The following is a 72,089-nucleotide window of genomic DNA, read 5'->3' on the forward strand; positions in this document are numbered from 1 at the left end:
CTTTTATCCCAGCACTACGGTGTGAGGAAGCTACACTTCACATTTAAACCATCACAGCTACCAGGAACTCTTCAGGCTCCTCCTACCTGATGAATTCTAGCACCGAGTCACACCAAAACTCCAGGCGGAGTTTCCCAGTTTCTTGGTTTGGTTTGAAGTTCCCAGTGCTAGATCAGTGCCATCGCGTTTGACTGGGTGCATATCATCAAGTAAGGATTATACAGAACTGAATAAGAACAGAACTGAATCAGACTGGTCCTAGCGGGCATGTGAGTGTCAGTGCAGTGGGTTGAACGGAACTCTCAGAAGCAGTGACGGGAGTGTGTGCGTGGCGGGGGGTGGGGGTGGGGTGGGGTAGGCGGTACCCCTGACATCCTCCCTTGGCATTAACAGATGGCCGAATCCCTTGGTTTGGTAGTGTTAAAATCTTTACCAGCTTCCAGGTCTACGTTTTCTTTTTCAGACAGCTGGAGCCACTCAGTTCTACTCCGTTTGTACTCGTAGGCTCAACTCTGCATAAATCTTAGGACAAATCACACAAAGGCCGATTCAGGAAAAATTAGGTTGTTTATGGATCACTCCCTCCCCCCCCAGTCACTTAGAGGACAGCATTTTATTGAATGGTTAGAGTGCAAAGGATGTTTGCTTGTAGCAGAATCCTCCAGTTGTGTCAGCTCTTTCCAGACCCTTCTGTAGTGTAGCTCGGAAGTGGGAGCGCTAAAGCTGAGCTTTGTAGACTACTTTGCAAGTTTTCCCCCAGAGCCCTGGAAGGTGGCATGAACTTTGGATGCTGCCATCTAAGGGGGTAACAGGGGCCTGGGATGGAGTTTGTCATTCTCCGGAGCCACTGTCACAGTGATGTTGTTGTCTGGTACTCAGTGGTCAAGGGGTGCTGAGAGACTTCCTGGCCTTAGATAGGCTCCTGTGTAGTTAAATGTTTCCCTGGTGACATTGCTTCTGTGTGGACGTCCAACTTTTAGACTCTTTTAGAAATTCTGTCTCTTTTAGAAATTCTGTAAGCTCAGATAGTAATGATAAATCCGTTTCTGTTGACGCTGCTGTGGTTCGATTCTGCTGTCTGCTGTGCATAACCCTAAGCAATGCTATGCTATGAAGAACACAGAACGTTTTATTAGTCACAGAAATAGGGATAACTGTCATCAAGTGGAGAAGTATCCATTGCAGCGTTTTCCAACCCTTTTGTCCTTGATACCCACAGTAGAGCTCACGTTACATGCTCACCTACATTGACTCATGAGAGACAAACAAACATGCCTAACTCCCCCTTGTGAACATGTGGAAGAATAGATATATTAGCTCCCATCTGCACATAGTTAAATTAGAACTATTTCATTGCGAACAGTTGATGCAGTGTTAGCCAGCATGTGTTAAACAACAATAGCACACCAGTGTACAACTATGAACTGTGCTGTGGTGCACCGAATCCAGTGTCTGTTTAAGGTGGATGCTGGAGCTTGCCTGGTTGTACCAGCACTTGCTGATTTACTCTGGCTCTGATTTCCACCTTGGAAGCCCATAGGCATCTTGACTCTTAGCTGGCTGATGCCTCCCAACTCACTGCATTCACAGGAAGCCTTCACCAGAGCAGCTGAACACCTCCCGAAGTGTCCCTTGCTTCGGCTTGTTCCAATGGCTGTTGATGTCCCTATGAGTATTGCATTGGTAGTTGGCAACCTCTCGGTGTTTCAGAGAAGAAAGGTGACACTCTCCTGTCCTTTTACTGTGGTGATTTCCGGTCTAGTCCCTCATCCTAAATCACACAGGCGTCCTTGTCATCTTCTGTGCTATCTCACCCATCAGTCCACTTCCTGTCTCGTCTCTGAGACACAGAAATTGAGTTTTTCATCTGTTATGCTTCCAAACTACTGCTTATGACATAGGCTTTTGGCTCCAAACAGTCCACTGCTTTGAGCTTGATGTCCAACACCATGATTTGGTAGCTGGCCATTCGTTTCCTTCTCCTGAAGCTCTGGTCTTTGAAACCCAAAGTTTTGGCTATGATTTGCCAAAGTCCCTGACCCAGTGCTCCATGGTTCTGCTCTAATGGTGTATGTCTGTGGCAGGAACATGACTGTGAGAGTTAAAACAGAGCAAGAATTTCTTGTTGTCAAAAATTAAGACAAAATTGCAGTGATTGATATATTACAATATTATCCCACACATAAAGGGAAATTTGGGAAGTCTGCCTGGCTGTGATTATTTCTGAGAAATGGAGGAGGGTTGGTAATAGTGTGAAAGCAGCTTTCTATTTTTATTCTGTAAACTTCTTTTTGTGTCTGTAATTATTTATAAATATGTTTGAACATTAACTTCTGTAGGAACACCACTGATTACGAAAAACAATAACAATTTCAACATGCATCATGCTTTAATTTTGGACATAGTATTTGTATACGTGTGGATGCTGACCTTTTGTGTGTGTGTATATAGGTGCGAAGTATATATGTATGGTGTATGTACATGATGATGATGTGTATGAATGGGTGTGAAGTACATGTGTGTGGTGTATGTACATGATGATGTATGTATGTGTGTGAATGGGTGTGAAGTACACGTGTGATGTATGTACATGATGAGGATGTGTGTATGGGTTTGAAGTACACATGTGTTATGTATGTATACACTGATGATGTGTGTGTATGGGTGTGAAGTACACATGTGTGATGTATGTACATGATGCTGATGATATGTGCGTGTGTGTATGTCTATAAAGTATATGTGTGTGGTGTATGTGTATGGTTGTGAAGTAAACGTGTGTGATGTATATACATGATACTGATGGTTTGTGTGTCTGTGTGTACGTGCAGAAGTCAGAGAAAGGATTTAGATGTCCTCTATCACTCTCTGATATGTTCTTTTGAAACAGAGTCACTCACTAAACCTAGAGCTCATGATTTTGATCTAGGCTGGCAGGTAGCAAACTTGAGTGATCTTCCTGTCTCTGTCCCTCTCAGTGGGCTCATACCTAGCTTGTATGGGAGTTCTGAGATCCAGACTTGGGAATCCATGCAGGCACAGTAAACTCTCTTAAGTGCTGAGATATCTTTCCTGCCCCCAAATCTTGAACATTTTACCCTTGGTCTTCATTGTTCTTTTTTAAAAATATTTATTTATTTATTTATTTTGTATACAATGTTGTGTCTGTGTGTATGCCTGCTGGCCAGAAGAGGGCACCAGACCTCATTACAGATGGTTGTGAGCCACCATGTGGTTGCTGGGAATTGAACTCAGGACGTTTGGAAGAGCAGGCGCTGCTCTTAACCTCTGAACCAGCTCTCCAGCCCCCTTCATTGTTCTTTATACTGATAGCAAACATGGCTGCACTTTTCTGTCGGCCCAACCCGTTCCAGAGTTGCCAAGCTCATCTCCTTTCTTTCACATTCTTTCTGACTTCTTTTGCATTCTTCCTTCCAGACTGGGTTGTATGATTCTTCCCGAGTCTGCGTGGACTCCCCACATACTGTTACCATGGTACTTTCAAAGGTGAGATTTGTATCTGCATCTGTGTTTATCTTCTCCACTCTGCTGTGAACTTTTGATAGAAATTGTGACTCACTCACCAGTACACCTTTAGGTCCCTGCACTTTGCTTGGTAAAGGAGTGCTTAATGCTTATTTAAATTCTGTTCCTGCATCTTCGTCATAGAATTGTTGTCCTGGCATTATGAGAAATATGAGGAAATACAAATACTGCTCTAACTTATCTCCCTCTGCTACTTATTTTTTCTATATCTTAATTTTTCAGATCCTCTTTACATACTGAAGACTAGCCCCCTTTTCCTTAATTTCCTAGAAACGTTCAGTTCATTCCCTCTTTCTTCTAATCTCAATGATGATGAGCCCCCTTATTGAGAACTAAACTCCTACTTCTAGTCTTGAAAACATCTTCCTTTTCCTCATGAATCAGTCATTTAGTCCATGAATTACCACCACTTTCTGGGATCTGAGACATATCTGGGATAGACTTGGTGAGCTGCAGCTGGATCACACATTTACTTATTTATTCAGTTATTACTGAATGTTTCTTAAATGCTAAGCACCATGCCAGATGCAAGGTGACATCAACAAATAAGACTCTGTTTCTGTGCCAGAATAGTGGGGATCTTTGAAGAAAACATGTGGCACTTCCAACTGGGATAAGTTGAAGACAACATAGATAGTTCAGGGAAAACACATGAAGTAGTGTAGTCTCACAAACCTAGTAATCAGAAACCATCACCATCCCCAGATCTGAAATGGGGTGTAGGAGCTCAGTTGACAGGACATGGAAGTGAAAGAGAGGTGCCAATAAGCTGTGTGGAGTGCTTCCTGACAGGGAATGGTCTAAAGTTAGTATTACAGTCCTCCCATGGCAACTGGGCAAAGAAGGGCCTGGAGAGAAATACTCTAACTTTACCTTGCCGGTGCCCCTCCCAGACGTGCGCAAACAGTGGGAGGGGAAGCCATTTGGTACAGCCTTTTGGAGCATAGCTGCAGAGAGATGTACAGACTGGACCAGCAGGTGGAAAGTTGTTCAATACCCAACAAGACTAAACGTGGGCAGGACAGTGAAATGGTGAGATGCACCCTCAGGAAACGCCAGGGACTGGGAAAGGAGGATCTCAAAGTAGGACAATAGAGATGGGTGCAGGGGTCCTGGAGGAGAGAGATGGTCAGGCTGGTCCTAATGCTGGAAACAAGGTGATAAACTGAGAAATGTCCAGGATGAACTTGGAAATGTTAAGTCTTAGAGACTGCATGTGAGGATTGAGGGAAGACTTCGGACAATGAGTCACAGGTGTCTAGGTCATGTCATTGTTAGGTGATGGCACTTTTAGCCTAGAGTAACAGACTGACGAGAAGAAGGAACATTTGGGACTCGGGCCACCTGGATGATATAGCAGGTAGTCTTTCGAAAACCCACCTTAAATTGTAAGGAAAGAGGTCTACTTTTTAACACGTGGATGGTAACAAGACTGGGGGTTAAAGGCTTGTAATTCCAGCTACTTAGTAGCTGGGGGTTAAAGTAGGGAGATCACAAGTTCGAGGCCAGCCAAGGCATCAGAGATCAGCCTGGGGCTACTTAGTGAAGCCTTGTCTCAAACTAAAAAACGCGTGCTTCTACTGCAGAGACCCCTGGTTCTCAGCATCCACACCAGGCTGCTCATAATCACCTGTAACTCCAGCTTGAGGCGATTGGATACCTCTAGACTCCACATATGTGTGCTTGCATGTATGTGCACATACACACATAAGTAAAAAAGAAAAAGCAAAGCAAAGAAAGGGCTGGGAGCCTGGCAAAAATGACTTACTTTGTAAATTGCTCACCACCAAGTCTGGAAACCTGAATTTGATTGGAGGGACCCACATGATACACAAGGACACAGCTGATTCCTGTATGTGTCTTCTGACAGATACCATGACGTGTGGGCACACACACATACCACACACACACACACACACACACACACAAAATGTAGTTCAAAAAATGTTATGGGTTGAAATTTAGCCCAGTGGTAGAATGCTTGTAGAACATATGTGAAGCCCTAGGTGTAATTCCCATTGCCAAGATAAAAGAAAATTAAATCATGTAGCTAGGATGTAGTTGAAATATGTAGATACATGGTTACTCACAGGGTCACACATGAGGAATGAATCATTAGACAGTTTTGTCATTGTTTGGACATCATAGAATATACTTACTTAGTTTTTACTATAAGATACTTATATCACTAGAAAAATGTAATCTTTTTTTAATCAGTGTGTAATATGTGTATATGAGTGTGCATGTTCATATGTGTAAATGTATGCTCATGAACGCCATAGGGTTCATGTGGAAGTCAGAGGACTCATGTTTCGGTCCTTACAACAGTCTTCCTTGTTTTTCAACAGTCTTGTTCTGTTGTTTTCCAGCTGGCTGACAGCTTCTGAGGATTCTCCTATCTCCGCCTTCTGTCTTGTCATGGGAGTGCTGGGATCACAGACATGGGCCACTGCATCCAGCTTTAGGTGGATTCTGGGGATCTGAACTCAGGTCCTTACACTTGCAACGCACTTGTCAACTGAGCGGTCTTTTTAGCTCATCAATCTAATCCTATGGGACCCCACTGTATAGTCATCGTCACTAACTGAAACATTATAGGGCAACGGCTATAGACAGAATCCCCCAATGACGGTTCTAAGAGAGAAGGAAAAAGGACCCCTAAGAAACAATGTGACCAGACAGAAATCAGTGACTGAAAGGGCGTGTGTAGGATCCAGAGATGGTTTCTCAAAAGATGTTAAAGAAGTCAAGATTCCTGTTGTTCGGATGGTTTTCCATGTTCCTTCTTCCCTTGATACCTCTTAATGTCTCCATCAATGCACTTCTTTTCTTCTGTTCCCTTAGCATGTGCACACTCCCAAACCTTACACAGGGATGTCCCTGGATCATAGTGGTGCTTGCTGACTTGTTCTCACTCCCAGAGACAGCCCCAGAGTCTTCCAGGGTATGAAACCATTTTCCGACATAAGTGACATTCCTCAGACCGATAGAAGAGGTAAAGTTTACCTGGCCTTTAGTCATTGCCCTCTGTCTGGGATCTTTGGTATTCTTTATCTTGTTAACCTCCACAGTTAAAATCTGTACATATGTGGATGGGGGTGTGCTGTAGAGAAAACAACAATAATAATATAAAATAATAGCTGCCAATCATAGATCTTTTGAGGCAGAGCAGTGTGAATTTCTTCTAGCTCTTCTGTTCTCACGGGCTTTTCCTTTTACACCAATACATTGAACATTTAGAGAAGGACCAAGGAGCAAACAAAGCAGGAAGTACTTAGTGGGGAGTAGTAAAGCGTCTGCCTTTACCACTCTTCCATCTCCCTGGCCGGAGACACAGCAGGCTTCTGCCGTGCATCTGAGCCAAGGCTCTTGGTTTTGCTTCTCTTTTCTATGCTTGATTTGAAGGTTCGGTGCAGTTTAGTTATTTTTCTGAAGTCAGAAGAAAATGAATCATCCCTACTGCTAGGAATGGGGTTACTGACAGATAATCCACTCCACAATATCTGATGTGAAGTCCAGGCAGGCAGTTTCTAGAGACACTGTTGTTTTTTTTTTTTTTTTTTTTTTTTTTGGCCAAGTGTCTTTCTGGAAGCAGCATTTGGGCTTATTGTTGGATTTATCGTTGATAGGTGGATTACTGCACTGCTCACTGTGGGCTAGCGATTAGGAGGCAGATCCCCACCTACAGGAATTCATTACAGCAAATGGCCTATTCTGTCTCCTGTTAATTTAGCCTGCAGTCCACAGCATATCATGCTAATGCTGCCCGGGTAGAAGATGGATGTCATCCACGCTTATGTAACTTCTGGTTGAGTGCTTTATACACCACCATGCTTATTGGTGAGTCATAATTATGTCTGTGAAAACACGGCAGCGGGCTGTGTGTGCCTGTGTAGGTGTTTTATGTATGGGTGTTGTCTACAGTCTGGGAAGCTAAACCTGTTGGGGAAGCATTTTCATTTACCTAAAAGAAAGGTCTTAACATTTTCGTAGGGATCAGGTTGATTGAGAGGAGATATTTAGATGTCAAATGAGGTGGGAGAGTGTACAACTGAGTAGGAGCTAGCCTCCTGCCTTCCCAGGTGTCTCTGAGATGGAGGAGGGAGGTTGGAAGAGTTCTTAGCTTCTCCCAGCCTGGGCAGTCTCTGGGCGGTTCTGTGTACCAGGAAAACAGAAAGGGGTCCTCCACCTCAGCAGAGAGACACTATCACCTTTTAGGTAAAGGAGAAGCGGTGGGTACAATGGATAAGAGGATCAACTCTGGATCGAGAGCTATGTGTTGTTGAGCAAGCTTCCTTATCTATAAAACGGGATGATGAAAGAGTCTGTTTCATGGGGCAGCCATAGGATTAAATGAGTTACTACTTGAAAGGGGCCCAGTGTCCCACACATTGTGGTTCTCACACGGCTATCAGCGGAAGACTCCTTGCAAAGCCCCTAAAATCAGTGCACACGTGCTCCTTTCAATCATTCCGGATCAGAGAGCCCTGTCCACGTCGTCTCTCTTGCAAGCCCGGTTAACCAGTGCTCTCCTTTGTCCTTAAGAGGGTGGAGCAGGCAATTTCTCCTCCTCCTGGAGTTCGGTGTTCACGCAGGCTGTGGTGTGTGTTTGTCTTTTGTTAGTCTGTGTTCCTTCCACCCACGCTACACCCCCAGCCCCGCAGGCACCGTGGCCTCATTGCCAAGGCTTCTTTTCTTCTTGCTCAAGTTCAGACAGCTCTGTCAAAGCCCCTGTTTGCTCTGAGGGAGTGTGGGTGACTTCGTGACTGCCTTCCCACCTTACCCAAGACCAGCTTGATTCCCCCCAGAGGCTATGCTTTATTTACTGAGTGGTTCCTGCTTTCCTGCACCCTAACCAGTATGGCAGGGGGGAGAGGAGAAAGCACATGGACTCTGCGTGAACAACCCCCAGCTCTCTGCTTCCGCTCCCTCTGGTGCACCCCCATTTCCACAGGCTTTGGTTCCCGTCTCACAGTAAGAGTGCATCCCCTGGTTCATGCTATTCTAGGCTTCTCCAGTTTCTCCCCAGCAGCCATTGTCACCAGCACAATCAGAAAACAGAAACAATAAGAATAACTGCATAGAATGGCTTTTCAGATTTTGAATATTGATGAGAATGCTTACATTTGCATGGCTCAAGAGAGAAGGAAGTGGAGTCGGAAGGTCCTGCCAACACGCTGCCCAGCTTAACTCCACAGTCCTGTTTCCTTCGTGAACCACTCTTGTCGAGGTTTACAGTGTTGCTTTATCCATTTCTTCCCTTGATTGCTGCTGGGGGAATGGTTGGAGAACTGGCTTTTACTGTCTAATTTTTCCTGATTTTTTTCTTAAAAGGAATTCACTATGAGGCAGATTCCTTCTTCCATACAAATCTAGAAATTGTATTATTTTTCCTTTGAATATACATGAGACCCTGTTCTGTATGACACAGAACCCTAGACTAACTCGGCTCTACTTCTTTTTCTGGGTTAGCTTTTTCTTTAAAAAGCTTTGTGTACCAAAATTAATAATGGTTTTCCTCAAACCACTATTTCAGAAAGCGTTGTGTTTTATCTCCAACTTTCAAACATCTCCCTGATAACCAGGGCAATGTAGACCAGAGAATCATTTTGATGTACCTCACAAACTGGTCCAGCCATAGAGACCGTTCTTCCTTGAGAGCAGGAATAGATAGAGCCATGGGCATGGGTTTTAGAGACAGACGGCTTCTGTTCAAGTTCTGCCACTCACATTGCCTAGCTAGCTGTCCAAACTTGAACAACTTGCTCAGCGTGCTGCATCCCTGCCTCCTCATCTCTAACATGAATGCTGAGAGTCTACCTATCTGTCTCTTCAGGCTCCTATGAAACGTAACTGAGTTACTTCTGTGTGATACATTTAGGAGCGTGTCTAATCTAGTGTACCTACTAAATATTTGTTAATGACCATCGTCTTTGCTTCTCCCGTTGCTGTTTGTTTAGTGCCTAATCTAATAACTCTGCCGATAGGAAGTTGAGGGCAGGAAGTGAAGCAGATCATATAAGGAGGAATGGTGGAAGCCAAGGGATGGGCATATTCATTACACTCGCCTCTCATCTCTGTGAATATTCATTTCCTATGATAAAATCGAAAGACAGAAAAGGCTGCACTCTGAAGCGTGCCGGTGTGGAGCAAATGCAGTGTTGGGAGAGCCCATCCGTGCTAGGTGGGAGGCCAAATGGCTGCAATCTGCGTAGACAACAGTTTGTCAGGATGTATCAAGAAGCCCCGAATGTTCATTCCACTCACTATTTTATGGCTGCGTGAAAAAAATTCCTCAGAATCTTGGCTCAAACCACCCGTTTTATATGTTTACAGACTGCAGGTGAGAATTGGACAGGGCATACAGGGGATGCTGCCCACAGCTTGCAGCCCCTCAGCCGCTAGAACACACCCGGGTGATTCTGGGGCTGGGGTGTATTCACTCACAGCTCTGGGGCTGGTCTGACAAAAAAGTTAGGAATGTGCCCTGGAATACCTCAGGTGACCTCCATGTGTCCTGAATTTTCTAAAGCATGGTGACGCTAAGCTAATAATGTTTGCCGGCATCTCAGAGTTCCAAGGGTGATAGTCCCAGTCACTAAGGTTCAGTGATTTACTTTATTGGTTAAAGTTGCCTTACAGCAGGCTGGACTCAAAAGGAAGGAAACCAGATCCTAGACTTTCATAGGAAGAACTGTCAAGAACTTGGGGTGAGGGGAGGGCAGTCTCCTAAGTCCTGGAATATTTGTGCCCTTTGACCCAATGTTTTCACATCAAAGAATTCATTTTAATGAAACCATTCAAAATCTGGATTGTAGATGGGGCTGGAGGTCAGTAGTAGAGTGCTTGCCTGCTGTGTATGGGACCCTGAGTTTAATCCTGAGCATATGCATAAATACAGGAAGTGGACAAAGTTTTATGTTCACATATATGCATGCATATATTACATCACAATTTGTAATAATAGAACATTATAAATGAGGTTAATGACTAACAGTAGAAAAGTGAATAAATACTAGAAAACCACAAAGATGGTATAAACTCATTAAGATAATACTGTAAAATCTTTTTCATACATAGGAAAACATTCATATTTTAACATAATGAATGCAGGATCCATATTGCATTCACCATGACCTAAAATGTATTTTAAAATTTGAATGATATAGTAGTTATATGAAAAAAAGATAAGGAGATAGTATCAAATATTGACAGTGGCCATCTCCAGATAGTGAGATTATAGATAATTAATTTTTTCATGATATTTTCTGCTTTTCTACAAATTTCTATATTTTGTAATTTTTTTAAAAGATTTATTTTAGCTTTTATATGTATGTGTGTGTGCGTGTGTGTATGTGTGTGTGTGTGTGTGTGTGTGTGTGTGTAGGTTCATGGAGGCCAGAAGAAGACACTGGATCCTCTGGAATTGGAGTTACAGGTTGTTGTGAGCTATATGGCTTGGGTACTGGGAATCAAACTCAGTTCTTTTGAAAGAGCAGCAAGTGTTCTTAACTGCTAAGCCATCTCTCTAGCTCCCCCACCCACAATCACACACGAAAAACGTCATTAAAACTCCAATGTTTGTTACATTCAAACGGTGGCTTCCTGCCACTTTACTTGCTATATTAAACTATAAAAAAAACACTTGCTCATGTGACTGAAACTTAGGTTTACATTACTTAATCCTTTTAGGTTGCTGTAATAAAATATAATGAAACTATGTTGTTCTACATGAATGTGTGTGAGCGTACAAATTGGTTCCACAATGCTCATGCATATGGGAGCCAGAGGATGATATCAGGTGTCTTTCTGCATCACTTCTGCCTTATTCCCAAGAGACAGGGTCTCTTACTGAACACGAAGCCCCCCATTTCACCTAGGCTGACTGGCCAGCGAGCTCCTGTGTCTGTCCCCCAATGCTGGGCTTGCAGGCATGTGCAACCATGGCCAGCTTTTTCATAGATGTTTGTGAATCTAAACTCCGGTCATCATGCTTGCATAGCAAGTGCTCTTACCCCATGGGTCATCTCCCTAGCTCCTAAAAATGGGTAGTTTATAAACAACAAAATTTATTCCTCATTATTCTGCACCCCAAAGTCCAAAATCAAGCAGGAGGCTGGTAGACTTGGTGTTTGGTGCCATATCACTCTCTGGTTCACAGAGTACCCCTTCCAGCTCTGACTTCACAAGACGAGAAGAATCAGAGGTGTTTCTCAAGCATTAAAAAAAAAAAGCTTTGCCAGGCTGTGGTGGCACACACCTTTAATCACAGCACTTGGGAGGCGGAGGGAGTGGATCTCTGTGAGTTTGAGGCCAGCCTGGTCTACAGAGGAAGTGCCAGTACGGTCAGAGGGGTTGCACAGAGAAACCCTGTCCCAAATAAACAAAACAAAACAAAACAAAAAAGATTTATTTTGTTTTAAAGTTACATTTGGGGGAGGAGGGTATGTACAAGTGAGCTCAGGAGCCAGGGGAGGCCAGAGTCATTGGATCCCCTTGGAGCTGAAGTTACAGGTGGTTATGAACCACCTAATGCGAGGGCTAGGAACCAATCTTGGGGCCTCTGAAGGGCAGTGAATGTTCTGAGCTACTGAGCCATCTCTCCCATCCCTCTTGCAGTTGTTTTAAAGGCCACTGGTCTCCTTCCCAAGAGTTCCATCCTCATGACCTAATTGCCTCCAGATGGCCTTTCCTCATAGATCCGTTACTGCAGTAGGTAGAATTTCAGTAGGTGAGTTTGGGGGCATGGAAACATTCAGACTACAACAAGATAATCACACACACACACACACACACACACACACACACACACACACACACACACACACACTGTATTGTAAAGGGGATGGACTAAAGTGAATGGCAACAGGATTTCCAACATCTTTCCAATGTAGCTTTTCCCTTACCAAGTCCAGTTGGTGCCAGTTTGAGGTCCAGGAGACCTTCTCCTCTTGACTTGGGTCCTCGGGGTTGGGAAAGAAAGTGTAAGTGCTTATCATAGTCCAGGTTTTCCTTATCTGTGCACCAAACATTAAAAAGTAGACATTGAACTTCATTCCTTAACTCCTAACAGCGTATTTTTCTCGGCTTTAACATTAGCTCTCGAGTCTTCACGGGAGTTTTCTAGGATATTTCTCGGCCCGCGAAGTCAGTCTCTGTTCCGATCGCAGCAGGCTTTTACCCCAGACCTCACAGCGTCTCTGCTGCACCCCCTTCTTCCCGCCCCCCTTCCCGAGACTGCAAACTGTCACCCTTGCGGTGCATCTTTCTGTCCTGCTTCGCTCTTCTCAGGCTCAAGTTTCCCTGTGAGTTCATTAGTTGCTTCAAAATGAGTATCTGTGTCTATTCTCAGCAGAGGTCATTCTTAGAACCTATCTGACCCAAATCCGAAGCTCCCAACAGTACTCAGCAGGCTACCTCGCTTTCCACCTCAGCCCCCTCCTGAGACAGATGGTGAGAGCCAGTCCTCCCTTCCACAGCACCCGCAGTCCAACCGAGCACAGAGCAAAAACGAGGGAAAAATTCCATTTTGTTCTTGAGCACATAGAAGTTTTTTTTCTTGTTGTTATTCCCTAAACTATATAGGACAACTCAGAGATTCCCCTGGGGTCTGAACATCTGCGCCAAACTCACCCATCGGCATTGTACTCATCAAGGTGCCAAGCAGGGAAAGCCTTTGGTAGAGGATTAGGCCATAAGGATGGAGCCTTGTCAAATAGGCCCCGCTTTACAGATCATTTACATTGTAAGAGGTATTTTAAGTAATCTGGAGGAATATAGAAAACCGCCGAGCCATCTTTTATAAGAGATATGGGCACCTATGGATCTTAGAATCCACAGAAATCTTGCAGCCAGTCCTTAACAGATATGCGGTACAGAGGAACACAGCTGTATAATATATATATATATATATATATATATATATATATATATATATATATATATACACATTATATACATACACTGTATCTGACTCCAGCAGATACCCACTTGCCTTGGCTTCTGGTACACTCTGAAGACCTGTTCCATCATTCTTTTCTCCAAATAAGGTCTCTTTGGGGACTCATCAGTTATGCCTGATAGTTCTCTTATGTTAACCCTTGTTATTCAAGGCCAGCTTTTAGACTACGTAGTCAAAACCACTCATATTTTGACTCGAGTCACCTAGAATAAAGAGCACTTTCTTTTTAATAAGCACATTACAGCTTCATCCTGTGTGTCAGATACTGCTCCTTACTTTGTGGCTTGTTTCATGTTATATGAGCCGAGGATTAGAGGGAAGGACAAAGTAGGGTTTGTGATCGAAATGGAAATGTTGCTGATGCAAGCTCTGGTTAAAACATTTTATCTTCTTAAAGGATTTTCAAATTGGGAAAGACTTTACTGTCCATTCCAACCGTGTTTTTATGCTAAATTGTTTTGTAAATTCAAGCAAACTAATGAAGGGCCGACCAGGCCATTGGCCAACATTCTAATACTTCTTCTTTTAATTAATTGATTAATTAATTTTTTACGTACTAATCCCAGTTCCCCCTCTCTTTTCTCCTCTGCTCTCCCCTTCCTCCCACCTTATCCCCCATCCTCTCCTGGGAAGACAACTAAGTCTGTCTCATCATCTCCTTGAGGCAGGACCGACGTGCTCCCCCAGTGTGTAGGTTGAGTATGGTATCTCTCCATAGAGAATGGGCTCCGCAAAGTCAAAGTCAGTTCATGCATTAGAGTTAGATCCTGCTCCCACTGCCAGTGGTCCCATATACTGCCCAAGCCACACGATTGCCACCTGTATTCAGGGGGCCCAGTTCAGTCCCGTGCAGGTGCCCCAGTTGTCTGTCTGGAGTTAGTGATCTCCTACTAGTTCAGGTCAGCTGATTCTGTGGGTTTCTCCATTGTGGGCTTGACCCCTTTGTTTATATTGCTCCTCCCTCTTTTAGACTGGAGCTCAGCCCAGTGGTTAGCTGTGGATATCTGAATCTGTTTCCATCTGTTTCTAGAAGAAGATTCTAGCTTCTCTGGGGTTGGGAACTGGAGGCTGGTTATCCTTTGTTTTATGTCTGCTATCCACTTATGAGTCAGTACAGACTATATTTGTCACTCTGGGTCTGGATAACCTCACTCAGAATGATTTTTTCTAGTTATGTCCATTTGCCTGCAAATTTCGAGATGTCTTTTTTTTTTTTTAATCGTTGAGTAGTACTCCATTGTGTAAATGTACCGCATTTTCTCTATCCATTCTTCGGTTGTGGGTCATCTAGGTTGTTTCCAGGTTGTGACTATTACAAATAATGCTGCTATAGACAGAGTTGATCAAATGTTGTTGTGGTCTGATTGTGTCTCTTTTTGGGTATATGTCCAAGAGTGATATTGCTGGGTCTTGAGGCTGATTGATTCCTAATTTTCTGAGAAATCACCATACTGATTTCCACAATGGCTGTACAAGTTTGCACTGCTATCATCAAAGGAGGAGTGTTCCTTTTACTCCACACCCTCTCCAGCATAAGCTGTCATCAGTGTTTTTGATCTTAGCCATTCTAATAGGTGTAAATGGAACCTCAGAGTTGTTTTGATTTGCATTTCCCTGATGGCTAAGGATGTTGAAGATTTCCTTAAGTGTCTTTTGGCATTTGAGATTCTCCTGTTGAGAATTCTCTGTTTAGATCTGTATCCCATTTTTAATTGGGTTATTTGGTAGTTTGATGTCTAGTTTCTTCCATTCTTTGTATATTTTGGAGATCAGCCCTCTGTCAGATATGGAGTTGGCGAAGATCTTTTCCCATTCTGTGGTCAAGCTGTTTTTCTTGTTGACCATGTCCTTTGCTGCTCAGTTTCAGGAGGTCCCATTTATTGATTGTTGCTCTCAGTATCTGTGCTACTGGGGTTATATTTAGGAAGTGGTCTTCTGTGCCAATGTGTTCAAAGGTACTTCCCAATTTCTCTTCTATGGAAGTTCAGTGTGGATGGATTTATGTTGAGGTCTTTGATCCATCTGGACTTGAGTTTTGTGCATGGCGATAAATATGGGTCTATTTGCATTCTTCTACATGTTGACATTCAGTTATACCAGCACCATTTGTTGAAGATGCTCTCTTTTTTTTTTCAATTTTTTTTATTTTTAGCTTCTTTGTAAAAAATCAGTTGTTCATAGGTGTGTGGGTTAATATCAGGATCTTCAATTTGATTCCATTGGTTCTCCTGTCTGTTTTTATACCAATACCAAGCTGTTTTCAGCACTGTAGCTCTACAATAGAGCTTAAAGTCAGGGATGGTGATGCCTCCAGATGTTCCTTAATTGTCCAAGGTTGTTTTGGCTATCCTGGGTTTTTTATTTCTTCATATAAAATTGAGTATTGTTTTTTAGAGGTCTGCGAAGAATTGTGTTGGATTTTGATGGTGATTGGTATGAATCTGAGGATTGCTTTTGGAAAGTTTGCCATTTTTACTATGTTAATCCTTCCTAGCAATGAGCATGGGAATATTTTCATTTTCTGATATCTTCCAAATTGTACAAAGTGAAACACATCTGTCTGCCAGATTTCATTCCTTTGAGCGCCCTTTGGGTTACTTCCTGCAGGTACTGGTGTTTGATTGTATAAAGAACAAGTAGGACATTTCCTTATAATTTCCATGGTTTGTTGCCAAGTGATGGAAAATCTTTTTTCAAACCTTTGGTATTGACATGATTTTTTAAAAAAAAAAATGAAATTCTGCGGCCTCCAGCACATTATCTATCAATAGTTGATCAATTTCTTAATTACTTTGTGCTAGAGGACCTGGCATATCTGAATGGAACTGGATGTGTGTTATACATATTGGACGATTCCTATTCCTGATTATTTCTTGTAACTGAACGAATAATAGAGCCAATTCTGTATCATCTGGTATAAACTCAGCAATTTCACTATGCAAAACAACTTTCTGCATATTGTGAATCAGTAACTATGTTAAGAGGTTCTGTAAAATCCATTAGTACCACAAAAATAGCATATAATTTGACTTTTGAACAGAATCTTAAGGGCTTTGAGCCACTTTACTTAAGTTTTCTGATTTGTATCTTGCCTTTCCTGATTTATTTGCACCAGTATGGCATGAAAGGGCTCCAGATATTGATGTCCCTGTACCATGTGAGGAAAGATCAGTTAGTTCTCTTTATAAATTGAATTATCATGCTTTGGGGATAGTTGTTGTTAATCTCTCCCAAAAAATTACTGCAAGCTCTTTGCCAAAGTTCACTTTCTGTCCATAATTTGTCAATTTCATCATTAGTAAAAGGTACTACAATTTCTCCTGAGACTATTCCTGCTAATTATTGACAAAGTCTCAATTTTCCTTTTAGAATCAACTAAGAGAGCTTTTCCACATAAGTTCTTAATTTTTTATGCAGTTTATGTGGTAAAGAGATCAATTCTAAAATAATATATCCCCTCTGCTTTAATATTCCTGTAGGAGAATGCATAGAGAGTAAAATAGCCAGAATGCAGTCAAGCTCTGGATACAAATGATCTACATGTAAATCTGTAATTTCTATTTAAAAAATGTTTTTATTGAGCAATATATATGTTTCTCTGCTTCCCAGCTTTCCTCTCCCCTCCCCTTCTACCTTCTCCCATGGTTCCTATGCTCACAATTTACTCAGGAGATCTTGGCTTTTTCTACTTCCCATGTAGATTAGATCCATGTATGTCTCTCTTAGGGTCGTCTTTGTTGTCTAGGTTTCCTGGGATTGTGAATTGTACTAGTTTTTCTTTGCTTTATGTCTAAAAGCCACTTATGAGTGAGTACATACAATATTTGTCTTTCTGTGTTACCTCACTCAATATGATGTTTTCTGGAAAGATCCATCCATTTGCCTGCAAATTTCAAGATGTCATTATTTTTTCTGCTGTGTAGTACTCCATTGTATAAATGTATCACATTTTTCTATCCATTCTTTAGTGGAGGGACATTTAGGTTGTTTCCAGGTTCTGGCTATGACAATAATGGAAGCAATGTATTAAGGTCTGATAACATAGGTGCATAGACACCTGTTTTCTCCATTCCCACCTGCTGTATGGAAGAAATACGTGATGACTGGATGGAAGTAATATCTAAGATTGGCAGAGCCATAAGACGGGAAGAATCTGACTACGTGGCAGTATGGGGCAGAACCACCACACCAGCTCTGACCTTATTTCAGATGTAAATATTCTCTGCCTTTATTTCATTCCCTGGGTATCTCAAATGAAACCTAAATATCCCCACTAATAAACCAGAATCCCCCATTTTTTGAAGCCTTATCCTTGATCAGTCTTAGCACTTTTTATGTAAAGATTTAAACAACAATAGAATTTATGACAGACATTTCTAGATATGTGAAAGTTGGAAAGAAACTTGTAATTTGGTTAAAGTAGACTTTACACAATAGAATAGTATAAAGGTTATCAGTTACAACACAGAAAACTATTGTAGACAGACGTCATTGCTCAATAATGCATACATGAAGCAAGAAAACAATTCTCCGTGCAATCTCAATTTTCCCCTCTCAAAAATACTTCAGAAAAGAATTCCACTCTGCCCACCTACTTCCTTCCTCTCCGTCACTCTCTATGGCAGGACTCACATGCCAGATATAGAAAGGGGCCTGAACACGTGTATTAAATACTTAGGGGTTTTCCTCTTGGTGGGTAGAATAACATTTTCTCTCTTTGATTTTCTGATACGTATCTCCATTTGAAATAAAAAAAAAAACCCTAATGCTACCATTTATTATTATTAGTTGTTTTTTGGTTTCTTTAACACAGGCCTAATTGTAGAACAGGCTGTTGTTAATAATCCTTCAGCATGAGTCTCCCGAGTGGTAGGTTATAGGTATGCTTCCAACTTAAAATTCTTTATTTTTAAAATGGGTTTTAGAATTTTTTAATAATTGTCCAAACTTAGGGGGAGCCAAAAAACTTCATGGTGGATAAATGGCTTAATTGTAGTCAATTAAAGCTATGGAATGTTATTCACTATTATAAAGAAATGATCAATCATGCTACTATAAGACATGAGGAAAATTTCAGTTACTAAGTGAAAGAGGCTAATCTGAAAATAATCTAATCACACGTATTATAAGAATCCAATCCAATGACATTTTGGAACAAGGCAGCTGTTCCAGAAGAGGTCGGGGCAGTGACACTACTCTGCATGGCACAATAGGACATACAAGTCATGCTTTTTGCCCAGAGTCATAAAATGCACAATACCAAGAAGGAATGAACATAATGTTGACTATGGACTTGGGTTATAGTGATGTATTTATGTAGGTTTATCAGTTGTAACCAACATCCTTGGGGGCACAAAGGTTACAAAAGAGGTCAGGGAGGCTTCTGCAGGTATGACGTCAGGGTCTGTGAATGACTCGCTGTTGTTACTGTGACAGAATACTTGATCCAAACCTCTTAAGGAAGAGTTTCTTTTGTCTCACATCATGCTGACGAAGGAATGAAGTCAGGAACATTTAGCAGCTGGTCGTATGACATCTGTAGTCAGGAAGAAAAGAGAAATGAGTCCTGGTGGTCCAGCTTGCTTATTCACATTTTCTTTAGTCTGGGACCCAACCATTGGAATGGTGCCGCCCCCACTACTGATGGGTGTTCCTTCTCCAGTTACACCTCACGCAAGTGTCCTTGCTGGCACATTTAGAAGTTTGTCTCTTAGGTGATTCTAAACTCAGCCAGGTTGACAATTAAGATGAACCATGAGGGGCTGTAAACTTCTCTTTTCACGTGATTTTACTGGTGTGAAGAAATAACCTTTAAAAATTAAGTCTCTTCTTTCAAAACATCTTTTGAAGCGGGGGGAGATGGCACAAGCCTTAGTCACGGCACGTGGGAGGCAGAGGCAGGAGTGTGTGTGTGTGTGTGTGTGTGTGTGTGTGTGTGTGTGTGTGTGAGCGCGCGCGCGCTCGTGTGTACACAGGTATCTATAGGGGCCACAAGAGGCCATTACATCCCTGGATCTGCAGTCACAGGAGGGTGTGAGTCACCCAACGTGGATGCTAGGAACACTCATTTAACCCTGCACCTAACTGCAAACCCATCTTTCTAGCCCTGATCTTTTAAAGGTCCAAACACTTTAGTGAGTGTATTTTGAACTAACAAAAGTAGAAGCTCATCCTGCCTCTTCCTCTAGTACAGGGAGAAGTGAGACCACATGTGGTAATTTCCTGCCCGGTTCTGTCTCTAGTCCACAGTACACTTCCCTATCAGCTAGAGTAACCTCTAGCCCAGAGCCAGTTAGACTCTGGCCAGGTGATGTTTGCCCCGAGCTAACCTTCCAATGGTGATGAAGATGAGGGAAGCTGGCCATGGTTTATTCTCTTATTTCTGAGTAAGAAGGAGTCACAGACACTCCAATTACAGTTCCTTCCTCTCCCTAACCAAATTCCCATCATCTGTGATCCACCCACCCAACACCCATTACGCTACATTCCCAGCTTGCAGGTCTAAAACACCATCAGCTGACTGAATCCTGTGTTCTGTGTACAAAGAGAATGAACTCTCCTCTGCAGTCCTGATGTGTGAATGCAGTCCACATGTAATGATGGAAAGATGACAATTCCACAGAATGTTCTCATTCTGGACAGGGTCTGTGGTGAGCAATAGATGGAATATGAGCTTCCCGTAAGTTAAACATGGACAGGAAATGGCAATAAGGTGTCTCACTCTTTATCGGGGGACTGAGGAACTCATACCAATTTGATCATTTTTAGCTACCTGTGTACCCTAGTTTGCTTTCTATTGTTGCAAGAAACACCCTGACCAAAACCTACTCAAAGAGGAAAGGACTGATTTCATCTTACATCTTGCAGCCCATCATGATGGGAATTCAGGGCAAGAACTCAAGGCAGGAGCCTGGGGGCAGGAACTGAATTAGAAGCTGTGGAGGGGTATACTGCTTGCTAGATTGCTCACCATTGCTTGCTCACCCTGCTTTCTTATACAACCCAGGAACCCCTGCCCAGATGTGACACCACCCACAGTAAGCTTGAACCCTCCACATGAATGACGAATCAAGAAAATAACCCAAAGACTTGCCTATAGGCCAACCCGATGGAAGTATTTTCTTAACTGAGGTTCCCTATTCCCAGATGACTCTAGCTTGTGTCAAGTTGACAAAAAAGCAACCAGCCTATCATGTCTTTGGGCATTCTGAAGTTTTCTGGATCTACAGAGAGAAAAGAAGAGTCACTCTATCAACAGAGGATGGACTTGAGCAGAAACCATTCATTTCTAGAGACCCCATTGCAAGCCCAATTGTAAGGAGTATCCCAGAGACTGATCTTGAGCTCATCTTGTAGACATAATTGTAGCTTTGGGGTAGGTGGGAAGGATGATGGGATAAGCCACAATTACTATGGGAGAAATGTTTCCGCTGGTCATGCAGAGAAGGTGTGCATACGGAGAGGTCAGAAGACAGCTAGTGAGAGTTGGTTCTCTTCTTCTACCATGTTAGGCCTGGATGATTGAACTCAGGTCATCGGGTGTGGCAGCAAGCACCTTTATCGACCGTACCATCTAGTCTGCCCTGCAAGCCTGAGTCCGAAAATTATTTGTTTTTTAACTTGCTGTGCCTGGCAAAGAGTAATATTTAATAAAACACTTATTGAGCAAAAAAGTGACAAGTCATCTTCTAGAATCTTCTAGGTAGAGGTGCTACTAGTCTTGGAGGTTTTAGGATCCAAGATGGGAGGCAAATTTAATGGAAGCACACAAAGAAAGAAATCCCCACTCAAGAAGTTTGGTGGCTAAATTGCCCGCTGGTTTAAAGAACACAAAGGACCCAAGGATCTAGAAAGCTTGAGTAGTATCTCTCTTATTTCCCCCCTTTCACATAAGAAGTTTTATCACCTCCACCCTAGTTCCCGACAACCACTGTGACAGTGCAAAGGGGCATTTGTATCTTGGAAAAGTAACAGACTTGGTTATGTGAACTGTTCCAGCTAATCTGTGAAGGAGAAGCACGGAGATCATTTTCTAAATTAACCACATATATGCCTGAAGTCTGAGAGTCTGTGTGATGTCATCAAGGCGCTTACTGCCTGAGTAGACTGTTGCAATTGTGGGTACAGTTTCTGAAAATAATCACAACGTTTGAAATGACAAGTTCTTACACGTCCGTTCTAGATCCAGGGATTATGATACTCCCACCCACCCACCTCCTCATGCATATCCAGTTGGCTCTCCCTATCTGGTCTGAAACTGTGGCTTCAGCCAAGCATAGACTCAAAATATTCCGAAATTTTTGCATCGGTATGAAACGTGGACAGATCTTTTCTTGTCATTCTTTAAGCAATATAGTAAAATAAATATTTGCATTTTATTTGGACATCATAAATAATCTAGTGATGACTTAACATATATGCAAGGGCATGCATAGGTTGTAAGCAATGCCACAGAATTTATACAAGAACTTGAACATCTGTGCACTTTGGAGTCTTTGTAGGATCCTAGTCCCAGCCCTCTGTAGATACCATAGGACAAGTGCACATTCAAATGTACACGTACATTTGATCCTAGGGTTGGCAGATTTTTGTATTTCCTCCATAGTATCTTAGTTAATAATAATATAGACACACATTAGTATTATTACTTTGAATTCACATTGAGAGGGTTATATAAGATGATTCTAGAGAATAGTTGTGATTTTCCTCAATTATAATTTTTAAGAAAGTATGGTAGAGAGAAATATGTTTGAAAACTGAGTTTTATTGAATTACCTATCCTCTTTTGAGGCAGGATTTTATTAGGTAGCCCTAGCTAATCTGGAACTCAAGATCCATCTGCTTCCTCCTCCAGTGTGCCCAGATTACAGGAGCAGCCACTACACCTGGCTCACTTAGTTCTTAAATGACTGACTGAGAGTCTTGGAAGTAGTTGGGACAAGAAAGAATCAGTCTCTTAGATGAAGCAGGAGCAAGAAGGGTTTGCAGTGGATGTTAATGCAGGACTAATAGTTTTTCTAAGGCCCAGGGGTATACTTGAGAACAAGAGAATCCACCTGGGAATGGTGAAAGCTAGTGACCAAAAGTTTCAGTGCAACATGGATCTGAATTATTGGTGCTGGAAAATGAATAATGGTAATGTGTGTGGGGGAAAAGATTCTGCAGTGAAAGAAACCAAAGTTACCTAAGAGCATCTTTAAAATTGTAATGGGGGTGTCAGCAGTTGCCCAGGAAAGTGCTGAGTTCATTCCCTGGCAGGAAGAAAGGGTTGGATGCTTGTGAAGACATAAGACTAAGTTCCAGAATAAAGAAAGCAACAACTTTAGGCATTTGGGATGGGAGAAAACTACTGGTGCAAGCCTACTCCATGGGAGCTGGTTTGAGTATGTTCTAGGGTCCCTGGGTTTTCCTTTTCTCCTATTGGTCCTGTTTAGATACCCGTCTCCATGGCTTCCAGCTCCTGTAATGTCTTGTGGGAATAAGAAGCCATCATCCCAAGGAGCCTCTCTTCACTTTTGCTGCCTTTTTTGATTGCTCAAAGCCTCCTTCCAAATGTCCTTCCCTTTGCCTAAGACAGAATCCTAAGAGTCTTTTTGTGTATTCTCCAAAGAGTGCTTCAGAAGAAGAATAAGATTAATAATGGACACCAGAAGGATATATGGTTAATGATGAAGGAAATGACCAATGAGTCGGTACTCCTCACACTCTGCTTCAAGAATAAGCACTTTCAAGTCTATCGACTAAGTCATTGCCATTCCAAATATGTAATTTAGGCATCATTTCAACCCAATAATTTAACGGCACACTTCATGCAAAGGATAACAGTCCTTTTTCATTTCTTCAAGGTTTAGTGTATGCTATACATACCTGATGAAGATCAAGGTCCTGAGTCTTATTTGTCTGGTGTTTAACACAGACAACATAAGGCTTTGCACTGTCTAGTTGCTCAGGAAATATTTTCTGTGAACAACTTTGTTAAGGCAGACAATTGGGACCAGCCTCTTGATTTAATTAAGTTCAATCAATGCATTGTAAAATTCCCAGGGAAATTCAGTTATAGGCCAAGCTATGGAGCTCAGGGCTGCGTTTACAACAGTCAGGATCATTGTCTATCTCTGTTGCCATTTAGAAGAATTCGATCCTTGTCCTCTTATCCCTACAGAAAGTATCTGGCTGGAGCTGGGTGTGGCAGTACATGACTGTAATACCAGAATTTAGGAGATAGAGGCCCGAGAATCAGGAGTGAGAGGCCAGCTTTGGCCACATAGAGAATTTGAGATCAGGCTGGGTTGAGGTAGAACCTGTCTCAAAAAATGAAAAAAGAGTCTGCAAAGATTGCTCAGCAGTTAATAACCCTGGTTGCTCCTTCACAGAACCTAGGTTCAATTCTCAGCACCAACAGGGTGGCTCACAAGTCTGTAACTTCTGTTCCTGGGAATTTGATACCCTCTTCTGGCCTTTACCAGACCCATGCATATAGTGGTATATTATTTGTATTTTAATAAATAAAGCTTGCCTGAAGATCAGAGGGCAAACCAGCCATAGTAGACAGCCATACAAACCAGGGAGTGGTGGATCACACTTTTAATCCCAGGATTTGGGGGGTAGAAGCAGAGAGATCTCTGAGAGTTCAAGGCCATCCTGAGCCACACAAGATTGAATCTGTCTAAAAGAGAAACAGAGCTCACACAAAGATGATCCCAGTACTTAGGATCACAAACCTTTAGGCCCAGCACTAGGGATTTGGAGGCAGGATACAAATCAGAAAATTTAAGTCAAGTGGATCAAAGCCCTTATGATTCTGTCCAAAGGTCAGAATTATATGCTATTCTCACGGTATTAAAGGATTTTAAAGAACCTCTCAGGGGGCTGGAGAGATGGCTCAGAGGTTAAGAGCATTGCCTGCTCTTCCAAGGTCCCGAGTTCAATTCCCAGCAACCACATGGTGGCTCACAACCATCTGTAGTGGGGTCTGGTGCCCTCTTCTGGCCTGCAGGCATACACACAGACAGAATATTGTATACATAAATAAATAAATAAATATTAAAAAAAGAACCTCTCAGTGTAGTTACTGATGTGCAATATGCAGAAAGAGTTGTTTTGCATATTGAAACCACCAAATTTATACCAGATGATACAAAATTGACTTTATTATTTATTCAGTTACAAGATACAATCAGGAATAGGAATTATTCCATATATAACACACACACATCTGATCCCATACAGGTCTGTCAGGCCCTATAGCACAGGGTAATGCAGAAATTGATAAATTAGTGAATGGAAACATGCTGAAGGACTCAGAATTTCATAAAAAAGTCATATCAGTAGTAAAAGTTAAAAAAAATTTTCCATCATTTGGCAATAAACAAGGAAATTATGAGTAAATGTCCTACTTGATCTTTATACAACCAAAGACCACTACCTGCAGGGAGTAACCCAAAGGGTACTCAAAGGGATGAAATCTGAAAAATGAATGTATTTCATTTTGTAGAATTTGGAAAACTCAAATATGTAAACAACACCACTGATACCTATTCAAGATTTCAATGAGCAAATGCTTTGAGTTTGGAAAAGGCTGATTCACACATTTTCTAGAAGTTATGATCATTATGTATACACCTGCAGAAATTAAGACAGATAATGCGCCAATACATGTCTCTAAGAAAATGAAACAGTTTCTTGCTTTTTATAATATAAAGCATATTACAGGTATACCACACAATCCTACAGGACAAACAGTTATAGAAAGATCAAATGGAGCTCTAAAAGAAGTATTAAATAAGCAGAAAGGTATCTAAATGCCCACAGAAATAGATTCCATAATGCCTTATTAACTTTGGATTTTCTAAATGCTAATGAGAACGAAGCAACAGCTATGGAAATACATTGGATAGTAGAAAAAAACTACGGAATTAATTCAACTGATAAGCTTTAAAGATGTACTGATCTCAGAATGAAACCGGGACATGTGCTACATTGGGGAAGGGGTTTTGCTTTTGTTTCCACAGGAGAAGAAAAGATGTGGATACCATAAAAATTGATAAAGTTTCAGTTTGAACATGAGACACTTCTTAATTAGAGGAGGTATTAGTTCATTAAGTACCATGGTTGTTTAATATAAACTAACCTATAAAACTAACAAATGCTTTTTATTTGATCATATATAATTTGCCATAAGGGAATCTCCCCAAAATTGTGTTGAGGGTTTGTTTATGTATTTTTCAGGAGAATAAAGGTATCCAGCTAAGAAATCTGAAGACCAATGGAAAAATAAAACATGTAAAGAAAAAGGACAAATCATCCAGAAAAAATGTCTCAAGAAAAAGAGTAATTGGCCTATTGGTATATCATATTTCCAACAGGATAAAATTTCATAAATCTTACCAAATCTTTGTTTCTGCTGTCTCTACAGACATATAGTGCAAATGGTTTTTTTGTAGTCCCAGTCCAATTAAAGGTTAAAGCTGGCTGTGGAGTTGGAGTGTGACTCTCTCTTTTTCTAAAACCAAGCATGCTTATTAAAGTGAAAGCCAAAATCTCTGTCTCATGACAGAAGAGCCACCTGATATAGGACAAAAGAAAAACAAAATATTTAAGGACTATTTTATTGCCACTAATCTCATAATCCTTTGGTTTTATATTGATTCTTCAACAGCTTTTCTTAAGGTATAAATTTTATAAGATCAATATATATATACATATCATATATATTAAACTTTTTGTTATAATATTAATGGTCATATAGAGTACTAAATAATTCTAGGATAAGGCTTCATCTACCTTCCTGTACATGATTTTGAGTTTGAGGATCTATCAGTTTTCTGTAGTGAACCATGGGCACACCTAACAGTGACCTTTGAAATCTCCAAAAGGAGAATGGGGTTCCACAAGGACGATTCCTCCAGGAATATGATAACACCACTCAGCTAAAAGACACCATCTAAAGATTGACTTTGGACTACAAACGGCTCAGAACAATTTTGAGGTAACTAGCTGAGATGATCCAGTCTCACAGACTTCTCTAGCCAGGACTTGAGACAAGCCCTGAACTTTCCCATTATGCAGAGACTGGACAACAAATGATACAGTTACCTCTTTAGAAGTTGACAATAAACCCTATTTTTCTTTTCAGATCCCCTAGAGATACCATCACATCCAATAGTGGTAAGTAAATTTAAGAACACAATGTCCACCTTCCTATGAGGTAGGGTGGGTAGTTTTTGGTCTTTCATTGGGTTATGAGTATTTGCCATTGTTTAGGCAGATTGGTTTTATTATTGGTAATGGTCAGGAAAAAAGCTAGAGAAAGCAAATTAGTTTTAAAGTTCCTGTTTTGAAAAGAAATATAAGAGAAATATAAATATGATAGGATCAAAGGGTAGATTAGTGAATCTACTCCGAAAAGAAAAAATGGAGGATATAGATATAAGATAAAAAGATTATTGATCTACTTTTAAAAAGCAACTACTCATTTTAAATATTTTACAGTGAATTAGACTTTTGTATATTGTCTCTAATTTTTTATATTGATACAAATTTGAGATTAATTTTGTTAGAACATACTGTATATACATTTATACTCTTGTTCAAGGTGTTGTACCTATACAACTCATTTAAGAATGTAATGCAAATTTCTAGTCCTTGAAAATTATTATTACCATAATATTTTAGGTAACTGTTTAGGATAATAAGGAAATGCAAGTTAGTAGTTAATCACCTATTATAATCAAAATGGTATCACATTAGATATGTTTTCAAGGTCAAACAAAGATATTTTAGATAGACAGGTCATCTTTAAACACTTCAGAGATCTACAGAATATGGCATTTATGATGTTTTGATAACATAAGTTCTTTTTTATGACAATGAGACCTGTCTACTCCTGGAAGCACCAATCTACTTCAGAGAAGATAATGGGTATCAAAAAACTCCACATGGAGTTTACTTTGTGACAAAAGTAAGCCACTAAGCAAGAAAAAGCCTTTGCCTCAACTGGTGGCAGTATATTGTCCTAATTGGACAAGCAGGACAGGAAAGAAAGTGACTGCCAAACATTGTCACGACAAGGAGGGGCAGCCCTTCAGAATATCCTGCTTCACAGAAAAGTCTGTTGGATATGTAGGGCTGTAGGCTTAAGATGGATGCCCCAATAGCAGAGGAACTTTGGGTGACTATCCAGCTGTTTCTGTCATCTCTCACATTTTTTGGAAGTTGCTTGCTCATACTTCTTGCTTACTCAGCTAGTGTTGTTTCCTTCTTGGCTTTCTGAAGAAGTTGAAGATTACATATAGTATAGTTTTCCTTGTTTACCAGATGCAGGAAGCAAGTTACGGTGGAAAGTAAATTCGGTACAGGACTTTGGACTCACCAAGATAAGATAGATAAGGAGTATTTTCTCTGAATTTGTCATATGTAAATGGATTAGATATTGTTGATGTGTTTATTGCCTGTATATACTGTATATAGTTATTTTACTTAATGTATACAGGTTTTCTTATACTAGTTATAGCCTTCTTTTTATTTTAGACAAAAAGGGAAATATAGTTGTATATTTTTTTGTGTTTTAATAAATAAAGCTTGCCTGAAGATCAGAGGGCAAACCAACCATATGAGTCAGTCATACAGCCCAGAGAGTGGTGGAATACACCTTTAATCCCAGAACTTGGGAGATAGAGGCAGAAGGATCTCTGTGAGTTCAAGACCACCATGGGCTATGTAAGATTGAATCTGTCTAAAAGAGAAACAGAGCACACACAAAGGTGATCCCAGCACTTGGGATCTCAAGCCTTTATTCCCAGAACTAGGAAGGTAGGGACAGGATATGGCTGGGCAGAGAGGAATATAAGGGGAAGAGACTGGAACTCAGTGGAGTGTGGAGTCTCCAGCATCTCACCCATTTTCAGTCTGAAGTAGAGGTAAGAGCCAGTGGCTAGCTGCTTTGCTTTTCTGATCTTCAGGATGAACCTCAATGTCTGTCTCTGGGTTTTTATTATTTGTACTACACAGGATTCACATGATACACACACATCCATGTGGGTAAAATACTTATACATATAAAACAATAATATTAATACACTAAAAATAAAACTAAACTTACAGCATTAATTTCACATTAAAAATGGGACCTGGCTCAAATGTAAGAGAGAAAACTGTGAGCTTGGTCTTCAAAGGCATTACTACATATTGTTGTCAGCTTTTCAGGAGTAACATTTGGGGAAAATGCTACGTTTTTGCTTTTGTTTTTGTTTTTCTGGGATGTCTCAGCAAACCAGTTTTTGAGACAGCACCAAATGTGATTACAAGTACCTGAAAGTCAGACATATCACGTGCAGAATGTCTCTATGCCTCTGACTGAGTCTTATTATGATGTTGCATGACAACGGGGGTGAGGGCAGGTGAACCTTGAACTGGCTGGCAATGATAAATTGCTTTTAGTGTCATGACATCCTGGAAAGCTGGCAGACTCAGACTCCCGGCTTCTTCCTTATTCAGTTATCATGGTCCCTGACACTTGAGTATTAGGTCAAAGTTTTTAAAATCTACTTAGCGAGTAAGAACTACCTGTTAGGGCTGAGGAACTCGGAAGATGATCGATCAGTCTGTCATGCCTTCCTGAGTGCTGTTTATCATGGCTTCAACTCTCACCTGTGAACGTGAACCCACCATCTTCATCTACAGTCTGGAAACTTGTCTGAGGTCAGACCTAGTCAATAATTCATTTAGAGTCCACCTCTCCTTGGTATCATGTTATGTTGCTGCTGCTGGAACTGGAATAAGATGTAGTCTCTTTCTCAAGGAGTCTGCTGGAGACTATGGATGCGTATGAGGTAGGGCTGATAAATACGTCTCCAGAAGATTCCAGAACCACTAAACTTGGGATGAGGTGGATGGAGCTTCCTGAAGGAGGTGACCTTTATAAAGTCTCATCCCTACACACCTAAAACTGAACATGCCAGATCAAGTATTTATGACTTTCTTTCCTACCCCCATGCTTCCTAATTTTTCATTTCATTCTATCACACCATTAAATCAGCCATTAAATCCAGCCAGTTCTTGCAGTCAATTTCAGCCCTGTCCATAACAATGTCTGGAAATTCTGTTTTCTGCAGTTAGCTATCACAGTTCTAAGTGCCTAAGACTGCTGGAGTTAAAAAAAAAAAATCAAACCAAAACTGAAAAAGAAACAGCCAAACCAACTGAAGCCACCGATCTGCCCACACCCATGTGCCTATACATCCCAGGAGCGGCCTCTTGGCTGGTCTCGCTGGCGCCGGGCCTGACTGCCATGGTCCATCTGAGCTGTGGTTGGATTCATTTGCCCGGAGTCAATCGGCTTTATGAGGAGGAGAGTGGGAGGAGGGAAAACACCTACGTGAGCCTGTGAAACCTGCATGCAACAAACAGGAGTGGGCAGCCCAAGAAGGAAGGCAGGAGGATGGAAGGATCTGGATTCACCAGCCTGGCCAGCAGAAAGCTATAAAGATAACAGCAAGAGACGAGATGCCAAGGTGTGGAGCTGGGGGCTGCCATTTCCCTCCTGTGGCTGTTGCAACAAATTACCCCAAACCTGGTGGCTCAAGGCAGTAGAAATCGATTTTCTTAGAGGGGTTAAGGTCAGAAGTCCGAAGTCATTATCGCTGGGTTGAAATGGAAGCATCGACAGAACCACCCACACTGCTCTGTCTGGGAGTTTTTGGTGCTTCTCAACTGGTGTCTGCATAGCTCCCATCTCTGCCGTGGTGGTCACGCTGCCTCACTCATTTTTGTTTGCTTGATCTCCTACCCTTTCTTATAAGAATGCAGGCAGAAGCCACTCTGATAGTTCACATACCAAGATAGCTATGAATTAATGCAATCTTATCTGCCAAGACCCCTTCTGTCTCATAACGTCACATTTACAAGTTCTGAAGATGTGGAATCCTTTAGAGGTGGGTGGTGGTGGTGGTGTGATTAGCCTACTCCCATAAAATAGTCAGTTTTAGAGCGTGACCCAGGCGTATGAATTTGGTCTCATGTCTCATGCTTGCTTTAGAACAATCATAGGGATTTGGAGATTGTAAATAAGACATAGTGCATGTCTTTGCAAGGAAGCTGCCTGAGCAAAGGTCCAGGGACATCTGTAAGAGAACGGAGAATGAACTAGTACCTAAACCACTGTCCTGGAAACATCTATGTGGTATTTTATCGTAGGAGACCACTATAGCTATGTAATTAAGGGGGAACCAACTAACAGGGGTGCTTGCGTAACTGTTTCTTCAGCAGTAAAAGGACACCTTGGAAGTTGTATTCCTTCCTTTGTTGTAATGGAACACCATGACCCAGGCGACTTGCATATGCAAAAAGATTAATATGTAAGAGCTAGCCAATAAGAGGCTGGAACTAATGGGTCAGGCAGTGTTTAAAAGAAAGAAAAAAAAAAGATTTCTTTGGGCTTCTGCTTCCAGAGGGCTGAGTCCATCGCGGTGGGGAAGCGTGGCAGCATGAGGCAGGCGTGGCTGCTGGAGCAGGGGCTGAGAGCTCACATCTTGAATCCTAAGCATGAAGCAGAGAGAACAAACTGGAAGTAGCCTTTCAACTTTCAAAGCACGTCTCCAACAAGGCCACATCTCTTCAACCTCCCAAACAGCACCATCACTGGGGACCATTCAAATGTCTGAGACTGTCGGGGACATTTCTCATTCAAACTATGACATTTAGCACATTGTAGGAGGATTGGTCTGTAGCCATCTTGTGATGGCTACCCATTTTCTAGCTAAGAAACAAGGCAGCAGCTTTAACCCAGGACTTCACATTCCGTCCTCTGCTTCCACCCCAGTGTTTCCTGCCGCCTTTATGCCAGAAGGTCTAGCCTTTGACAATGCTGTGAACAAAATCTACATTTCGTGGAGTGGAGCCATAAATGCCTGGAATTTCAGCGCTCAGGAAGAAAAGGCCGAAGAATTAGGAATTCAAGACCATCCTTGGCTACATAGCCAGTTCAAGGCTAGCCTGGGCAACATGATAGCCCATGTCAATCAAAAAAAAAAAGTTCATGAAGTGTTTCAGGATTTGAATTCTCTTTACCCTGGAGCCTCCTTTCCTTTCTCTGAAGATGTCAGACCCATTCATGCCCTAGGAATTTTTCTTTCTTTAATTTATATATTGATTTATTTGTGACAAGCTCTGACTGTAGCCCTGGCTGTCCTTAAATCACTGTATAGACCATGCTGGCTTTGAACTCGCAGAGATCTGCCTGCCTTCACTCCCAGCTGAGTGCTGGGATTAAAGACACTAACTACCATATCAGGCTGTGCCTTATGATCTTGAAGGTCATTTTTGTGCCCTGGGTCTCTTCTACAATTTGCTGGGCCAGCCTCACCTCATCGCTATGATCGCAGAGCAGATGACATTTCTTCAGAAGGTCCTCTCTGAATCTCTAGAAATCTTGCCAAACAGCATTCACCTCAGCACCTGCTGTCTTCTGACACCTGACTGGCTTTGAAAAAGTATCGGACTTCTGTTCATTTCTTTTCCTTGGGTGTCTGCTTATATGTGTGTGTTTGGGTGCATGTGCGTATGCACAGGTTCAGGCGTGTTTGTGTGTGTGTACATGTGAATACGTGTGGAGGTTAACCTTGGGTGTTGTTTCTTAGACACCATCATGCTTCTCTCTCTCTTTCTCTCTCTCTCTCTCTCTCTCTCTCTCTCTCTCTCTCTCTCTCTCTCGTATTTTCTGGGGATCAAACTTAAGTCCTCACACTTCTGCGGTATCTGGGTTTATGTCTCCTGTTGCTATGATAAAATATTCTTTAAAAAGCAACTTAAAGGGGCAAGGGTTTGGCTCACACATCCGGGTTACAGCCCATCATGGCCTCAAAGCTGCAGGGCCTTGATGGAACTGGGAACCTTACACCCACAGTCAAGAGCAGAGGGCGATGGGTTAAGGGCGTGTAGGGGAGCGCTCAGTGTGTTTCCTCCTTTTCATTCAATCCAGTGCCTAGAGCATGAAATGATGGCACCCACGTTCAGGCTAGGTCTTCATAGTTCATTTAACCCAACAACAACAAAAAAGATACTTCACAGGGCAGGCAGTCTGGTGGAAAGGAAAGTCTAGTGGTTAAGGCAGATAGCTGTCAGTGAGGTCTGGCTTCCATGAACACGGGCACACGAAAGCGTGTGTGTGTGTGTGTGTGTGTGTGTGTGTGTGTGTGTGTGTGTGAAGTATCCACGGAGCTGGATAGGCGGACAGCGAAAGGGTAACTGAGGCCAAGGGACACCGAGAGGTCTAGCTTTCCTGCAGGGCTGGAGGGGCAAGTGCCCCTAAAGCTGCCAGAGAACAGAACCAGCAGGCTATTTTGTTGGCTCTTCCAAGCTGGGCATGAGTAGATGCTGCAGGAATATTTGTTGAAAGAGTAAAGAAAGGAGGTGATGTTTGTGCCCCCATTTGCCTAGCAAAGAGGTACCTTTGGAGCTTTTGATGTGGACTTGGAGTCGTTTATTGACTCTTATGTGAGAAACATCACATCGAGCCTGGAATTCACCAGGACAGGACCAAACAGACGATACTTGTGTAGGTACCCTGTCTATCTGAAAAACATGTGCTGGTAGATAAAGGAGAGGTGAAAGTTTCTGTTTCCTGACATTCAAGCAGAGCTGTGGGGTGCTGATGCAGGGAAAGGGGCCAGGAGAAAATTACAACTGCCTATGTGTACTTTTGTCTGATAAGAGAGACAGCATTTGCTCTGAAAGATACTTGCTCCAGGGACAGAGCAGCTATCACCCCCCCTCTTCCCAGAAGAGTCTTTCATGGCTGGGCAAAGGTTAGCTACCCACCCGGTTGATGAGTCACAGTGGGCGTGGCCAGACCTTTGAGAACTAAAACTCCTCAGGCAATGTTATCTTCTCAACTTGCCTAAATAGAAATATAGTCTGAGGCACAGCTGTCTGGTTTTGTTTTTATTATGTTAGTAGTCATTTTTTTTTGCCGGGGGGGGGAGGGGCTTAGGAAAAAAAATCAGTAGAATTTATTTCAATACTATGCTTTATCTAATTCGACATATCTCAGACATGATCATTTAGACAGGCAATCAGTGAACATAATTATTAAGGAGATAGTTTATGCTCACTTCTTTTCCAATGCATCTGAAGTCTAGTGTCTATTTTACACTTGTAGCACATCCCAACACAGACCAGGCGCTTATTCAAGAGCTTGGGAGCCATTGTTGCTGGTACTACCAACTGAGATAACATAAGGCAGAAACTGAATTTACTGGGGTTGGAATTTAGTCCCGTGGCAGTGCTTGACCAAAAAGCAAAAGGTCCTGGGTTTGTTGCCCAGTACTGAGAAACAGCACGCAAACAATTGTGTTACCTTTCAGAGGTGGGCACTGACGTGTTGCCAGTGTAGCATGGGTTCCTATATTTGGTCACCCGATTCAAACTTACAGGCTTATGGAGGAAGTTTAGAGACCAAAGGAATCAGGTCTCATCAGGAACATAGACCCCTGAGTCAGGGAAATGACACCGTGACCCTCTCCCTGAACTTCTGGACCATCTTCCCCACAATCAGATGCCTAATTTTTACTGCTGGGGACCTTTTGGACCACAGAGAGCCAAATGGATAAACTCCACTGTGTGAAGCCCGGATGCCAGGCAGAAGAGAACTAACACTATGTGGGCATCCGCCTCCTCCCGGTTCCTCAAGGCTCCTGTGCCTACAGATGCCTCGTCTTCCTTTGCACAAGTGGCCATGTGTTTGAGAAAGGTCAGTTCTCAAAGGAACTGCCTGGACACATTGCAGACATCTCAGCAGATCACGGCATCAGTACGCGAACAATTCAAGTACCAATGTGTTCCACGTCTGACAGCACTTCATTTCGAGCAATTATTCCCAGAGGGAAGAATACTGTTTACTCTTTGTCTCCAAGGCATATTAGGTCTAGGACCTCCCACAGATGTCAAAATCTGAGGATGCTCCAACCCCTTAAAGGAAACAGTACACTCGTCACACATAATTGGACATATCTTCCTCTGTATTTTACATCCTCTCTAGATTCCTTATAATACATAATGCAAGTGCTGTGTGAACAGTTGTTATCTTGTGTTGCTTAGGAAATAGCAAGGGCAAAACAATTGGCACATATTCAGTAAGATAGTTTTCACCTGTTTTATTTCTTTTTCTCTTTTTGCAGCGCCAAGCACTTGCAGCAAACACTCTACAACCGGGTTGCATTCCTAGCCCCACTTGTCAAATATTTTTCTCCTGTGATTGGTTGCATTCATGGTTGTAGAATCCATGGATAGGGAGATTCAACTGTGTTTAATTCAGAGAAATGATCACACATTGGCATACTGTGGGCATGGCATGTCTGCCCTTGAATTAAGAAGAGGGGAACAACAGGGGCCAATTGGCTCCATAATGACACGTCTTGTCATTCTTTCTGCGACAGGGTTTTTGACTCTGCCTGTAGTTTTCCTCAAGATGAACATGGGGATTGTAAGTTAGAACTTGTGGGCTGCTCCTTCTCTGAACCTGGCCTCCTTTAGGAATATAGCCCTTGCTTTTTCCATAGGGTCAACTCCAGGCCTAACCGACTATGTCAACAGCCCTGCTCTCAACTGGGTCTGCATAGTGATCCACACCAGTCTGAGAACATATTATAAGCTTCATCCCCGTCCCCTCCCTATCAGTGTAGTTTGCATTGAGTCTTAATGATCATAATGGCTCTGTTTACGAAGCAGCCACGATGGTGCCAGTAGCTGGCCTAGGGCTTCATACACACACATTACATCACCTACTCTTCCCTAACACCTGGACGAGAGCTGGCTGCTGTCCTCATCTTAAAGATGAGGCAATCACAGCTCAAAGATGTTAATTAACTAGCCAATGGCCTCACAGTTAGGAAATGGTAGGACAAAGAAGAAAACATCTATTAGTTTGAGCCCAAAGTGAAGATCAGATTCTGCTGCCCAGAGCCTTGCTGTCCCTGGTTGGAACCAGGTAGGCCTGAGATACTTCAGCAAGCTGCGGCATCCCAAGCTCACCCTCATCTTTGTGTTCTCTGTCCCACGTGACTCTGCTTCTCCTCTGGATCCCGACTTTGGTCCCAGGACTTAGCTGTGCCCTGATCCTGATTTACTTTGCTAGGATTCTCACATCCTCTTGTCCTACTGAATTCCTTTCCCCCAGGGACTGAACCTCATCCCTCGGCTAAACAGAGTCTTGTTTTCCAAGTCTTTTTTTTTTTTTCATCTGTTTTGGGCAGATGTTTCTAGAGATATGAACCACCCTTCTGCTTGTCTCTGTGCATGAACTCTATCATCGTGTCATGTGATAGCAACACAAACTTGCTCTCCCCCTCTTTACTTAGTTTAAATGCATATACATCACCTTATATTGGGATTGCTACATATAAACAATGTGTATGTGTCTATGGTACTTGCTATCAAGTTGTCCCAGGCTGTGTGTGTCCTGATCAACTCACTCTATCCTGTGTGTGTGTGTGTGTGGTTTTTTAAAACAGGGTTTCTCTGTGTAGTTCTGGCTGTCCTGGAACTCCCTCTGTAGACCAGTCTGGCCTGGAACTCACAGAGATCCACCTGCCTCTGCCTCTCAAGTGCTGGGATTAAAGGTATACACCACCACCACCCAGCTTACCCTATGCTTTTTTTTTTTTTTTTTTGCCCTAGTTTCAAGACCCCCTTTGGATTTTTTTTTTTCTTTTCAAATCTCAGACCTGATCTCAAACTCTTTTCCTTGAATCCAGTTTGGGATTTGGTCAAAGACTTGCTTGACATGACTCCCAGTCTCTGCTTTTAGCCTCACACACAGGAATCATCACCCTGGGTAAGACATGGAATGCCCAATGATCTACCTCAGCTTCTGGGATTGGCCCTCATGGTTTAACCTGGCTTCTGCCCAACAGCAGAGGCAAGTATTGGGTCCCTGCTAGCGAATTTGAACACTGCTGTACTCATTAGGCCTTTGTCAGAGCGACACAAATCCGGAATCATCTGGGAAGAAGGAACTGATTGAGAAAATGCCTCCATCAGACGGGGCTGAAGAAAAGTCTCCTTGTTAATGATTAGTGTGGGCGGGCCCAGCCCTGTTAATGATTAGTGTGGGTGGGCCCAGCCCACTGCGCATGCGCCACGCTAGGGCTGCGGTCCCGGAACGTATTAAAAGTGGGCTGAGTGACCCATAGCGAACAAGGCTGTAAGCAGAATCCCTTCGTGGTCTCTGCTCCTGCTCAGACCTCTGAGCTCCTGCCTTCACTTCCCATCGTGGTGGGCTATAGACGAGTTGGCTTTGGTGTTTATCAAAGCAATAGGAGGCAAACTAAGATACTGGCATCAGCTCATGACAGACCCTAGCTGTGGTTTGAACAGCAGGCTCCTTGGAGTTGATCCCAAAACCAAATGAATCCTTCTAGCGTTGACAATTCCATTTTTTTTTTTTTTTTTAGATCATTCTTTTGGTGTTCAGTTGCCAGTGAGGAGCTAGCACGTCCCTGTCACCCAAGTAGCTCAACAAATAGCATCTACACTCACTCAACTTTTGGGAGTTTCTCCTGAATCCCCCGTTTCCTCCTCACACCTCTGTAGTTCCTCCAGGGCCGCAGGCTACCAGAACCTGATGCCTGCTTCCCTTACCGGGCTCCCCACCATCCGCATATGGACCTCACCGACACCAACTGCCTGGCTGGCCCATTGTCAATTGCTTTGCTCTGTGGAGTGCTACCAGCTGGCTGTGCATCCTACCAGGCCCAGCTCTGTCCCCTGACACTTGCTGTTGCCCCAGTCCCATGCTCTATGGGATGATTGGCCTGGTGTGAAGCTGATTCTCATGTCCACCCTGCTTCCAGCTCGCGCGTTCGAAATCAGATGTGCTCTGCTAAGAACGAATGGCAGCTTAGAAACTGAGAAATCAGAAATGTACCTGGCCTTGCTCATGTGTCCTTCAACTACTTTGTTTCCTTACTGTACGCTGATGTGTGTTGGTTCTGGAAGCTTCATTCTTGCAAGTCATCTTCTCACTTGGGTTTTGAACTCCTTTAGGGTAGTAACTGTCTTATTTTGAACAAAGTAATAGATGTCCTTATTATGTCCTTTGCCTGATGCTAAATGCTGGGCAGGATAGGAGGGCAGAGTGAAGCAGGCTTTTGGGAGGGGGCACCAACCAGCTCCCAAATAATGACATGGAGACTTATTATTAGTTATGAATGCTCCGCCTTAGATTATGCTTGTCCCACTAGCTCTTAGAACTTAAATTAACCTATTTCTCTTCAGGGCCTTTTACCTTCTTTCACTTTGAATGTCCTACTCTGTGTCTGTCTGTCTGGCCCTGAGTGTCTCCCTCTCTTTCCCTTCTTATACATTGCCCCAACTAAAAAACCCATGCTACGCTTCTCCCTGCTCTTTCCTGTCAAGTGGTTGCTAACCCTGCCTCTCTGAGCCCAGGTTCATTTTATTTAATCAATGCAACATCTTTACATGGTTGAACAAATGCAGCATAAACAAATGTGACACATTTTTGTCATGTTAAACAAATGATCCCCAACAACAGGGTATAGCCACACAGAGAATAATGAACCGCAAGGAGGCATTTCTCTATGGGGAGACCATATGCTTGAATGTGCAGATTGAGAGTGAAAGAGGTCCTGAAATAATTAGGTTGTCTTTGACAAGCATAAACCAGGACTTGTGTGTGGTGGAACATGACTTGTAATTCTAACACTTGGATACAGGGCAGACAGGAGTTGAAGGCCAGCCTTAAGAACATAGCCAGTATGACGTCAGGACCAACAACAAAACACACACAAATATAAAAACAAAACCAAAAAGTATAAACAAGGACTTCATGGCACCCTTAAAAGTACAGTCATGTTTCTAACATACTGTTTTGTTTCCTCATGACAGGATCAGCACACCTGACAGACACCAGCTGGGGGTGGTGCCAAGGCCACAACCTCCACCTTCCAACTTTTGCTATTTCTGTTGTCTTCCATTTGAATATTTATGAATTTGTGTGATGATGTTTTGTTTGTGATCTAACAAATAAAAACTTGTCTGAAGATCAGAGTGTGGAGCTAAGTCACTAGTTAGCCATAGAGGCCAGGCAGTGGTGGTACATACCTCAGCACTCAGGAGGCAGAGGAGTGCAGATTTCTGTGAGTTCAAGGCCACCCTGGGCTACACTTGATTGATCCAGTCTAAAAGAGAAACAGAGCCAGGCAGTGGTGGCTCACATCTTTAATCCCAGTACCTGGGAGTCACAGGCCTCTAATCCAGCTAGGGTGGTGGAGACAGGAAGGGATCTGACTGGGCGGAGAGAGGAGTATAAAGTGGAAGGAGACAGGAGCTCATGGAATTCGGTCTGAGGATTCCTAGAGACAGGATCCCCCATTCAGTCTGAGGATTTCGTAGAGGTAAGAACTAGTGTCTGGCTGCTCTGCTTCTCTGATCTTCAAGCAAGTTTTATATGTTAGATCACAAGCAAAGTATCTCCACAAATTTGCTATCATATTAACAAGTCTACAGAAAACTCAGGGCAATGAATGTGTTACAGGCAGGCAGTTTTCAAACTGTGTTCTGGGGGGCCCCAGGGTTCCATGGGGTAGCCATAGGATACCGAGGCTGCTACCACTTGCATCTATCAGAGCTCCTCTCCCTACATCTGGTCTCCAGGCTGCCTTCCACAGAACTGTTGGACTCAATAAGTGTTTTGTGGCTTTAAAATTTCATGACAGACAGCAAGCAGAATCCAGGGCCTGAGGAGGGAGAAAGTCCTTAAGTATTGCATGGTGTCAGAAGCTCTGCTGCTTACACTAGACTTAGATGGATGGGGTTTATATATTTTTGTATACAAATTATTTTGTAAGTTATTTGTTCTTCTTGTTGGTGAGCATATGCACATGAGTATGAGGCCCATGGAGGCCAGAAAAGGACACTGGGTTTCCTGGAGCTGGGGTTCCAGGTGACTGGGAGCTACTTGACATAAAGATAGTGAGAACTGAGTTTGGGTCCTCCGCAGGAGCAGGAAGTGCTCTTAACCCACTGAGCCTAGGATGGTGTATTGTTAATGAAGACCCAACTCAGCCATGCAGATCAAACTTGTTTCCTAATAGTTACATGTTGACTTTTGGTCTTGATGTTATATACGTAATATATTTTGTAGCTAAAAAGTGAAAAAAAAAGAAAACACCATTATAAGGGGCTACTAACTAAGCTCACCACTCCTGGTTCCTAGCACTGGGCTCTCAGCACTCGTGTTGGATGGCTCACAAACACCTGTAACCCCAGTTCTGTGGAACCTCCCAGACCATTCACACTCGTGTGTACACACCCAAACACAGACATATACTTAGAGTTAAAAATTTAAATATTTTTAAAAAGTATAATAGGGCCAGGGAAATTACTCCAAATATGGTAGAAAGGGAGAACCAATTCCTGTAAGTGGTCCTTTGACACACACACTTATTCACTCACACACACAGCTGCCCATGCACATACACATACACACTCTTTCTCACACTCACACACACACCTGCCCATGCACACACACATACACACTCTTTCTCACACTCACACACACACACACCTGCCCATGCACACACATATACACACTCTTTCTCACACTCACACAAACACCTGCCCATGCACACACACGTACACACTCTTTCTCCCACACACACACCCTGCCCATGCACTCTTGCTTTCACTCACATATACACACACACATACACGCACACCCCTGTCCATGCTCTCTCTCTCTCTCTCTCTCTCTCTCTCTCTCTCTCTCTCTCTCTCTCTCTCTCTCTCTCTCTCACACACACACACACACACACTCACACACAATAAATCTGTGTAAAAGGATTGCAGGAAGTGCTAACCCACATTACCTATGTCCTCACTCCTAATAAATGTTTGACGTTCCTGTTCCCACATCCTGAGGGGTTCACCAACATTAAAATCTTCTGTTGACTCCTGAATATGGAGTTGGTATTATGATGCTCTTGCCTATCTACAGCTGGTTCAGGGAGTGGGATTCAGTAGCTCACAGGTAATTGGACAAATTCCTACCTGTTAGAACACTGTGGCCCTGTTCACATAGAAAATAGAGTTGGTAATAAACTTCTCCAGAGCTGTGAACACTCACAGGACTGTCTCTAGCACCATGAAATCGACCCTACAAGAGCAACTCAGAGGCGCATAAGTAGAACTTGCTCCTGGTGAATCCTACCATTTTGTTGACCTTGAAAAGTTATCATTGGCCACAAGGGAAAGATGGAGACACCTCATTGCAGGCACCGACACAGATAATTATGTACTTGTGACCAAGAGTTCCCAGTTTTGAAATGCTGGCTCTTCGTGCTTGGAAGAGAGAGGATATCTGCCAATGGACCAGCATGAAGCTCAAGCCGGCACTTGGAAATTTAGCACACAGGTTCCCGTGGGCAGTCTATACATGCCTCTTTAGGGTGTGCTCTGGCTCTGTGCATTAAGACCTGTGTTCTACTTTGACCTTTGTATCTATTTTCAAATATGGACATTTTCTTTGAAAGTTTTATGCAGTTTTCTAAGAACCTAATAAATAAGACCTATTCGTGTGTGTGTGTGTGTGTGTGTGTGTGTGTGTAGGGGAGGCACAGACAGGCACAGGGGGTTTCTGTTCACTACAGGATAATGTACCAGGGAGAAAAGGGGATGAAAGGGGAACCATGTTTGGGTTACATCCAGGCTATTGTGACTCAGGCACCTTCCAGCTGCTGTGTCAGGAGTTTTCTTTCTGGTTCAGTGTTCAGTGTGAGTTTGAGAGTTAATGTTTTAGTTGTTTGTTTATTTTTTTCCCCTAATTTGCCAATGTTTCGAATCAGACTACTTGCAAAAGTAGCTAAACCCAACTCCATCGGATCTACAAAGATTTTCTGTTTTAAGAAACGTAACCAGTTCAGTTTTCTCTTTAGGGACATACTCTATCCTTCCTGTGACCCTGGAGGGAATGAGAAGAGCTCCCCTTCTTTCCTCTGTGTGACAGAGAAAAATCAGTTCTCCCCTTCTCCAGGTTAGCATAAAACTCAGCCACACACAGCCCTAAGAACTGTGCAGTTTGTGCTCACCAAAATTATAAACAGACAACTAACGCTTGTTACCTTAAGCTTGTTAAAGGCCAAAAAAAAAATAAAAATAAAAAAAAATGAACAGAAGAGGATGGCAAGGCCAAGCTGTCATGGGCTATCAGGGATCCAATCCCTCGAATATCTCACCTACAAAAAGAGAAATTAACATCTTTCTTCACTTTTCATCTTTTCTCTGACAGACATTATGGTATGTAACATATTTTCTTTTTGTAAATTTTTTATTGGTGTATATTCATCGCACACAGGGATGGGTTCTCTAGAGACATTTCATTTGCATGTATCATGTACTGAGCCCATATTCATTCCACGATTCCCTTCCCTTTCTCTGTGCACCCTCCATTAGTTCATTCTACTTCCAGGTCATCTCACTTCTAATTTCATGTCATATATACATGTATGTTATCTTATGTTCATATATATATATATATATGTATATAATCTAGAATTTATACCTGACAAAACACAATGTATGCGATGACCCCTAATTGTGTACATTTTTCTGCAAGCAGCATTAAGATTTCCCCTCCTCCACTTTCCCTCCCCGTCTCTCCCCTCCACCCTACTGCCACCCCTCCCTCTCTTTTGATGGGGTCTGTGTTGCCCAACCTAGCCTCAAACGTGTCCTCCTCTTGCCTCAGCCTTCCAGTTTCTGGAACTATAGGTATGTACACCACAAACAGCTGTCTGCTGGATGTTATCATCATTTCTGCCCATCCTCTCTCTCAGCAGCCCTGGGTGTCCTTAGCACTGCTTCGTGGATGGGCCCACAGGTGCCGGAAATCAAGTGGCTTTTTCAAGGCAGCAGATCTGAGCTCTAAATCTTCCTCTCTCAGAAAAGCCCGTGCTGTCAATCAGCACGCTCTACCTTCTATCAAGGGCCCAATCAAATGTGGATTCTTTATTGTATGTATTTAGCACCCAAACAATACAGCTTTTGATTAGGAAGAACCTCGCTGGAAGACCCTGCACCCTAGAAGGCAATTAATGCTGAGCCCGGTGCTTCCCGTTTTAGAAGCTGCTCTGCGAAGAACAAGCAGGAAGATGAAGAGAGAGCTTGGAACTGAGAGCAAGCCAAAGGAAGCATGCTGAGGTTTTCCGCGGTGCTTGTGAAAGGTCTATTTCCAAACAAAAGATTCAGCCTTTCCGCCGCTTACCCGAGATGAGGCTTGCAGAGACCGTTCCCTATGACGCCTAAGGGAAGCTAACAGTCATTTAACAGCAGCCAGAAAGACCAGATCTGTGTCTCAGATTTAGCCTGGAATCAGGGATGGGCAGCTCAGGCTCCTTTGCATGCTGTGGCTGAACCTGAAGCTGCTCCACCGGACAAGACACCTTTGCATCTTGATGTCACACAGTGTCGTGCTCTGTTTAACTGCTCAGCTGCATGACACTCCCTCCGACAAGGATTTGGGCTTATGTCTTTTAGCTGGGAAAATAAGTGCATTTATGAGCTTTGGGAATTTAAACAGGAAATCGATTTATACTGAGAGGCCATTGAAGATTAGACAAAAAAAAAAAATGCAAGTGTCAGGAACAGGATTGACATGTGAAGCCAAACCAAGAAAGGACTCCAAGGAAGATATAAAGAGCAACAACATGGAGAAGAAAGAAAATAGGCATGCGTAGAGCTCGGCTGCTCAAAACGCGAGTCAGAAAGCTCTAGATGGGCAGATGTGTAAGCAAATGGGAATGTATCAATGATGCATGTGACTTTGGGAAATGCAGTTTCTCCAGCTCTACTTTGATACTTTTAAATCAGAGTTATAGAAACACTGCCTAAGCCTTCAAAGTCCCCCGAGGGAAGGTACAAAGGGCCGTGAGGAAATGCACTGTCTAGGTGGAGGATGCCCCTTGTACTGGAAGCCATGTCGAATTCTCCGTTCAGTTTCCTTGAGCTAGGCAAGTCTAAAGCAATACTCCAAAGCAATCACTGCGGTGCAGGTGCTCATCAAAGCTCCTGTTCTGGACAACTCCCTCCCGCCCTCTCTCGAGTTCTCATTCAGAATGTGTCAAAATCAAAAGTTTTCTGAGTGTGGGGGCTCACGCTTTTAATCCTAGCACTTTAGAGTCAGAGGCAAGAGGATTTTTGTGAGGCTACCTTGGTCTATATAGTAAATCCTTGTCTCATTTTTTTTTAAAGTCTATATGTGAAACCTGAAATAGAATACCTGTATATCTTTAGTGTCTTAAACTTCATTTTTATTTAAAAGCATATGTGGTTGTAAAAAGAGGAATTCTGAGCCAGGCAGTGGTGGCACACACCTTTAATCCCAGCAGTTGGAAGGCAGAAGAAGGCCGATCTCTGTGAGTTCGTGGCCAGCCTGGTCTTCAAGAGCTAGTTCCAGAACAGGTACAAAAGCTACACAAAGAAACTATGTCTCGAAAAACAAACAAACAAAACAAAACAAAAAGAAAAATGAAAAGAGGAATTTGGATGTTTATCTTGTGGAGTACAATTTTTGTATTTTTCTTAAGAAGGGTCTCACTATGACAGACCTGACTTATAACTTGCTATATGGACAAGGGTGACCTGACGTTCCCGGATCCATCTTCCTCTCATTTCCTGAGATTAAAGATATTTGCCACTATGCTGTCAAGGAGCATATTTTTTTAGAAAAAGAGATTATGAATTTTAGCCATTTGAGATACAGTGTAAACTTTTAAAATAAGGAGACAAAGAGGAAAGACAGGATTTAATTTAATCCAACGAAGAGGACTACAAATATCTTCACATATTAACTTTATATGAGAGTTTTAGAATATAGGAAGTGTTTGTCAACTCCAAGGTCATTAGCCTGGGAATGAGGGTACTACGTCACAGATGCTCTGTGGGGTCTTGCTGATGATGACTTACTGTGTCCAGCATGTAACATTCCTTGGGAAAACCGAGGATGTAACATTCCTTGGGAAGGCTGATAAAGCGTTGTAAGACCTAAGTTTCCCAGAGTGTCAGTAACTATGGAGATAGTACTGTTGCCATCTACAAAGGCTCCTGAGTTAATCTTCTGGATATCATCCTGATAAATGGTGGGAGAGGTCGCAGGCCCCTCAGAAAGAGGATGCTTGTAACTCTGGAAGATCATATTTCAGATCTGATTTTTACTTCCTGGCCTCGGCTGCAATGTGGCTTCTCTTCTTCCTGTCCTCCATCCTGACTCTGTTCAGTCTGTTGACTAACTCACTTCCCGCTAAGATAGTGCAGCCTGCTTAGGCTCTTCAGAAGGAAATCCCTTTAAAGGGCTCCCTCTGTGTTGAAAGAGGGTAGAGGAGGCACGCAGGGAACGTAGAAAACATGCTTTGAAGTGGAAATTACCTCACCTCAACTGGAAGTTTCTAGATAGGGCTGGGAACAGGAGGAACAAGCTGAGAGGAGCCTTACGAATACCCCAGGGTACCTGAGGCAGAGCCCTGTCCTAAGTCCAGGTCTGTCCTGACAGCACTTCCTTCTTCAACAATAAGTTGAAAAGCCTTGCGTTCCTCCTGGGGGCCATGTTAGGCTGGGGGGATATTGCAGAGACGGGCTGTTTCAGTCACTATCTCAGCCTGGGTTTTGTTGCTGTGATAAGAATACTGTGACCAAAGCCACTTAAGAGAGAGAGAGGGTTTGTGTGGGTCCCAGTTCCAGGTTACAGTTCATCAAGGAGGGGGTTCAGCTGGTGACATGACAGCCACAGTCAAGAGCAATGAATTAATGCACGTGTGTGCGTGCTCAACTCACTGTCTCTGTGCCCGACTAGGGACCAGACCATGAAATACAGCCGCTCACATTCACCTGGGACCTTCCAACCTCAATTAACGCTATTGAAAGAAGACTTTCGCAAGCATGACCACAGGCCAGCTTAATCTAGATAATCCCCCATTCCCTGCGACTGTAGGTGATTCTAGATTGTGTCAAGTTGATAATTCAAGCCAATCTCTACAGTCACTTAGCATCCATAGTTTTCAGGGTGGAACATGGGACTCAGGGCTGGCCAGTTCTGAATTCTCCCAGCTCACCCGGAAAATGGAGTCCCCTCAGTTTGAATGGCTTTCATTTCTTATTGCATCTTTATCACAATGGTTAACTTTCCTAAATATTGTTGGGTCTCATTTGTAAAATGAGTACACTAGTACCTCACCCAGGATTTCTGTGAAAAACGACATGGCTAATCATTCCTGTGTCTTCCATAAAACAAGTGAGCAAACAATCAAGCGGTTACTGGGAAAGTACAGGAAGATATTTCTCTCCTGAGATTATGAACGTGATCGCGAAGAGATCTGGCGTTTAATAAAAGGAATCCCACATTAGCTCAGAACTAAGAAATATACAGGTATTTATTAATAGATAAAACTTACAAATCAGGATTCTCTGCGTGAACGATGGATAAAGACGAGATCCAAACAAACTGAACCAGCAAAACTGGGGGAAAGGCAGAGAGGAAGAGTGCCGGATGCGCTTCCACATCCAGGTAAATAGTCTATGAGGCCACGCCCTAGTAGGCAGGTAGTTGTTAGCTTTACATTTTCCCGCAGCATGAACGTAAAAGATTAAATGAGCCTGAAATTTCCTGGAGTCACCATCTAGTACCTAAAGTAACCTTTTCTCATGCTCTGGGAGATGAAACTGGGAGGGTGTGTGTGTGTATGTGTGTGTGTGTGTGTGTGTGTGTGTGTGTGTGTTTAGGATGCTATTAGAGGCACTAGATCAGGCTGCTTCCATTTAGTACCAACTCTGCACTTTTCAGTGGTTCCCCCCTTCCTTCCAGTTTGAAATAATTTTTTCACTGGATTTTGATATAGAGACAGAGATGGAAAGACAGCCCTCTTGATACTGAGGTGTCAGACATACCCACTGAAGACGATCCAACAGAATGGTTGACTGTGAAGGCAGAGATGAATTCTGGCTATGATGGGAATAGAACAGACAGTCTGGTTCTGTCTAGGGGAGTGAGGCTCAGCCTGCGGAGGGGGACAGTTGGTAACTAATCTACACTTCTAGTGAGCTTCAAATAAATCATCGTCCTTTTGCAAAGGCCACCGGCTCATTGGTTCTAGGAGGACCCAGTAGTGTGAAAAACACTTGGTGATTGTTTCCTTCTCAAATTTCCCCTAGTGCATGCATCTCACTAACAGGTTGAACTGCTGAAGACTGCACAGTTTCAGCCAAAGACTGAGCAGGTGAAAATGGCAAGAGTGAAGAGTCGTTTTTCTCTGTAAGGAAACAGTAGTTGGCATAAAATTGCCCTCTACTGTGAGAGCAGTTACAAAAGAGACCCAGATAGCAAAGGCAAGCATATGTATTGCGCTAGTAAGTATGTCTTACAGTTGGACATACTCTTTAGAAAGATGTATGGAAAACACTAAATTCCTAGATTCAAATGTCTCCTATGCCCTTCTCCAAGCTGGACAGCCTTCTTCTGATGTTACCAACAAGTTTATGGAGATGACAGTTATGGCTATGTTTTGAAGAGGGCTGCCAAATCCAGACTGGCATGATGCTAAGGACACTATGCCTTTAGTTGAAGCCTCACAGGGAGATGCAAAGCAGCGAAGTATAAAGGATGCAGACTTAGAATCAGATGGATCTGGGAGCTGAGGTGGCAGCTCCGTTGAAGATGCTTATGTAGCGCCTGGAAGGCTCCTGGGGTCCATCCCCAGCACCTCGCCACCCTCCTCCCATCAGATGGATCTCTTTGACTTCCTGCAGAACCCATTCATTCTCTAAATACTGTTAGTTTCTTCTGTAAAATGAAGATAACAGTGCCTTCCTTTCAGGGTTTTTAAGAAAAACGAGTAAGATTACTGTTTGTACCTGCATCCCCAAAAGATGGACTTCCATCCCCTCCAACATCAGGATTTGATATTTAACTTTCCTTTCTCCAAATTCAGTGTCCTGCACTTTGCTCTTCTGTCCCTAGAGTGTCAGGGCTGGAGTCACTACCAATGCTCACCAAGGAAGATGGAGGTCATCCTCTGAGGTGTGTCCATGGGACAGATCACAAGTCAGAGGGACTGGTGGTGACCTGGGGGGGGTTCCCCCCAAGGGTGTGAGGAACACTATTCCAGATGTGGTGCTTTCCTTGGCTGAGGTCACACGGCGACTTTCTTTTTCTTTTCCACAGGCATCGTTAGCTCAACTCTGCTGACTCAGTAACCCGGCTCAGTGTTCTCATGGAGCCCCTCTCGGGCCCTGGCTCCCCGTCTACGCTAACTCTGCAAGGCAAGGGTCTGATCTCATGGTTTACTATACACATGCCTGGCACATAGTGGACACTCAATAAAGATACAGAAAGCACCATATAAACCATGCAACCAGAGCCTCAGCTGCATTCTCTCCTCCAACACTCCTTGGGGCTTCATGATCCATGAAGGTGGGGTTAGGAAGCTGCCTGTCAGATAATGAGGTGGCCCCTCACCCCCCACACCCTTGGCTTTCCAAGTTAAGTATCCCAAAACTTGAAACAACTCTGATGACGCAGGAGATGTTTTTGATAACTCCAAGGAGATTAGCTGGGAAAGTAATAAACCAAATTGACTTTCTGCTAAGGGCTTAAACACACACACACACATGGCACGTGGAGGCACACATGCATATACCCCCCCCCCAAACACATATGTACACACACAGAAAGTTTAATTCCCATCTGGATATCGTGCCATATCTATATGCTTTTAAGTTCTTAAGAAAAGCACCCCGCCCTCTGCAGCGTCAATAAGATAAGTAAAAAAAGATAACTGTTTTATGATAGGGGAGCCAGGCAGTCCAGACCTGGTCAGACAACACTCACAATGCTAGCGCTCGGCTTTACTCTTGTTCTCATCACTGCTCTCCTTGATGCATGATTTTTATTTTTATTTTATTTTATACCATCTGAAGTTAAAAGCATGCATCCCAGTTGGAAGAGCAGGACGGATGCTTGTCTCTGAGTGGACTGCTCCAGAGAATGTGGCTCGATGACCCGCCCAGAGTCTTCCTGCATTTCTGCTGCCTCTTTATTCTACTAGAGAATATGGGAACAGAGCCTGTGCTTTAAAGCCATGACCTATGAGCTGGGTGTGATGGTTTACGTCTGTAGGCTCAGCTATTCTAGAGGCTGAGATAGGGGGACTTCTGGAGCTCGGGAGATTGCAGACAGTCTGGGAAACATACCAAGATCCCACTCTCACAACAGAAAGGCACCAAACCATACTTCCACCTCCCCGGGACAGAAGGAAGTAGAGGATGGCTATCAGATCAGCATGAGTGTGGACTGCGGAGTACTGAGAACAATGACAAAACCTTCTCAAATAAATTACTTACAAGAAAAATTTGAGGTTGATTATCTGTCTGTCTGTCTGTCTGTCTGTCTATCTACTTATTTATTTGAGAAGGGTCTCATGAAGACCAGACTAGCCTTGAATGCGCTAATACAGCAGGAAGTGGCTTTGAAAACCCGATCCTCCTGCTTGCACCATTGGAGTGCTGGGAGTGTGCCACCAGGGTCAGCTGATTGAACATGCAGCATGGTTAGATCTCCCCGAAGACCCAAAGAAGCCAGAATAGGCATCTTTGTGTAAACTCTCTGCATTCTTCAAATCAATGCTTGTTGTGTTTAATATGAACTGGATGTCAGAGTAACTGAAGGGTCTTTCACAATGGACACCAGTTTATCTGTGAGAAAAAAAACACCAAGGAGTTCCCAAATAAGTAGCATTCTACAAATTCTCTACCAGTCCTTCTAAGGACTGACACAGTTCCCAGGGTCAGGATTAGTGTGAGGAGCTGTAACAACACAAGCCTAAACTGGGAGTGATGGCTCAAGATTTTAATCCCAGTATTCAGGAGGCAGAGGCAGGCAGAGCTCTGTGAGTTCAAGGTCGGCTTGGTCTACAGAGTGAGTTCCAGGACAGCCAGAGCTGTTAGACAAAGAACCCTATTTCAAAACAAAACAACAACAAGACAAACAAACAGCAACAACAAAAAAGGAAACAGAAAAGCCTAAAGTGGTGAAAAATGCCGACCGGCCACCCTAGTATTTGTTAGACAGCCAGTAGGAAATTCGAAGCCAGTCTGGGCTATATAGCAAGACTCTATGTCAAAAAGAAAGAACAGAAGAAGCAGAGTTGGGGGGCTGGTGGGGGGGAGGATGAAGACGATGGAAAGCTGACTCAGTAGATAAGAGCACTTGCTATTCCTGCAGAACACCTGAGTTTGGTCCCCAGCACCCACATCAGACAGTGTACAACCACCCGTACCTCCATCTCTGGAGTATCTCGGCATCCTCTTCTTACCACTGCAGATATGCATACCAAAAAATAAAACAGATCTTTAATCAAAGAGGATGAGGAGGGGCCTGGAGAGCCAGCACAACGGCATGTAATGTGGGAGCAAAAACAGACTTTAGGGAAAATCCGCGGAAGCCTGCACACAGCATGGCAGCGACTGATCAGAGCAGACACTATTGATTTGCTGTCTATGACAAATGTCCTGCGTCAGTGAGCATTAAAGAGGGAAGATGGAGTGCCAGGTCCATGGAAGCATTGTGCAGTCTCTGCAAGAGTTCTCCAAATCTACATGCGTTCTCGAAGTCAACAAAATCTGAGAAGCAAATACTGATGCCTCGGGCCCTTCCTAGACAAATCAAAGCACACTCACTGGAGAGGATGGACTGGAAACGGCGCCGTGGCTTGGGAAGTGTCTCAGGTGGTTCCGATGTGCAGTAGGGCTGCCCGTTGGAGCCTCTCAAGTGGCCCCTGATGCCTGTATTTTAGAAGACAGTGATGGCAAAAGAATGCACCTGCGGGGCCCCATGTGACCCGTTACCACCCGTTGAGAATTCTGCTCTACACGTTCAAGAAATGTATAGCATGGTTAGGGACCAGTGTATGCCATAATTGAAATTTGCACAGCACAGAAGTCCTGAAGAGGCATCAGTGTTTCTGTTGAGAGAGGGGAGTACGGTGGCCCATGGAAGACAGATGATAGCTGTGAACGCCTGCCTGATGTGTTTCCACTGATGACCGTTTTTCTTTTCTTGCATTTTGTCAGTAGCTGTTATTTCTCATGGAAGTGAGCCCGAGGAAGCAAACGCAACTTTGTCAGGTGAAGCTTTGCTTAAGCTATTTAAACAGTGCCCATTGGACTAGCAGGTTGCTATCACCTGGAGGCTTAGCAGAAATTCAGGTTTGCAGGCTACATTCTAGAACTCCTGAACTGGAATATGCATCTTAATAGTATGTCAGAAGTACTATGATAGAGAAGCTTTCCCTAAACCAGGGAGATCAGAAACTGATACCAAGACTGGTCAGGTGCTGTGAAGACAGTAGGAAAAGGTCAAGCGTTTAGCCATGAGTGATGGACTCTCCCCAAGGCTGGAGACGGGTGCTGGAATGGGTGGACAGTCTTGTGGCCTCCAGAAGAGTGCCGAGATTCAGTGCTTCTCTGTGCATTTTGGGAGTGGGGTGTGTGTGTGTGTGTGTGTGTGTGTGCAATGTGTGACTTAATCACACCCAACATGACCCAACTACTGCAGAGAGAACTAACACAGGATGAGTCCATATACATGGACCCAAGCAAGGTCTCAGGTGCCTACAACCTGTACCTGGTATTGAGAACATTCCACACTCCAGAAAGCACAGCACAGCACAGCGATGTTATAAGGCTGAAGAGTTGGTGAACCTGAGAAGTCCCTGGACTCAGAACGAGAGGCTGAAGAATCTCTCTGAATTTGAGATGCCAGAGGCCCTGGGTTTATACAGCTAACAGGAATACTCTCTCGATGTGTCTCATGGCCAAGCCAGACAAACTTAAAGGCAACAGTTACTGGGTTAGGGTGACCAAATGACACTCAACAAAGCCGGGGGGGGGGTCACTAAAGCACATGACAGTTCCCCTGGATTCAAATGCCTGGGAAGTACTGGGGTGCACATGCTCCTGAAAGAAAGGAAAGAAAGAAGGAAAGGAAGAGAGGGAGGAAGGAAAGGAGTCTCATGACAAGTTTGAACCTTTCCTATCTCTCTGAAAATAAGAGTTTTAGACTTAATGAGACTGAACCACTTTTAATTGGCAAGTCGGGGCGTTCTGGCTCCAAGGTCCCCATCATGTCAGGAATAATAGACGGGGGAGAAAACAAACAAGGCCCTATCTTTGGGTTCATCTGAGGGAAACACATGCCTTTCCTCTTCTGCCTCAGGAAGGATTTATGGGGGTGAGAAGCTTTGGTTAAGGTTAAAAGGTGAGAAGCATTTGTCAGGAGGACGAGAGGGCAAGCAAGGGCATTCTGGTCATGGCACAGGGCTGTAAATAGCGCAGATGGAAGAGGAGCCAGGCTTTCATGGGAAAGAAGAAACACAGGGTGGGTAGGGTCAGCTTTGGGAGGGGAGTGTCTTTGGATGCCAGGCTGCACGTTTTTTGTCAGTTATGGCATGGGGGATATGCCCGGTGGGGTTTTTAAGTATTCTTGGGTTTCAGAATTAGCATTCTGACACCGGTGTGGAAACAAAGCTGGACTTGGGGGCGGGGGCTGGAGGCAGAGACCTGTTGAGAGGCTGATAGATGGGGAAGGAATTACACCAAGGCTTAGGTTGCTGTGTTAGGACACCAAGATGAGCTGCCAGTGAGCAAGCAAGGGGACGCTGGGACTCCACAGGGCTTGTGCCTGCTGGTTGTCAGGGCTGTTCCTCAGAGTGCTGCTGGAACATTCCGACATGAAGGATTTTAGAGATCTGGAATTGGGGGCAGTGAGGTGAGGTGATGACTATTTTGTATGTGCGAAAGAATGGTACAATGCTTTCCATTATGGACAGGTTGTTTTAGGGAAGCGAACCCCACCCTCCAGACGGTATATTTGGTACATTTGTACAGTCCCAGCACACTGTGTTTTATAACATAAACCCACTCTAGCTAACTGAAAGCATGAACGACTACAGAATCTAGAAACAATAAATCCACGAGGCGAGAAACACCAGACTCAGAGGGCTTAGCTCCAATGGAGAAGCTTGAAGGAGAGGCTGCAGGTAGCTATGGTGGAGTAGGCTAAAGGAAGCACCCATCCCGGTGTTGCTGCAATGCTGCCTGGTTGGCAAGTCCTTAACTATATTATCTTTAATTTTGGCTATTCCTTATTGAGTTTATGTTCAGGTTTAGCCAAAAATCAAGGAAGGTTGTGGCCTACTGGCATTATCTGTTCAGAGACTCTTTAGGTTTTGCCTCAATTTCAGCATATCTCTCTCTCTCTCTCTCTCTCTCTCTCTCTCTCTCTCTCTCTCTCTCTCTCCTCTCTCTCTCTCTGTGTCTGTCCATGTAGGTTTCAGGAATCACTCAGGATGCCAGGGTTTGACAATGAGCACCTCACCTGCTGAACCCTCTTCCTGACTCCTCAACCTTAGTGTGAGACAAAGTCTCTCACTTCTCTCACTTGGAGTTCCTTGAATTTTCTAGACTAGATTGCCAGAAGACCTCCATAATCCCCCAGTCCCTACTTCCCTCGGGCTGGGATTACAGGCATGCACCATGACACCCAGCTTTTTATGTGGGTGCTGGGGATCCAAAGTCGGGTCTTTGGGCTTGCCTGGTAAGCACGTTATCAACGGAGTCATCCCCTCTTGAGTTCTCTTTAACAAGCAGATTTAACAGTTAGATCTTAGGGTTGTTCAAGTTTTGACTTCAGTAATTAATGCTAATGAATTTTCTGTCATGTTTCTGTCATCTTCTCTATTTGCCATCTTTTAGCAACAATGCTATATGGTGTCCCCTAAAGACCCGTATGTTAAAGGCTTGGTTGGAGTTCAGCTTGATGTTACTGGGAAGTGATGGAGCCTTTAAGAGGTGGCGCCTAGTGGGAGAACTTAGGTCATTTAACAGGGTGTGTGTGTGTGTGTGTGTGTGTGTGTGTGTGTGTGAATCATTTGTTTTATTGTCTTGTTTTCTAGACATGAGGTGAGAGGTTTGTCTCTACTACATAGTCATGTTCTAATATGCTGTTTATTGCAGCCCTAAAAGCACCAAGGCCAGCCAATCACATTCTAAAACCTTCTGTAGATGGAAGTTTCTGTCCTGCCCAGTCCTGTAACTGTTCAGTCTCAAAGAAACACACAGAGATTTATATTAATTATAAACTGTTTGGCCTATTAGCTCAGGATTATTATTAACTAGCTCTTACAATTTAAATTAACCCATAATTCTTTTTTGTGTTAAGCCACATGGATTGGTACCTTTTCTCAGTAAGGCATTCTCATATTGTTTCCTCTGCATCTGACAGTGACTGATTCACTCCCTTTCCTCTTCCCAGAATCCTCCTAGTCTGGCTGCCCTGCCTATATTTCCTGTCTGGCTACTGGCCAATCAGTGTTTTATTAAACCACTATGACAAATTTTTACAATGTACAAGAGCATTATCTCACAGCACCTTTAAACTATGAGCCAAAATAAAACCCTGCTTCCCTACATTCCTTCCTGCTTCCCTAATTCCTTCTTTCCCTCCTTTCCTCCTTTTCTCTTTCCTCCCATTCCTCTCTCCTCCCCTTCTTCTCTCCATCTTTCATTCTTTATTTTATTTTTAAATAAATCTTACATTTCCCAGGCTGGCCTTGTGCTTAGTCTGTAACTAAGACTGGCCTTGAACTCCAGATCTTCCTACCTCCATTTCCTAAGTGCTGAGATCAGAGGTGTGCACCATCATGCTGGTCAAAACTTGTTTGTAAGCTGATTGGTATAGGGGTATTGTTATAGGGACCGGAAGTTGACGAAACCTGTCGGTCTTACACTGTTAGGGCTCCTAGCTTTTAAGACAGTCTCTATTTAATTGCATGAAATAAAATAATAAGTGACACACTTTTTAATATTGGGATTCAGTTATTCCTGTGACAGTCATTAAATAGTGCCTCTTTCCCTATTTGTATCCTTTGGGTTACCATTGCTGGTTTGTGAAACAAAAACCTTTATTTTGTTTAAAATTCATGGGTTTTCTCCATAACCTGTTCCTTTGTGAAATTCATATTTTGTAAAAGGTGCTACGGTATTTCTTTTTTATTAATATTTATAACTCTTGCTGGGCAGTAGTGGTGCACGCCTTTAATCCCAGCACTCGGGAGGCAAAGACAGGCGGATCTCTGTGAGTTCGAGGCCAGCCTGGTCTACAAGAGCTAGTTCCAGGACAGGAACCAAAAAGCTATGGAGAAACCCTGTCTCAAAAAAAAAATTATAACTCTTTTTTATTTCTTTCTTTTCTTTCTTCCTGTTTTTTTTTTTTTTTTCTGGAGCTGAGGAACAAACCCAGGGTCCTGCACTTGCTAGGCAAATGCTCTTCTACTGAGCTAAATCCCCAATCCCCTCCCCTTTTTAAGACAGGGTCTTACTATGTAGTCTTGACTGAACTGGCACTTGCTATATTGACCAGGCTGGCCTCAAACTCATAGAGATCTGTCTGCCTCTGCCTCCTGAGTGCTGGGATTAAAGGTGTGTGCCTCCATACAGGGCTGTATATTTGTGATATAAAAGTTCTTATGTATTTATGTAGTTCCTGTATGCATGTGTTGGCAGGTATGTGCACGCATGTGCCTGCATATGCACATGCACAGGTGTGTGTTGTAGACGTGAGTGTTGGGTGTCTTCAGTCTCTCTCCTCTTTATTTGTGGAGGTTTATTGTTAAACCCAAAGCTTGCTGACTTGGCTACACTTGCTGGCCCGTTTGCTCTGGTGACCCTATCTCTGCCTCCTGGATGTTGGGATTGCTGGTAAGACATGATACATGCCCGGCTTTTCCATGCTTTCTGGGCATCCAAATTCTCATCCTCATCCTTGCTGAGGAAGTGTTTTATCCTTGAACCATATTTTAGCCCCTATGCATGCCACTCTTTAATTAAATTAATTTCTGGTGGTGCTGAAGTTGGCGAGTCGGACACACTAAAATCTCAGCACACTCTTTGCACTCCAGACTTAAATGAAAAGAAAAATATTTCAAGGCCCAAGTGCCTCTCTTCTCCTCCTTTCATGTATATTTAAATGTAATCAGCAGCTGTTTCTTCTACAAGTCTATTTTACCAAAGCATCTCCTGTTAGTGTCTCACTCAAAGTGGGATCGCCAGTGGCCAACAGCTGCAGACCATGTTTGCGTGAAGCTCTCAGAGAATTTTCTGCTATGTCCTTCAGGAGGCTGGGTCTGTGGAGTGGAACCAGGGTCTCTGCCAGCCTGCTCAGCACTATGTTTTAGATCTTAAAAACATCTACTTCATTTCTGCCAGGAAATATTTTATCACATAATTGAAAATAGTAATATCTCTGCTCAGTGAAACAAGGTGTTGATTTACATTTAGAAAAGCTTTTTATTTGAACTGGACACGACTAATTTTGATTTCCTTTTATTTCAGTGATTAGCACTAAAAGAGTGCCAAGAAATTCCTGCTGATAAACTGAGTGTGACAGCTCAGGCCTGTAATCCCAGCACTTGGGAGGCCAGGGCAGTAGGCCAGTGTGGGCTGCCTAGTAGTGCCCTTTCTCAAACAAACAAAACAAAAAGTCCAGAACAAATAACAAAACAAAAACAAAACCCCTCCTGTCCATAACCTTAATTTTTTCTACTTTATTTATGCATAATTCATTAAATCTCTTTTTTCCTTGTTCTCTTAATGCTTTCTTAAAATGTGCGTGTATGTGTCTGTTGTGTGTGTGTGTGTGTGTGTGTTTGTGTGCATGTGTGCATACATCTTTACATAGATGGGGACCAGAGAAAGATATCCCGTGTCCTGCTCCACCACTCTTCAGCCTGTTTTCCTTGAGCCAGAGTCTCTCACTGAGCCTGCTTCAGGCAAGGCTGGAGGCCAGCAAGGCCATGCTCCTCCTGCCTCTGCACCCACAGTGCCGGGGCACCAGGCTTACCAGCTGCTACACCTGACTTTTTCACATGGTTCCTGCAATCTGAACTCTGGACCTTATGTTTATATGGCAAGTGCTCTTATCCATTGAGCTATCTCTCCAGTCCCACTTTTTCTCCCTTCAAAAAAGTTTGAGGAGAGAGACTAGAATTGGGGAACACTTGGTAGGCAGCGAGGAAACCTAGTGCAAGCTTCCTGGTACCTATGAGGGTGACTCTAGGGAGGGTGTCTAGCAATGGGGGTCAGAACTGGTCATCTTTTACAGCCAGGCAAGGCATCCAGTGAGGGGCTAGAGTTGAGCTGTTGTCTGAGGGGGTCCCATGGAGATCCCCAAACAATGCAGGCTGATGCTAGGACACAGGGTTCACCCTCCGAAAACTGACAGTGGGGCCCATTGCTGCCCATTGCTGACGACAACATCCACCCAGCTCCTTGAACACAGAGAGGTCGAGCTGGTGCCTATATGGAACCTTCATCCCCACATTTCACTCTCTTTGGTGTGGGAAGGTACTCTACAGGCCCTGGAAAGGAAAAAACCACATCAACGGGCCACGAAACCTTCAACCTCCAATCTGTCCTGCCTCGAAGATGTGCTGGGCCAACTGTGCCGCACAACCTGTGGGCGTGGTCAACAATGTCCGGTTGATTAAATAATTCCATGTAAGTTGTATGTGCAACTTTCCATATTGTTAGCTCTTGTTTGGTTGGTTGGTTTGGTTTTTCCAGACAGGGTTTCTCTGTGTAGTGCTGACTGTCCTAGAACTGCTGACATTGTTAGTTCTATATGTGTTTTGTCTAGTATGGTTTAAAAGAGAATAATGGGCTCATTTTGTAGGTTTCTTCTAATATAGCATTACTTACAAGATTAAGTAGGGACTGGAGGGATGGTTCAGTGATTAAGAGGCCTTGCTGCTCCTTTGAATTCAGTTCCCAGGACCCACACCCAGCAGTTCTCAACTGCCCGTATCTCCAGGGTGTTTGACACCTTCTTCTGGCCTCTGCTGGCACCTGTGAAGGGACACACACACACACACACACACACACACACACACAAGCATGCACATATATAAAATAATAAAATGTGTTTTTAAACAAGATTTTTTAAAAAAATAAATGGTGCTAAATATTGAACCCAGAGCCTCGACTATGGTAAGTACATGCTCTTCTTGAGCTCCACCCCCACACCAGCTTAAAATTGAAATTTTTTTAACAAGTTCTGATATGTTTGTAGGTCAAATTGTGTTCCTTTATGCTTGTAATGCAGCATGCAGAAAATGTTTCCCTTTTGTTTATATGAATAGTTTTTGTGTTCTGTTTAATTGATACTTTTGATGACTGATTCACTGGGAAAAATTTAACTTCTTCTGTGTTTCTACATGCCTTTTAATTCTACCTAATTCATTATAGCAATCAGCTCCAACTTCCTTCATTAAACATGAATTCTCTTCATTTGCCATGTGAAGTACTGACATTTCATATTATTATTCCATTTCTAACTATCTAATCCTCACACTGTATTTTAGAATTTTCAGTCTCTTCTTTATCAAACCACTCATGAAACTCCATAGAGTGACTTTGTTTCACTCTGATGTTTAACAGTAAGCCAGGATGTTTTTCCTTTCTTATAATGAGCAGGCTAGCTTGTTCTCACCTAACTGGTGTCCCCGGGGATGCTCCTTTCTGTTAGCATCCTGGGAGTTGCTGTAACAAAGTGCCAGAGACCAGGAAGCTTAAAAAACAGAAATGTAGCATCTCACAATTCCAGAGCCCAGAAGTCTGATACCAAACTGTGGACAAGGTTGGCCCCTGTGGAAGCTTCTGAGGGAAGGAGTTGCTCCAGGGCGCTCATCTTGGTCTGCAGATGTTGTCTTCTCTGTGTGTCTCTTTCCACAGGATCTACCTTCTGTGTGTGTTTGTATTTGTTTCCTTGTCTATGATGACACCAGTCACACGAGATGAGAGCACACCCCAATGACCTCACTTTAACTTGATTATCTCTGTAGACACTTTGTTGTTGTTTGTTTGTGTTCTCTGAGGCAGGGTCTTACTTACCTACTCTCAGTCCAGGCTAGCCTTGACCTCCATTTGTAGCTGAACTGGCAGAAGCAGCAGGGATTTACAGTACGTGCCACCCTGTTTGTCTACCTCTGTATCCACCCCCACCTGGTCAGAATTTGGAGTACTGGAGGTGAATATTTCAACTTACAAATTTTGAAAAAGCCCCATTTTAATCCGAAACAGCATATTATAAATAGTTAACTTGATGGAATTCTGGGATCCTGTGTTTGGGAAGCGTCTATTATTGTAATTTAAAAAAATTAAGAGTGTTTTCTGCTTTCATGGTTTATCATTTTAGGTTTTAAATACTTTTATAAGGATCCAGGAAGTTAAACACACAGTACACGAAGTTTGTAGGGGACACTCACTTTAACAAATCATGTTTGTCCTTTGTTGCAGTGCTGGGGATTAAACCCTGGACCCCATAAAGTACTGGGCCAGCAAGTGGCCACTTAGCTGTGTGCAGAGCCATGCAGGTCTTTGTTAAGAATTCCTTATCATTGCACTCAGACAAGGAACTAGTGCTTGTCGTTAGCATTTCCTCATAAAATGTACCTTTATTCCTGTTCCTCTTTCTTCTTTCCTTCATGGAATTTAAAAATGTGCTTTACTTTTGATTTCCTTTGAAAATATGATTTTATCTATTTTTATTACTTTTCTGTTATTTTAACTTTTTTAAGTTTAATTTTTATTGTTGAACTTAAGTAACATCTTTAATTGTCAGTATATGTGGAACTTTTGGCTGTTTTTGGTTTTGCTTTTTTAAGATTTTTTTTTTTTTTATTTTGAGACAGTGTCCCTAGCAACTCAGGCTAGCCTCTGGTAAGGTTGACCTTATACAGACCCTCTTACCTCTGCCTCCCGGTTACCTGGATAACTGGCATACCCTACTACATCTAGCTACTTTTATAATATTTTTGAATGCTGATATTTAAACAATGTTTACTCTTTATGGTTTCTTATACAAACTGGTGAACTTTCTCCCTTATAGGGAGAATTCGCAGTAAAAATCATACTTTTGTTTTCATTTTAAATTTAATTTTTATTTTATTTATTTATTGGCATCTATCTGTCTGTCTGTCTATTTATTTATTTTTCTCTGCTCTGCTCCCTTCCTCTCCCCTTCCCTTCTACTTAAATTGTGTGGAATAATCTGAGGAGTATTGGTATTGGTTCTTCTTTGAAAATCTTCTTTGAAAATCTCATAGAATTCTGCACTGAAACCATCTGGTCCTAGGATTTTTTTTGGTTGGCAGACTTTTGATGACTGTCTTTATTTCTTTAGCTGTTATGGGTCTATTTAATTTGCTTATTTGGACTTGATTTAATTTTGGTAAGTGGTATTTATCCAGAAAAATATCCATTTCCTTTAAGTTCTCCAATTTTGTGGAGTACAGGGTTTTGAAATGTGATCTAATGATTCTCTGAATTTCCTCCTTGTCTGTTGTTATGTCTTCTTTTTCATTTCTGATGTTTTTGATTTGACTATTCTCCCTCTGCCTTTTGGTTAGTTTGGATAAATGTTTGTCTATTTTGTTGATTTCCTCAAAGAACCAACTCTTTGTCTCATTGATTCTTTGTATTGTTTTCTTTGTTTCTATTTTGTTGATTTCAGCTCTCAATTTGATTATTTTCTGCCATCTAGTTCTCCTGGGTGAGTTTGCTTCTTTTTGTTCTAGCATTTTCAAATATTCTGTTAACTCACTGGTGTGGAATTTTTTCCAGGTTCTTTATGTAGGCATTTAGTGCTATGAACTTTCCTCTTACTGCTTCATTGTGTCCCATAAATTTGGGTATGTTGTGTGGTCATTTTCATTGAATTTGAAGAAGTTTTTAATTTCTTCCTCTCTTTCTTCCTTGACCCATTGATGATTCAGGTGAGTATTGTTTAATTTTCATGTGTTTGTGTACTTTCTTGAATTAGTGTTACTGTTGAATTCTAATTTTAAGTGATAGTAATCTGATAAAACACATGGGTTTTTTTTCAATTCTGTTTTGTATCTGTTGAAATTTGCTTTGTCCCGGACTCACATCCTGGACCCGCAGAGGTCTCAGGCTCCAGCCTACTCCCTCAGTGGTCGCTCCCTTGTACCTGCTCCATTGGAGTTCGCTCCCTCAGGCCTGCTTCACTGGAGGTCAGGGTAAGTGTTCTCTGTGAGCTGGTTCACCTCTTCTGGCCCTCGAGACATGGCTGCAGCCTCTGGGAGGGTGAGCATGGGAGGATGCTCCGGTGGGAGCACCTATGACTTGCCACCACAGCTGTCAGCTGAGAGAGAGCCAATGAGTGTCTCCACTGCTAAAATATCAAAACTTTGTGGTGTTTCAAGCCACAATGAGCTGAGATAAACATTGTCTGAGATGGTGACCATGACTCTATTTATTGGCTTTTTTGAGACAGAGTTTCTCTGTGCAGTGCTGGCTGTCCTGGAACTTTTTCTGTAGACCAGGCTGGCTTCAAACTCAGAGATCTGCCTGCCTCAGCCTCCCAAGCACTGGGATTAAAAGTGTGTATCACTATTGCCTGGAAAAAAATTATTTTTTGCTTTTAAAAAATAAAGTTGCTTTGGGACAGGTAAAGGTACAGTCAGAGCCAACTAACAGCAGTGTGTATCTGTGAGTGTGTGTGTGTGTGTGTGTGTGTGTGTGCGTGTATGTTTCCTGTTCAGGTTCTTTCATAAAGCCTGGAATACTCACTCTAATTTACCTTCCCTTGTAGCTTAACTGCTTATAGTGGCCCCCATAACCAGAGTATTGCCCACACTATGAGGCTGTCTCCCTCAGAACTTACAAGCACAATAGTCCTCAGCCAAGGACCAGCTGAGAGAGTATAGGATGATGGGCCTTTGTCTACATAGCAGATGCAATGGCCTATGAGGGTCTGGCTGCAGTTGGGCTTCACTGTCCTGTCCAGCTTCCCCCCACCCCCTGCCCTCTCCTGCTTCCTTCCCTCCCTCCTCCTGGTATGTGTCCTGTGTGAGTCATTTACACAGGGTCCCATCAACACACTTTCTTATTTGCTAATATTCTTCCTCCTAAGACACTAGGAACCATCTTTCATTTTCTTTTCACATTCTTGCTTCCAGGGCAGTATGTAGAGAACCTTATTGAAAATGATGGGGGGAAAAAGTGCCTCTTCAGGCACGTGCGAGGGCTTTCCTCTTCCTTCTTGCCAGTTGCCAGTGCATTTGTGCTGGGCTGGACTGTAACCTTGTTTGCTTCTGTGACCACATGCCTTTGTGCAAATTAGAGATCTTATAGATAGCTTTTCGCAGTGACCTTGCCAAACAGAAACCTTTGCTTTGTGGAAACTGAAAAACAAGACACCTACGTGTGGATTGGATTTAGTCCCAGAGTCTGTAGAACTCCATATCATCCTCAGCAATGACACAGGCAGCCACAGAAATGGAAAAGGCCTTTGGAATAGAAATTTCAAAGCAAGACAGAATCTAATAGTGTATGTCTAAGGGGAGCATCGTTGTGCTATGTTATAGTATACTTGATAATATATTCCTTTAAAAGTGGTGTACAAAATGTCAGGATATCTGTGTTCTACAGCATCCTACCTTTGACCCTATTCTTTATAAAGGCCACTTATGGATGCTATTCAATCACGTCAGAGAACCTGAACTAACGTTACATCATCTAATAGGTTTTTTTTTCCTTCATGCTCCAGGAAGCAGGGAGACAGCAGTTCTGTGATGGCATCAAGTCATGATTGTTCCTGATCACCACATTCCCTTCAATTTTTCTACTTTTTTAAAAAAGACTAAGTCTAATTGTGTAGCCCTGGTTGACTTGGAACTCTCTATGCAGACAAGGCTGGCCTTGAACCCGTAGAGATCTCTTTGGCTCTGCCACTCCTGTGCTTGTATCCATCAAGGCCAGAAGAGAGTGTTAGATTTCCTGGAGATGGAGTTGCAGGCAATTGTGAGCTGTCCAATGCAAGTGCTAAGAAGTGAACTTAGGTGACATGAGATGCCCTTCTGTATATGTGTTGCTTTTATTGGTGAACAAATAAATATTCTTTGGCCTATGACAGGGCAGAATACAGCCAGACTGGAAGAGATATGGAGAGAGAGTAGGTAGAGTCAGGGAGATGCCATCCTGTTGCCAAAGAAAGAAAACGCCCTGAACCTTTCCGGTAAGTTGCAGACTTGTGACAATACACAGATGAATAGAAAATGGGTTAATTTAAGATGGAAGAGTTAGCTAGAAATGTGCCTGAGTCATTGGCCAAACAGAGTTGTAATTAATATAGTTTCTCTGTGATTATTCGGGTCTGGGTGGCCAGGAAACAAAGGCATAATCTCCATCTACACTTTGGTCCTATGCAAGAGCAGCCAAGTGACCTCAATTGATGAGCCAACTCTAGTCACAGCTTGTGGGTTTGTCTTTTTTTATTTATTTTTTATTGTTGTTTTATTTTGTTTTGTTTCTGTGTGTCAGAAATTGCAACTTTTGAGAAGGATTTTTTTCCAGAAGGCAGTATTAGCACTGTTGTTTGTAGAATCCATATGGGAACCTAACAGGAAGTAGGGCCTCTTGGGGAGGTCCAGGGAAAGGTTAAACTCTTCCATGTTTTCATTTAATTCCCCCATCTTTATTGATTATCCTCATTTAAGAGTCAGTATTTCTTGCCAGATTTTTTAGAATCTATTGGTCGTCTAGCAGGGCAAGAATCAGCAAATGACAGCCCACAGATCAAATGCGGCCCCCGCAGCACACTACAGTTGTTCCGACTCACCATTCTAGAGCTAATATTAAGGAACAAAGACAGAGCTGAGTAATTGTGACATGGCACATGGCTACCAATGCTTGACATATGTGTCTTCTTAGCATTAAAGGAAACATTTCCTGACCCATGCTCTGGCTAGAATCTAATGAATTCTATGCAGCCCAGGGTTTACATAATGTGCTACCAGTGAGCTCTGCCAGAATCCGGCCGCATCTCGGAGTCTGTGTCATTACGTATGCCTCTTACACACACAGGACCACTTAATCCCCACAACGATCCTTTGGTTGCTCTTTGCAGATGAGGAAACTGAGGTTCCATATCCTATCTGTGGCTGGAGGGTGGGGAATCAAAATGAGACTTGAACAATTCAGTCTAAAACCAACTCTTCCCATGCATCTCTGCCCCTGAGTACTGCACTGTTAAGCTCCTTACATTTTTTTCCATTTCTTTGTGGTGGTGGTGATGGTAATTGAACCTAGGACCTCTTGACTATTAGGCAAGTGTCCTACCACTGAGCTTTGCCCCCCAAACCTTGGGTATTACATTACTAAGCCTATTTCTCCTCAAGGATTTTCTGAGGAGCACTGATTTGATCCTTGCTTTGAAACTGGAATCATGAAAATACTAAAGCCCGTTTCCCTACATTAATAAAAAGGAAAACACTAGGCACATCTGGCATTGGACAGACCCGTTTTTGGCCCTTCTAATCCTTAAAACATGTGACGACATCATTGGCCTAATACAGCAGGCCTAGCAGGGATTCTCTAGGCCTCAGTGATTTGATGCAATCTGTCCTTTATTCTTTGTGCAGAGGAACAGGCAGGCGATGCAGAATTACTTCTTTTACAAGACCATTATATAACTCCATTGGGTTGATCAGAAGCATGCAGTTGAAAAGAGAAAGTGGGCAGACTTTCCCTAGTGTATTTCTTCTTTACCTTTGAACATATAAACTCTAAAGCAGCAATCATCATTTTATGATGTCCAAAGACTTATTTTTTTAAGTGCAGGTAGCCTGTGTCGAACAGGTAGGTTACCCACACTCAGACTGCAGTGTGGGGTGGTAGTCCCGCCTGGCTTTGCAGGAAGGAACTGACAGCCAGATGAGACTTAGAGGAACTAGAAAGACAGAGGCACAAAGAATAGGAAGAGAGGCGATGATAAAACAGAAAGGGGGTGAGACAGGTGGCTAGGTGGGTAAGAACACTGAGTGAGAAAACACAAGGACCTGAGTTCAAATCCCCATAGTTCCTATGACAATTTGGGGGTGACCATGTATCTTAGTTAGGTTTCTATTGCGATGACAGACATCATGACCAAAAACAGCTTGGAGGGAAAGGCACGCGTCCAGGTAACAGTCCATCAGTGAAGGAAGTCAGGACAGGAACTCCAGGCACGGTTCAAAGCAGAAGCTCTGGAGGGTGCCACTTTCTGGTTTGTTTCCCAGAGCTTACTCAGTCTGCTTTCCTACATCACCTAGGACAACATGTGCAGGGGACGTACCACTCCTGGTGGGGCAGGTCCTCCTCTTTCAGCTAGCAATCAGGAAAACACTCCTCGTATTTGCCTACAGCCAATCTGATGGAAACATTTTTTTTTTCTCAATAAAGCTTCCTCTTCCCAGTTGACTCTAGCTTGGGTTAAAATAAAAAAGGGTTAAGTTGTGACCCCATTACTTTGGGTGTGGGGCTGGGAGACCAGAGAGAGGAGGATGCCTGGGACTTGCTGGCTACAAGCCTAGCTTCAGTTTCAGTGAGAGACTCTGTCTCAAAGAAGTAACCCAAAGAGCGATGGAGCAGGACATGTGACATCCTCCTCTGGCTTCTGAGGACACACGGATGAGTGCACACACCACACACATCACCGCACTCACGAGGGCATGTGCACACAAAGTCAAAACAAGAAAAAAGAAGCACAAATCTTCCTGCAGGTGCCCCCATGAGCCTTTCAGGCCCAGTCAGGATGTATGACATGGAGGTGGAGGGTGACATGGCTGTGAAGCCAGTCCTTGTTGACACCTCACATTTGAGATCATCACTGTGGCTGTTTCATACCTGGAGGATGCAGCCCACTTCTGAGGATCCACCAGGGAAATAAGCAGAGAGAGACACACACACAGCGGAGCTTCAAAGAGGTCAGATGTGTTATTCAGATACCAACACGAAGCCAAACAGCTTCAGAGGTGAAGTTGTTCATCCAAGGGCCTCATAGCTGGGGTGCGGTTTATTTACAGGTTTGTTTTCCTCTGGGTAGGATTGGGCAATCTGTGTTTGCTGTACTTCCAACAGGGATGTGCGGTTCCTGGCTCATGAGGCTGTTAATTGACAGCTTCTGTCCTACAGAATGTAGGAGGACATACTGAAGGCCTTGTGGGACGAGAGGTCCCCTTATAATTACATTTCTGCAAGTCTCCCTTTTCCTCCCAGGTTGTTCCGAGTCAGGTCCTTGTGTCCTAACAAGTGATAGGTGAAATTCACACCCGGCAGTCTGTCAGAGTTAGGCACTGTCGCAAAGGTTCCCAGAAGGCTATTTCTGTAAAGGTGCAACATTTGTTTTGCCAAATGACTTTGAACATATTTTCCATGATTTTGGAGACCCTTTTCATAGGGTCTAAAAGCCAGCTAACAAATTTGGCTTCACGTTTGTCTGTTTGTTTAAGACAAAGAGAGAGAGATGAGAACGGAAAGTTGGGTAGGTCGAGAAATGGAGGAGGATCTGGGAGGAGTAGGAGAAGGGGAATAAATATGATCTGAATGTATTGCATGAAATCTCAAAGAAATAAAAAAATTTAAAAAATCGCTGTAGAAGATAGTAGAGAAAAATGATCTTTCTCTTTTTTTCTTCTTTCTGCATATTTTTGTTTCTTGAAATAGGGTCCTACTAGGTAGCTCTGGCAGGCCTCAAACTCATGGCAATCCTCCAGCCTCAGCCTCTTAAATGGTGGAATTATAGATGTGTGCTACCACTCATTTTAGCACATATGATTTTTTAAAAGATTTATATGTTTGTGTGTGTAGGGTGCTGCACTGCAGTACACGAATGTACATATAGAGGCCGGAGGTCAATGTTGGATGTTGTTCCTCAGGGGCCATTCACCTGGTTTTTTGACCCAGGGTCTGTCACTGGGCTCTGGGGTTTGCCACTGAGCTAGACTGGCTAACCAGAGAGCCCCAGAGATCCTCTTATCTGTGTCTTCCTGGTGCCATGTGCCACCATGTTCAGCTTTTTCCCCTGGAGTCTAAGAATTGGCGTCAAGTACTTATATTTGTACAGAAGGCACCTTGCTGACTGAGCCATATCTTTAGCCCTCCCCGCACCCCTTTTGGAGACAGGCTCTCATGTATCTCAGGCTGGCTTTGAACTTGCTATGTAGTAGGAGTGACTTATACTTCTAATGCTCCAGTCTCTGCCTCCTCAGTACTGGAAATGCATGTGTACACCACCAGATCTGGTGTCTGAAGTGCTAGGGATGGAATCCAGGGCTTCATGGATGTTAAAAGAACATTCTACTAACTGAGTTTTGTCCTTCACCCTGATACTGCGATTATTATATAGACCTTTTAAGTTAGTTATGACATCAACCTTAAGAGCCCAAAGCACTTCTATCATAATCACCATGGGTTTTTTTTTGTTGTTGTTGCTTCAAAGCCCTGCAACAGGACAAATGCACTAACACATTTATTAATTATCTTTATTTTTGTTCTGCTAGCTTCATCATACCTCTGAAAGGAATAATAATTGCAGAATTAGTAGGAGTGTCTAATGATGCATTTAATGAGAGAATAATCAGGTGATGTTTCATTTGTGCCAAACAGATTGCATTAAGCAGAATAAACAAAGACATTCATTCAAGAAACAAAAATATAGACAGGTTAGAGTCGAGAGAGTTTATGATCTGTGTGACCAACCGAATGACATCGAGTGGCCATGGGGGAGAGCCATTTGATCTGAAGGAAGGTGGCTGAATACTGCTTTTTTGGCTCATCTAGAATAACATCGTGCCTGTGTAGTTACAGGAAGGTGGTGTGGTTGGCTGACTCGGTAAACTTACAGTTTCCACCATCACAAACACGGCCACTGTTGTAGTCCATTTTCTGTTACTATCACAGGGTCCCACAGACTGGCTATGTGCTGCTGTCACATAGTTCTACAGGCGGGGGAGTGTGCCACGGGTGTGTGTGTGGGGGGGTATCTGGTAAGGGCCTCCCTGCTGAATCACAACATGGCAGAAAGCCTCACGTAGAAACACGAGAAGTGGGGGAACAGAGCGCGCTCTCTCAGAAGGAACAGCTAACACCCTCACAGGCAAGGACAGCAGCCCATTCACAGAAGCAGAGTCGTGAGCATCACCACCTCGAAGGCTGCCGTGACAACTGTATTTCATCATGAGGTGGGGACCTGCAAACCGCCACCTCATGTTTGTTGATTCACAAACAACAACACGAGGGTGCCTTGACGTAGGGAATAATCAATAGCGGGATGAGAACAAACAGAACACATGCAGGGTGACTTTGTTTTTATTTTGTTTTTAAGTCCTAGAGTAATCAAAGAGTAATCAAGCCAATCCATCCTTGGGCATAAGAATGCAGAGGCACCCTCTGGAAGGCTCCTGGGTCTGATTCATATTTATTAACCTTCTCCAGGTCACCTGCCCCCAGAACTAGTTCCCCGTCCCTGGTGTTTTTGATTTAGGGTGTTTATTCAACGCCCCGTGCCCATACCGTGAGAAATGAAGTTTAGACAAGTGGCTTGATGATGAGAGGCCACTGTCCCCAGTGTGGGGCAGGTAACACTCTGGAGAGACATGTATACCAAAGTTCTTGGGGTAGCTCTGGGCAGTTCAGGAGTTATACGGTGGCAGCTGTTTGGAGAGAGGGAACTTTAAGGGCATGTCATGGTGTTCTCCTGTAGCCAGGAAAGGTGGATTTCCCACTGTGCAGTGGGCTAATGTTTCATCGAAGAGAATGAGACGTTTTGTTCAGACATCTGCCAGCCTGTTTCCTGCAGTTAGAAGACTAAGGAAATGCATCCCAGTTTCCAAGGCCTAACATCCGTGCCCTACGTGAGGAAGGGACACCAAGGATCTAGGAGGCAACCCATTGTTGGCAAGACCTTGGCTTTTGCATCGACTCACGCAGTCGATTGCAGAGCGTTGGCCTCCGCACGGTAGGACAGATTGAACCGTGATCTTTGAAGAGTGATGGATGCGAGGAAGCCAGCAGATGGTTTAGAGGGATCTGGCCAAGGCACTAATAGCAGCGGAGCCAGCACTTGCAATTGCTGAGTCAGCTGTAGCCCCACACGCTGCACAGACGAGGGGGGTGGGCGGTTCCAAGGTTGTGTAAGGACAGCCGCAGTGCAAGTCCCAACTGGGCAAAGCAGATTTCACCTAATCTCCTAAGCGCTTGTCCCCAGCGCCCAGCCCCACAGAGCAGCACGAGTTCTCTAGGGATGACTCCGTTCATGTGGGCAACTTCATGCTCCTGAGGTCTTATATCTCAGTTTTAGGTGGCATCTGGAGCTTACCAAATTTGGAAAGTCTACATGTGTGGAAGTTGGATTTGGATACCAACTTTTTCTAAGCCCCCCCCCTTTTTTTAAATCAATTATTTTAGCTGTGTATATAAAATAAAACTGGATCTAATTAAGGAAAACCTGATACAGGCAGTTTCCAATCAGGATGGGAAGTATTGGGTACCACATTCTCATGTATACACACACACACACACACACACACACACACACACATGCACACACATGCACACATTCCCTGCCTCCAAACTGAATATCCTTTATTTAAAGTCCCTGAGACCAAGTGTTTCAGATTTTGAACTGGGACTATTTGGCTACTCACAGAGAACTCACGTGATAGCTTAGGACGGGAGCCAAGAGGAAACAGTAAACTCATTTCCACTTCCTGTGTAACGCATACACATAGCTTGAAGGTGATTCTGTACAATGTGTTTACTGTTCCTGCACCTTGACCCCAACCTACCATGCGAGAGGAGGTGTGGAATTTTCTACACGTCACTGCTCCAGAAGTCTCAGACTTTGGAGCATTTTGGGTTGCAGATATTTTGATTAAGGATGTTCAACCTGTGAATATATTCCTGGGCCCCAACCACAAATATTCTCATAGGTTCCACTCTATAGATTTTTTTTAACTCTTTGTTCTTTGCTCTTTGGGGGGCCTGCCACCCAACTCCCAAATGAAACACATGGAGTCTTATTCTTTTTTATGAAAACCTGGCCTTAGCTTGGCTTATTTCGAGCTAGTTTTTCTTAAATTTATCTTTTGCGTCTGGGCGTTTACCTTTCTCTGTTTCTGTATATCTTTCCTTTTCTTCTTACTCCTTGCTGTGTAGCTGGGAGACTAGTCTCTTGAGTCTTTTTTTTCTCTTGTTCCTCTATCTTTCCTCCCAGATTTCTCCTCCTCGTTTATTCTCTCTGCCTGCCAGGCCCTTCCATCCTTTCTCTGTTCAGCTCTTTATTCGAACAATCAGATGTTTTAGACAGGCAAAGTAGTACAGCTTCACAGAATTAAACATATGCAACGTATCTTTGCGTCACTAAACAAATGTTCCACAGCATAAACAAATGTAACACACCTTAACTAATATTCCACAGCACCATTCCAATCACTAACTTTTCCAGGGAGGTAGCTTATTAGTATTTTTATTAGGATAATATTCACCTAGAGGGATAAAACTCATCTAAGGGAGCATAAAAAAAAAAAAGAAACAAGTTTTTTCCACGCAGGCTGGGAGATGGCTCTGGGTAAAATGCTCGAAGCATAAGCTTAGAGTCCAGCTCTCCAGCATTCATTTAAAAGCCAGGCCCGGTGGCATGGATCTGGAACTCTGTCCCCGAGGGTGGTGGTGACAGGCAGAGACAAGTGGGTCTCAGCACCTAACCTAGCCTGGTCGGAATGGTGAGCTCCAGTCCAGTTTAAAAAGGAAAGGTAAAAAGTGAAAGAGAAAGACCCTTGTCGCCAACCATGTATGGATGCATGGGCAAGCGCACTGGCATACAGGTGTGTATATGACAGGCGCACACACACACACACACACACACACACACACACACACACACACACACGATGACTGCTCCAGCCATCTTGTCTAGACAAAGGAAGTTGAAATGCAGACAGGAATAATGCCCATTTCACCCATTTATCTGCTTCTCAGGGCCTTGAACTGGGTCGTGTGGCTGCATCCACCTGCTGGGCCGCATCTCCAGCAGGCAAGGCGGAGACGCTCAGCAGGCACTGAGAGCTTCCAGTGGATCTGCTACAATTCATTCTGGAATGGAGAAGAAAAGTCCCAGCTCCCGCTGCCTGACTATCATGATTGGGACGGTGTTTTCTTAGGCTTCTGTTGAAAGCAGTCACTACCGTTTGGCTCTTTGAGATAGCTTCTAATAATGTTTATCTAAGAATCAGGACACTCCATCAAGAAGATTAGCCTGTGAGTGGTGGCACGGCCTGGACTCGGACGAGGTATTTTAGCGACGTTCAGTCTGAACACGCCCCGGGGGTCCTATCTTTATTCTCTAACAGTTCCACTGCACCTTCAACAATGCATTAAATTTTGCTGAAATGAAATCAGGAGTGGAAGCTCAAGCGCTGACGACAGCCTCCCTGGGCAGGACATACGGGAAACTGCAGGATATCGAGGTAGCCTCGGTGCACCACAGCGGGCCAGCAATGCGCGTTTCTAAAGGAGTCCTTTGGAAGAAGCAACGGCAAAGCTATCAACAGTTTACGAACTGCTAAGAGTCGAGTCAGGGACCTGCATTCCTGTGTGACTTTGCTTCTCTCCCATGTGACTATAGGCAGGAGGTTAATGTCTCTGGGATTTTAGCTTCTCTGTGTGTGAAAGACTGATGCTGGACTAGGAGAACTTGCTTATTTACTGCACAGGTCCTACCACTGGCTTGAGATTCCCTGCCCCTGCCCCCCTCTTTTTTTTTGACATGAAGTTTTGCTACACAGTTCAGGCTGACTTTGAACTCATGATTTTTCTGCCTCAACCTCCCAAATGATGGGATTACAAAGTATGTGGACACAACATACATGTGTATACACACACACACACACACACGTAAATAAAAAAGTAACTTTAAAAACGTTATTTAAAAAGAACGGTTTGAAGACCATGTAGTGGGAGACTTATGCAGCTTTAACATGAGATAACAATGGATTTATTTGGTGTGTTAGTAACATCACCGAATGCCAACAACATGAGCTTTACCACCTCAATCTGTAGTGCAGCTGAGCAGCACTGTGGGCTCTGATTTGGGGCTGTGATCATGACTGACATCCATTGTGTTCCCAGGTTTTCAAACTGATGTTCTGTATCCACTGACCAACAGTTCCCATCCCCCACCCCTTTGGGCCCTGGCTATCACCAATCTACTTTCTCTCTGGAAAATTGACATCCGTGTCCCATAAAGTAGAGCCTCATTTGCCCTGGTCGCTGATTGCCTATTTTTTTTTTTAAAAAAACCATTATATTGTACTGATTATTTATTTGTGTGTGTGTGTGTGTGTGTGTGTGTAGCCATCTAGATGGTCCACATTTCCTTCCTTCCCTCCTTGCTTTTCTTTCTTTCATTGGGAAAGCTTCGTGAGTTTGTGTGTGCCATCCTCATCCAGATGCCATCCTAATCTCTGTGCATTCCACTTTTAGCATGTGTGCTGCTGAGCTGGACACTGGCTTATCACTTAGCATAATGCCTGAGATGTTTGTATTGTAGTGTGAATTAGAATTTCATTTCTTGCTAATGTAGAAACGTGTTTCATTATATTGCTGTTCATTCCCACGTCACGCGGCGTGTCTT

Source organism: Microtus ochrogaster, chromosome 16, assembly GCF_000317375.1.
Source record: "Microtus ochrogaster isolate Prairie Vole_2 chromosome 16, MicOch1.0, whole genome shotgun sequence".
NCBI classification, from domain to species: domain Eukaryota; kingdom Metazoa; phylum Chordata; class Mammalia; order Rodentia; family Cricetidae; genus Microtus; species Microtus ochrogaster.